General features: G+C 35.8%; 2 protein-coding genes across 2 annotated transcripts in view; both read left to right on the forward strand.

Moving 5' to 3' along the window:
* Positions 1-2,969, forward strand: part of LOC129235933 (uncharacterized) — a 21,232-nt gene extending 18,263 nt beyond the window's left edge. Inside the window, exon 2 of the mRNA XM_054870019.1 lies at positions 2,159-2,969. Within this exon, the coding sequence (XP_054725994.1) occupies positions 2,159-2,196 (38 nt within the window). The 3' untranslated portion in view covers positions 2,197-2,969. The remainder of the gene's footprint in view (positions 1-2,158) is intronic.
* A 31,941-nt stretch (positions 2,970-34,910) lies between these two features.
* LOC129237031 (putative gustatory receptor 93c) lies at positions 34,911-38,942 on the forward strand. Its single transcript, XM_054871402.1, has 2 exons — positions 34,911-35,552; positions 38,489-38,942. The coding sequence occupies exons 1-2, from the start codon at positions 34,911-34,913 to the stop codon at positions 38,642-38,644; spliced, it is 798 nt and encodes a 265-aa protein (XP_054727377.1). The 3' UTR covers positions 38,645-38,942.
* Positions 38,943-72,089: the final 33,147 nt, after the last annotated feature.

The raw sequence follows: 72,089 nt of genomic DNA on the forward strand, positions 1-72,089 counted from the left end.
GGGAAGTGAATTGCTAATTGCATGCAGAGAAAACTTGCTTTGAGGCCTTTGCGTTTTCGAAAGCAATAAGAGTTTTACATTCTGTTAAATTCTTTAAGAAAAAGTAGTAAAGAAGTGAATACAAATAAGCCATTTTGAGAAGCTCTTCCTTTTGATACAGAGGCACAGTTTTTCGACTTGATGAAAACAAGGGTACTAATAATACAACATTTGACTGGCAGTGGCCAAACCTGTTCGACGAAGTCTATTTTCTATAACCCTGCTTCAGGAGGTTTGTTATAGAAATATATTAGAGAATTGAGGCAACATCATATCATCCGATTCCTCAGAATTGTAAAAATGAGGGCGCAGGAGAACAAAGATGAAAAAAACCGAAGATTTCCTTATTGATTAAAATACTTTAAATTTTTATGTAGAATATCTATGGACAGGCCTAAATAACTAATAATGCGTTTTGGAAGTTATCTGAGCTTATTTAATGTAGAGAATATCTGAGATGTTACCTGTAATTGGAATTTTACGGAGATATTTAATTTTGATTCTAGGATGTGACTTAGACCTTTCAGTTCTTGAAAATATGTTGTTAAAACAATCAGCCTCTGCGTACTGATTCTCGCATTGCTGAAGACAGTAATACCATGGCCTTAGCATATAACTAAGCTCGGGGGTCCCCGCGTGGCGACCGCTATTAGAAAAAACTTGTTCTATTATTTGGTGCTTCATGCGCGGAGATTCAAACCTGCGTTCTTCTGAATGGCAGTTACGACGCACCAACCCCCATTTAGTTATGGCAGTTTCGGCATTTTACAGAACATTTACTTCAACATTTTTTCCAATCTTCGAGACATTCACTAAAATAAACTTCCAAAATGGTCTGGAAGATGCGATGCGTTGTAGGCTTTACTATATTCCTTAATCGTATTGAAACGGTGTCCCCGTCGCGACTTCTTGAGCTTGAGCAATAGCCGGAAGATATTTGTTGTATTTTGAACAATATGCTCCATGAGAATTTATGACAAACGGAATGCGTTTTTTTTTTTTTTTTTTAAATAAAACATCTTTTAGTTCAGTTTTCAGTCGTCTATTTCCTGTTCAATGCTTTTCGAGTGCTTTACTAATATTTACTTCAATTAAACCTCGAAAGCGTTTTGAGCCACTCGAACAGTACAAAGGAAAATTTTACATTTGCAGCAAATAGTTCCTTGCTCAAATCATTTTTTTCGCTAAGCGTTGATCGCTAAATTATGAACTAAAATTTGAAAATTTCGAAAATGTAACTAACATAGAAGCATACGAAGAGTCTTTAATTTAATTTTCATTTTTTTAAGGTAATTTCAAATCGAATAGCAAAAATTAAATACCATAGACGTATGTAATTGCGTATACACACAAATACTCATATTTTCCGAGTTTAAATGAAACATATTGGCGCAATCTTTTATTTTTTGTTTTTGTGTCCACTGCGGTGGTGAGATATCATGGGGTGAATTACATCATAGCAGCTCTTCTGTGTCAGAGTCCTCCCCTCAAAGCAAACTACTTGCAGTCACCATCGATCGATCGATGGCTAATTGCATTCTCCTATTTCTTCATACTCGGGCTTGTTTCGAATGGCGTATTATTTATAAATGTATGTACATACATATGTATGTAAATACTTATGCAAGTATGTATATATGTATGTATGTATGTATGTAGGTTCGTGTCTGTTTTTGTGTGTATGTGGTTTTTAGATTGCATTTCGATTTCGTTCGTCTCGTTATCAACAGCTGGCACAATGCTGTGCATTTTATTGCTATTTCTGCGTCGCAGGTAATGTGACATGTTTGCTCTACTATTTGTTGTTGCTCATCGTCCACTTAAACGATATTTGTGCAGTGTGTACTTTTGTGGAATGAGATGATAAGCGTTTGCATTTGGATGAATGTGAATGGACTTGCAAGCTATTATGAAGGTCATTTGCCGTACGCCATCACACAACATACGATTTTGTAATAGGAGAAGAAGAAAAGCGAAAAAATAAAATAATATAAGCATCATTAACCAACTATCAACTAATAATTATAAATAAACTAATAATTATTATCTACAACTGTTCAAAACTTCATTGATTAATATTGATTTTTTCTCTCTTTCTTTCCTTTATGTTTACTTTTAGATACAATGCAGAAGCGAAAATCAATACCACCACCATAGATACTGATGCTGCTGCTAATGACGACGTCGACATCGACGTCATCGACGTTGACATCATTTCGGGCACCCAACAAATCGCTTGAAATTTTGTCGGCTGAAGTTTTTGTAAAGGGTGTCATGATGAAGGTGGTGCGTTAAGTGCGTTTGCTGTTTTATTTGGAGAGGAGCGCGCGTTGATGCTGCTGCGAGTACAACGAGTAGCGGCGGCGATTTGTACTGAAAGAGTGTTGGTTTTCTACATAGTGATAAGATGTTTAGAGGTGTGGCCACGATCAGAACGTGAACTGGCTGTCAGCGAATTTAATGGAATTAGTTGGTTGGCTGTCGTAGCAGGGGTCATGATAGCGGTTTGTTTACGAACAAAACGAGATTGTGTGGGTGATTGACGAGAAGAACCAACACAACCATCGCTCATTTTGCTTCGTTGCCGTCTGAACAACGATTGATTGCACGCATGGGGAATATGTACGTGTTAAATGAGCGAGCAACAATTTGCTGCCGAATACCCGATGACGTGGCAGCCGAAGTTGTACACAGTTTTGTTGTTCACCATAGCTGATGGCCAATCCTGGTAATCTATCATCCTGGGTTTTCTAAAAGTATTTCTTATTTATCAATATAATTGAAGACAAATTTTGCGGCAAAAAATAAAAAGCAAAGAAGTAGAAGAAATTTGAAAATATGCAAATATTGTTGCAATTAAGAATTATTTAGAGATCATTGAAGGTGTTTGCAATTATTATTATATCTTTTAAAAAGTTTAGTTAATTTTATAATTTAAATTACGGCACTCAGAACATTAAAGTACGCTACTGATTGCTGGACTTCGGTATTCTATTCCAGAAAACTTGAATTTTGACATTTACAATTCTATTAAATTTTCATAATTTATATGACTTTGACAAAAAACGCAAGCCCTCTTTGATTCGCCAAGCGTTAGCTGCCAAACATATGAGTATTTGTAAGACTGTGTTCATAGAGGTCAACTTTTGTTGCTTCAACTCGTTACTTGTGATACTCGTGCGCTGTCAATACCGTTTGTATGCTCGTTCTTCTCGATGGTGACTAAAAATTAACAATTCCAACTTGTGTGAATACGACAGGCAACGCCAAAAGAGAATTGCAAGGTTGAAGCAACAAAAGAGTCCCTGTATGAACGCGGCCTAATGAAACTCTCTTTAAAGAGAATTGACAGCATTGAGAATTATGAGTTATACCAGTTTCGTGAGGTGTAACCATACTCGCTAGTGGCGAATCTTGCCCAATAACATTGTTGTTGCGTTTACATGCAAATTTTTCGTCAGATGAGCGAAGCCCGGAGATAGCGAGCAGAGTAGTGGCCAATCGAAGGCGCTAGTGCTGTAATTTAGTCTCTAATTCAGCTAGTTAAAACTGCGGGCAGTGTACAAGTCTGCAAACTAAAGAAATTACTAAATACTGCTAATATTTTGAGGTTTACTTAGTTTTCAATAGCATGAAACGAATTTTAGTTGACTATGAATTCAGTAATATTTCGAAAATCACAATATTTGCTTGAAACTTTTTGCAAAAATCAAAATTTACGAATTCGTGCTTAAGCGAATATAAATAAAAGCATATGTTCTCAAAAATGTGACTAAAGTGGAATAATTACATGAAAATTTCCCACCTAATAGGACAATTTTCACGTATTTGTATGTATGTATAGCTGACAAAGTAGTCCACAGCCTAATTAGTGAAATTATTAATTTGCTTAATTATATTAATATATTATTTTTAATTTTTTTTTTAATATTTTTATTTTTAATTTCTTTTTTAAATATTTTTATTTTTTATTTCTTTTTTAAATATTTTTATTTTTTATTTTGTTTTTATTTTATTTATTTAGTGTTTTTTGTTTTACAAGAAAACCCTCCTTTCAATGCTGGAACCAACGCGCTGTTTAATATTAAGACAAATATTGACGCAATCACTTAGCATTACCTAATCATTACACAGGCCAACAAAGTGCAGCCGATCGTTCTAATTGGCTAAATGATCGATGGGCTGTAGAGCGCACGTATAGAGTATGTAATAGTAGTAACAGAAAACTGAGCAATTTTGTGCCAAGAGCAGCTGGCCAGTGCAATTTTACTTTTAGCAGCGCCTGCACATTTTTGTTTTGTTTTTCGAACGTTTTTACATTTTTAAAATGTAATTTTAATTTTTTGTTACTATTAATTTTTTTTTTTACTTTTTTACAACGTTATTTTTAATATACCAGCGCGCTAGTTGTTGTTCTCCACCATGTCATCAATCGTTCGATTTGTTGGCCTGTGTTATTAACCAAAACATTCATACAAAACTTTGGAATGATCTCACTTATGCAATGATGTAGTGTGTGTATTAGAGTATTATTTTTCCTTTTTAATAAAAAATAAAAATTACCAAAAAGCACAACAAACACTACATTTTATAAAATCTAATTATTTTAATTGAACGTTAATCGAATTTGTATTTTTATGCGTAAAAAAGCTTACAAAATTTTTAATTAAATGAAATTTTGTTTTAATTTACTCACAATTCAAAGAATTTCCAAACATAGTTGAAGCAATAAATTGAAAAATAAAAGAAACAACAAAAACAAAAAGTATATGAAAACAACTTTGCGTTGACATAACTAATAATTTAAAACTAAGCAAAATCATCCAAATTATTAAATATCCATATACTTTTTTGTGTTGTATAAAATGCACTGAAGCATATGCACGATTAAGTGCAATGACAATAGACAAAAAACCGAAATACAAATACAAACATAACAACAAAAATAGCAAACAAAGGAATTACAAAAATCCTAGCAATTATGTTTTTGTAGGCATCATTTTATTTACATAAATATATACATAATTTTGTTTTGCTGCTATGCATTAAGCAACTTCAGAGTCTTAAATTTGTTCATACATTTTATTATCGATCAATTACTATATAAATACTATTTTAGTTCTTTAGTGACAATTTTTTTAAGGTATACGTATATTTTAAATTAAATTTAAATTTAATTTGTTTTATTTAATTTTTAAATATTTTTTTTTTGTTAATTTGTACATAGATACGACAAACTATGCTATGTATGTAGTAGTAGTGCATATGTATGTATATGTGTGTTTGTGTGCATATGAGCTGATCGTTTGTGCTTCAGTGTGTTGTGCAAGTGAAAACCAGTAAACAGCTTACAACTGTAGATATTCTTATGTATGTAAATTATGAAAATTTTAAATATAAATATTTGATCAACAATGTGAGAAAATGTAAAAATTACTTAAGAATATATGTAATTGTAATTACAACATCTTTTGTTATTGGAAAACAAAAAATTTAATATAATGTATATTTGAAAAAACAAAAAAAAAAAAAATCCATGCGTATTATTTGTATTCAATAAAAGAAGGTAAGTAAAGCCGAAATGCATTCTTATGCAGAGAATACACGCTCCAACCGTTGTATCAATGTGGGCATGCCGGGTAAACGGTTATATCATGTAGAGTGTTGTTGTAAACCGATCGCCATGTTGGTCTAGAGCTAAATACACACCAGGCAACCGTTGCAGCAACTCGGCCATGTTGAAGCAACCGTTGCCTCGTGTGTAGCTGTGTTGCCAAATGATTTTCGTGTTGCTGCAACCGTTGCCTGAAATATCAAATAAATTTGATTTTGGGATAGGTTGCTGCAACCGTTGCTTCGTGTGTATCATTGTTTACTGCTTTTACTCGTTCAGTTCGTTGAAAACCAGCGAAGAAGAAGGTTCGTGCGGAGTAAAATAAATTGAAAAAGGAAAAAATGGCAATTGAAAATAATGAAAATTATGTTAATTTTATTAACGAATATAAAAATTCGAGAGAGCTGTGGGATATTAGTAGTGAGAAATATAAAAATAAAAATTTTAGAAAAAAAGCATACGAACAATTAAAAAATGAATACAATAAAATTGATAAAAATTTCAAGTCCGCAAAAGCGTTTCCTGTTGCAAGATACCGCAAAGTTATTGCCAGTCTAATTTCTGCTGATATTGCCTCTCTCATTATGGTATCTTGTTTCGTTATTTTGGCCTTTACGAAGTCCAACAATTTTCTAAACAGGGCTTCGTCCATCCTCATGTAATTTTTATAGTCCGCTGGCTCATTTTCCTTCAGTTCTTTCAGCAGCCTCTCGTTCGAAAATTCGATTTTTTTAAAAGCCAATTTTTGGACCAGATTTTTTTTCTCTTCTTTTGTTGCATCTCTTCTTTCTCATTTTCGTACAAAAGTTCGTCAATTATAATAAGAGAAGTAATTTTACGCATTTCGTCAATCATTTAAAAAATTTAATTTTACGTATCTTCCGCTTGTACCTTTCCTGCACCACAGTTATACACAATACTGAGATTGAAGCAACGGTCGCAACGTGTTTCTTAAACAAAGGCAGCACGTTGCTGCAACCGTTGCTTCAACGGTTGCCTGGTGTGTATTTAGCTTAACGATTGTATGGAAATTGAAATGTTTTAATTTTTGGTGGGCGGAGCTAGCGGTTCTACGATGAGTTGAATTTTCTTTTTAGTTACATATGTATGTATGTACATAGAAAAAAAATTTTAAGTTTGATTAAATAAAAAAAATTTATACAAATAAAAAATAAGAAAAAAAAAAAAAATAAATAAAAAGAGAAAATAAAAAAAATTAATATAAAAATAAAAAAGAAAGAATTAAAAGAAAATTTAAAAATTAAACAAAAAAAATTATAAAAACATGAAAAAAGTTTTAAAAAATTAAGAAAAAGAAAAATTTAAAATAACTATGAAAAATTAAAAAAACAAACAAAATTACAAAAATATAAAAAAAAATTAAGAAATAAAATAAAAAAGTATGAAAAAAATAAAAAGTAAGAAAAAAAGGAATTAAAAAATACAAAAAAATAAATAAAAAACGAATACTTAAAAAAGAAAATAAAGAAAAAATAAAAAACAAAAATAATAAAAACAAAAATAATAAAAAAGAATAAAGAAAAAATTAAAAAAAAAATTAATACAGATAAAAAAAATTAAAAAAACACAAAAATAAATTTTAAAAAATTATGGAGTAATTTTTTTTTAAACACATAAAAAATTTAAAAAACAAACTAAAACTAAAAAACAAATTAAAACTAAAAAAAATTACAATTAAAAAAAAATTATAAAAAAACAAAAAAATAAAATAAAACTATTAAAAAAAATTAAGAATTAAAAAAAAACAAAGATTAAAAAAATTTTAAAATAAAAAAAAATTATATAGATAAACCAAAAATTAAAAAGAATTTAAAGAAATTAAGAAAAAAAAGAAATTGAAAAAACTAAAAAGATTACAAAAAACAGAAAATATTAAGAAGAAAATTACAAAAATTTAAAAATAAAATAAAATGAAAAATTCCGAAAAAAATAAAAAATTTAAAAAAGCTAAAAAGAAGAAAAAAAATTTAAGAGGAAAAAACAGAAATTAACAAAAACTATAAAAAATTAAAAAACAACAGAAAGAATAAAAAAAAATAAAGAAAAATTGATAAAAAATATATAATAGCTAAAAAATCACCCGTTATAATTGGCGCGTACACCCTTTTTGGGTGTTTCGCCAAGCTCCTCCTCTTATTTGTGACGTGCGTCCTGATGTTGTGTCACAAATGGAGGGAACTACAGTTTTAAGCCGACTGCGAACGGCAGTTTTATAAGGAAATACACTCGGAGGTTTGCCATTGCCTACCGAGGAGCGACCGCTATTAGAAAATCCTTTTTCTTAATTTTGGTGTTCAACCGAGATTCGAACCTACGTTCTTTCTGAGTTCCGAATGGTAGTCACGCACCCAACTATTCGGCTACGGCGGCTGCTTTAATAATATATGAAAATTTCGGACTAGAAAAATTCAGCCTGAATTTGAATTTTTTAGTGTGGCTTTGCGTTTGAAGTGGCTTGCTGCCGGACTAAGTAAACATAAATGATTTCTGACCATTGGCAAGAAAAGTGAACATACTTATACACACACACATACTTACACCTTACCTTGTTGCATGAAAGTGCGTTAATGCTGCAGATATGTGGGCGCTTTCCAAGCCAACAAACGAAGACTAGAAGTTATTTATAAGTAGTCACACGATCATCTGCATTACATTACGTTGGGCAGATATGTTCGGCAGGTTTATATCTTCCGTAGGGGTCATTAAAAGCTAAGTGTTTGCTAATTCGAGAGGTTTTACTTCTATTACGACGATATTTGGCCAGCGGCTTTGGTCTCATTTTCATTTCCGGCGCAGTGGCAAGAAGCTTTACAGAACATGTAAGTACACACACACATACACAAATGCTGCATACTTATATTTCTTAGGTATGTAATTTGAAATAACTATATGACTGCTTTATTACTTTTACCGTTATTTGGTAAAGAAAATATAATGAGATAATGGCCATGAAAGAGGAAAACGGCAGTTAAGTGCTGTAAGGGAACGAATGGAAATACACGCAAATGAGCGATATACGAGAAAATGTATATATGTATGCGAGTATGTATGTTTATGCAGCACATACGTATTTACATACATACATACATGCATGCTTAGGTAAACATAAGCTTCACCACATGCATAACTATGAGTATAATTACCTTGTCTTGTGAAAGTTCAGAATGCTAGCTACGAAGGCCTGGAACAAAATTTCACACTAAATTTGGGAGTTTTAGGGAATGCTTTCACTTGGCTCTCAGCCATTTATTACGACATGCGTATATGTATATAGTTTATACGCTTGTTTTTTCAACATAAAAGCAAAGAATAATTGTCTTTTAAAATTTTATTTCTGCAATTGCGCTTGCAACTAAGAAAATGCTGTATAACTTTTATGTCTTCTTTTGTAAGGGCGAAATTATTCCCCTCAGTCCAGCACATCTTCTGGAGGTAAATAATGAAATAATATATTACAAAACTATACGAGGGTTGCTATTCATATTTCTGGCCCTGGTCCCTTCAGAACGTTTTGGCTTGTGCGTCATATTAGTCCAACAGAATATACTAAAGATATTCTCTTAATTTCGGAAATACATTCACCACAGAAAGTTTCCTCAGAGTCCAAAATTTTAAATTTTATTGCTCACGGAAGCTCAGGTATCCTGATTAAAAAAAAATCAACCACCTGGAATCAAATGCATATTGCACAAGTGAAATACAGCCACAAACATTGTGTTATTTGACCATTTGGGGCAATTGGTTCTAAACTCTGTATACAGCCCACCCAAATATGCGATTAAATCAGACCTATACAGGGTGTTCTTTAGAACTCTTGGCAACAGATTTATTGCTGGCGCTGATTCAACGCTAAAAACACCTAATGAGGATCATGTCTTATATTACCAAAAGGGCACCAGCTACTCTCAGCAACGCAAATACTGAGTCTTAACACAATCTCCACTGGTAAGCCCACTTATTGGCTCTCTTATATAAAAGAGAAATCTGATTTGATAGATTTTTTTTTTTACTAAATACGCACATCTCTCCAATGCATTATGCAAGCCTTGACTTGTCATCATACCACTCACCCATAATCCTCACTATCCAAATATCCTTGCACAATATGAATCAAAAATGGGCTCACTGCAATAACAGAACTGATTGGTTCAATATCAACAAATAAACAAGTTGCCATCTCTTTCAATAGCAAGCTCCCACTAAAAACGGAACGAATGGAACACTTCATTAATCTCGTACAATACTCTGCCTGGGCTTGCACCCAAATGCAAATATACTTCTTCTTGATTGGTGCGATAATCGCTTACGAGATTTTGATTGACAAAGTGCGCTAGTCATTTCTTTCTCATGCTAACCGGCACTAGTTGAACGGACTAAGTGAAGGCAAGTCCTTCTCCACCTGATATTTATAACGTACAGGAGAACTTTCTCTTCCTCTGCTACCACCACCTGGTATCGCATTGAATACATTCAGAGCCGGAGTGTTTGTATCCATTCGGAAGACATGATCAAGCCAACGATACCGCTGGAACTTTATTCGCTGAGCTATGTCTACAAGGTTTGATTGAAAAGTAACGAGCTTTCCCGCGGGGAGCGTCTGCCAAGCGATCAACCGAATCGGCTGGTGAGGGAAAATGATCGTTGGACCTTCCCCTTCTACTAGAAACCGGTCCCAGTTCGCTGGCAACAGCGGTGCAGTCAACATCGCTCCGCGCGTGAAAGCTGTTTTAAAAGTGTGTTAGGATTTTGCAGTGGCGAAAATGCAGCGATCGTTGCAGTTTGACCTCCAGGAAGCACTGTAAAGACGGAATTTTACAAAGAAGTGCTCTTTCGGCTGAAAAACCGCGTCGCCGGGTTCGGTCCGACCTCGTCAACAATTTGACCCTTCATCACGACAATGCGCCGGCGCACACCGCCTTCCTCTGCACCTCTGCATTGGCCAAGATGCGGATTCCGGTGCTTCCCTACCCTCCCTACAGCCCAGAGCTGTCCTTTCCGGAGTTCTTCTTGTTCCCACGCCTGAAAAGAAAGCTGAAGGGGAGGTGTTTCGACTCCATAGAGGCGATCCAAAAAACTTGACAGCCGAATTGAACGCGATTCCGGCGGATGAGTTTAAAAAATGTTTCCTGCAGTGAAAGAATTCGATATTACTGCAGCAACAGACTACTTCTGCGAAGGGCCGTTATCAAGCCAGATGGAACATGGGCGAAAACGAACGCTGAGAAAGCGGACTGCTTTGTTAAACATCTCCCTCAAGATTTTTGCCAACCCAGGCGAAGTACCCCCAAATATCCAACATGAAGTTTCTTTACTTTTACATGAAACTCACCAATTGGATTTGTCAATGATCAAGTGCACAAGAAAAGAAAATGAAAGCTGATATACACAAATATGTCCGAAATAAATCTTTCCATCACTCAAAATCATTTTTTTTTACTTAGTAAAAAAAGTTATGCAAAAACAAAATTGAATGATTAATTTTACGCCTAATTTTTGTACTAAAATTGACTTGGCTTTAAACGGCATACCCAGAAGTTTTCTAAAGATTTTCATTAAAAAGTTGAAAATTTTGACGAGAACTGTTTTTGATTTGTTAGAATTTTATGAATTTTCCACAATGTTGGGAGGTTTTAGTTACATGGTTTTTCTTAAATGCGCTAAGCTTTTATACATAATAAAAAGAACATTTAATAGCAAAAAAAAAAAAAAAAATTAAACAATTGTTAAAACTTGTTAATTTGCACACAGGTGCACACAGATACATAGTACATACATTATATACTTCTCTCGTCCAGTTTCCTACGCGTTTATTTTTCCATTGTCGGTCGCCAATTAAAATGTGTACACTATTGTTAATTGAAAACGTAGGAAAATCTTGTTGTGTAAATTGCAATTTAATATTCAAACAAAGGCAACTACACATCTACATACACATGTACACACACACATACATAGTATAACATGGCTTATGCTGTCATGCCCAAAATCTTTTATTTATCAGCTCATTTGTTGCAGTTGTAATTTTTCTTCACAAATAGTTAATTGTAAACAGAGCTGCACTGCCAACAAAAAATCATTTGTGATTTCCAAGTAAAAAAAAATAGAAAAAAAATTGCACAACAAAAGAGTGTGCATTTAGTGCAAATGCCAATAGAATTCATTTATTTTAAATCGGACTCGTAAAGGCTTAGCGAAAGTTGGTGTACTCATGTGTACCTTGCAATGAATGCATACATACATACATCCGTACATGCGCTACTACTTACAAATATTTGAAATTATAAATGCATGCGCCAGCCTCTATTTATAAAGGGTGTTATTTTTAGAGACGGGGAATTTCGAATGAGTCAATTTGACAGCTCGTAATTCTTTTGAGGTTAGTTTGGCTTGGTAATTTATTATCAATGGACTCGTGGAGCAGAAACATTTGCAATTTATTCAAATATATTAAAAAAACAAATGGTTCCATACGTAATGATAGTCCCCTAGCCATTGTTGAAATATGCACTATTGCACCCAGAAAAGTCACTGCTTGGTGTGCTTTATGGACCAATGGAGTCACAGGTCACCTCGTTCGTGCGTTTTGACTCGTTTAGATTACACCCAACTCTTGTTTCACCCGGTAGATACAAGGAAGATAGATTACTAGGTCTGGCCAATTAGTATGGGGAAAAACAAAATTGTGAGGGGAACTTCAGTTGCCACGCAACGTAGCTGATGCGCCAGCTGCAATCTGCACGATAATTTCACACATATTCACACACTCGTCCAATCAGTCGGTGTTCAGAGGGCAACGAAGTGACATTGTGTTATTTTTGTCCATTTATTTCCAACACATTCTTCGTGTTTTCGTAAACGAACCAATTCGTAACTCCTGCTACGTCAGCCCAATCGCTGATTCGGTCAAATTCGCTGAGAGCCGGCTAACGCGGTGATATTGGCCACACCATTAAAAATCTTTTCCCCATGCGGTAAATACGTTCCTTAGAAAAGCATGGGAAAACAAAAACAAAAAAACAATCGTCTAAAAATATATAATATAAGCGGCATATGGGAAATTTGGGGATATGTTCCACAACTTAAAAAAAAAACCGAGTAAGATGAAAAAATTGTATATATTTTCCCAAAAAACAAAGCAAAAGAAGTAATAATGAAATACATATTAGATAAGTATACTTAAATACGTATTTATAAAACAAAATCAATTTATTTTTATTCCAAAACTAGCGGACCCGACAGACTTCGTTCTGTCAAATAGATTTTGAATGTGGCAGTTTATATTTCGACCTTAAGACGTTTTTACTCTGCTGAGCCTCACACACCGCCCTATCATCATGGTGACGGTTCTGTTCCGGAGAATTAAAGAAAATGGTCAGCTCGGGTGACCTAAGTGTCTTCGCTTCCACGAACTTCGGCCACCCTTTTGGGACCCACTAAAAACCCCGACTGGGATGTTTGCCAGAGTGCTTCAAACTAAGAGGGGAACTGAAGGTTCAAACCTGATTGAAAAATAATCTAAAGGGATAGTGGGAACCTAAAGGTGGCAAATATTTATAAAGTGGCTGCTTCAATGACAAAACATAGAGATAATTAATTATTTATTATTATTATTATTAACATAGGGTTAATAAGCGATATAATAAAGAATAATGAAATAAAACGTATATAAGTACTTTCGGTAATCCCTTTATTGTAAATCAAGTGAATCATAATTATTAACAAAAATCTGTTTTATATTTATTGTAGTGCTTTATGATATACAATGCTATTTGTTTGATTACCTCGTGAATATACAAACAAATCTGATGGTTTTCCAACACTGGAACAGGCAACATACATACAATTGACCATGTGAGAAACATGGGTTTTCTAGATTAATTAATAATGTTTGTCTTTTGTTCTTCTTCAAATACATATGTTTACCTTTTGGTATTCTTAAAATATGTTAGTATTTGTTCAGCCCTGCATGATTATTCTTAGAATTTACTTAACTATTTTTATTTATTATTATTATTCCTTAACTCGTTCTGAAACTAAAACAAAAGAAAGAATATTGCGAAGCCAATCAAATATATAGCTCTCACATTTTTTGACTTTTAAATTTGGCCAGGTTCACGATATTATCACTTTTGTGTGAACGCATGAGATCCTCCAACGCACACACACAACCACGCACACACGAACGCGCAATATTTGTATGGGAAAAAGAAAAGGGCTGTTTTAGGGTTTTACCGGAAATTATTTGAATTTTTCTCCATCCTTGGACTTCAAGGAACATTTTAAAAAAATAATTGTTAAGATTGGTCCATGCGTGGTTGAGTTATGCGCGTACCAACACATTTTGCGATTCATTTTTATATTATAGATTAATATTAGTGTATAGTGAAAATTCAACCCATAAGCAAGAAAAATATTATATAAAAATTCAATTAAAAATCAATTTTGCAACCATGCATCGCTACTTGATAACCAGCGCACACGTTTATTACGAACTGGATCGAAAATGCTATCATCAGCAGATACTATATGTCAGATACTATGTCGGATATGTCTGTCGGGTTTTATTCAAATTATTAACTTCTCTTGGTTTTTTCGCTGGAACTAAATATGGTATTAGCGATTGTTTTTTGCTCTCTCGAGTTGTTTATATTATACAAGGTGGCGCCAAATTATTCACCCTATCAGCTTCAGTATACAAACAGACAAGCTTTGGAACACGTAAAGGTCACATAAAAATTTCGATCACCCAAAATTATTTTTTTTATTCATTAAAAAAATTATCAAAAAAAAGATGATTAATTTTGCACCACCTTGTACAATACTTGTTATCCAGATACATGCGACCTAAAAATTATTTAAAGGTTTACATTTTAATGCACATCCCGACTTGGTTCTAAATTTTTACTTAATAAGACGTTCTTTTAAGAATTATGTTTTGTTTTGAAAATCGTGCAAAAATCAAAATTCCGTGTAAAAAGTTTATAGTGAACCGTGTTATTTCAAAATTATATAAAAAAGATCGTGCTAAATTAGGGTTGGGTATATTTTCTTTTGCTGTGCCTACGCCGGTGAACCAGAAATAATGTAATACGTGGGCGAAAGGTCGAGGGCCTAACACATAGATACACTCGTTTTATTGCATTCACCTCTTTTTCAGTTAGTACTAACATTAAAAAGGCAGTTGTTAAAATTTCATGATATTCTATTAGTTCGTGAGTTATTGTGCTAAGCGTGACGCTACTTTTGCTATTTTTTAGTTTGGCCCGGGACATTTCAGCCCATGTGTTAGCACTCAGAAGGCAACATTCCATGCATTATTGCCGAAAATTTGCCTCATTTACAGCAAAGAGTGTGGGCAAATTGGAACTTCACAGTATCAATCAAATTACAAATCTTATATCATATTAATGCCGAAATATCAAATATTAATACCATAAAACTAACTGTATTTTATTATCTCTAAAAAACAAAAACACCCTTTACATACACACTTATCTGTACATACATAATATATTGCATATGCGCGCTTGTGATTTTAAAATCAGTATCTGTTTTTTTTATATCTACATTAATGTGATAGGTATTTGGGCAATTTTGACATTTTGAAATGATTGCACAAATGTTATACGCCAGAGCATTTTTCATTTACCTTGAACTTTCCCAATTTTCTGTATTTAGCAAAAATTTAGAGATTTTATATTTTCGTGCAATACATTTGATTGTGTGTGGAGTATTTTTGGGAAAGCGAGCATTTAATGGAATTTTAAAGCCCAAGTACTTAAATAAAGGGCACCCACATGCGTACAAATGTATGAAGGTATATATATTTTATGTTATTGGGGATCTACGTGAGCAAGCACCTGATAATAAATTAATATTTTTATTTGTTTACCTGATATGCATACCCACATACAAATGGTCTTTTATATGTGCATACATTAATATATAAACGTAATAATAAACAAAAAATAATAAATACTGACGTAAAGACCTCATCGTAAATGCACTCGTTAAAGTGACTAGGAGGAGTTTTTTCTTTCTGATTTTATACTCAATGCATGAATGTATGTATGCAGCAGTTGTTGTTAGGCCGACACAGTTAGATATATTTATATATTACAGTGATTAAATCGAGTCTCAATCTTCTAGTTTAAACTTTGCTGGTACGACTGTGACAAATTTCATCTCCACTTCATTGGTTTCGTTGTAGTTGTAGCAGTTCATCAAGCCCTGCTGGTGCATTGCAATAACCGTTCGTTATCGTCTAACTCATCTAACTTCCTGGATGCAGAGAGAGAGGGAGGTGGGCTTAAGAGGGCATGTGAACAGGTGGTTAATATCGTGAGGGGTACCTTTACATGCCGGAAATATATTGAGTATATCGGGGTCGATTTTAGATAAGTAGGAGTTTAACCAGAACGTAAATGAGCCAAAATTACCCGAGTTGCACGAAGCAACTGAAGCTTTTCGTCTGCAATGGGTGGTGGTTGGACTCCGCTAACCGCGTTGGGGGCTTGGGAGTTTAGGGGGGTAGTATGAGACTAGCAATAAATGTCGTTTAATGTTTACTACAATAGGAACTGTTACAACAACAACTGAATTAGCGTCCGTGTGGCTTTTAGCTATCCAATAAGCTAAAAAAATGACAAAAATCATTTAATTTTTAAGATAATCGTATTTCTATGAATTTTTCCAGATATTCGACCTTCTGTGGCGTTTTTCACGTAAAAATCAAGTTGCGGTAAGCAATGCAGATCTCGGCATATAACCTCGGTAATCTTTCCAGCTCATTGGAGATTCAATGCAGTTCCTTGACTATTCTATGCCTATCGTAAAAGACGAAGACATCATACCTCTGATCAGACTGATAAACGGGAAGTTTATATATATAAATCATCTACAGAAATTGATTCATAGGTGGCGTAGGACGTGAGACTGTTGATAAGCACAACTTAGTTGGGTCAAATGTGACTCAAAGTTTTCATAATATATGAATATACCTCTTTGTAAAACCCCGTTTTCAATTCAACTACGTTAGGGCAAGAATTAACAGGAAATAATATAGCTGATATTTAGTATTTAAGAGCCTGTACGTATAGGCTGATGTTATGTGTATTGAGCTATAGCAGCGGTGAATAAATATCATAGAATACTTTATCGGAGGTTTAGTAAATAATATGCATATATGTATGCACGTACACTAAGTGTCATAAGTCTGCGCTCATTTGTCGTTAGTTGAACGCTCACTTAATCACAAATATTTAAAATATTAATAAAAAAACTCTCAAAAAATATGGACTTTTTATTAGCTTGTTGCAACATAGAGTTTACTTTTCTTCCACATTTACTAACAATTTTTAGAGATAGCAACCCAGTGCCTTGCTAAGGGAGCCGATTTGTCAAGAGGGAAAAAGAAATCTGCTTACTGAGCAAACCTTTTATTATTGAATAATGAATTTTTGGTAGTCTCTTCGGCAGTAATCTTCTTCTATTCCTCCCACATAATCTTTTTGATTTTTCCTCATATTTCTTATTTTTTTATAAATCGCTTCTACCAGAATCGCCCATAAGTGTTCAATGGAGTATAAATCTAACGATTGTGGAGGCGTTGACAATAGCTTGGTTATATTACAGAGAAGCCATAATTTTACTTTATGAGCCGTATGCTTGGGTTCTTTGTCAGGTTGAGAGCAGTTTCCATTTGATAACGCCAGCATTTCAGCGCCTTGCTTTAGATTTTTTTGGAAATGTCCAAATAAACAAACTTATCCAATGCTGGATGAATAAACTGGAATTGTTTCAAACCAGCTGCCATATATCCCCACACCATCAAGCCACCACCACCATGTTTCACCGTTGGTAATAAATTTTCTCTATACAAATGCAATTTTCTTTATTTAAAAATGCAAAACTTGCTTTCATCAGAAAAATAAGTTTTTTTTTTTAGTTCCGCCTATTTATTAGGAATATAAATGAACTCTTCCTAACAACTGTTCCATGATAGCCGGCTTTTCTGATGACTCTTCATTTAATTCTCTTCAATTACAACACCGATTTTTCCCGGTAGGTCTGCATTAGACTGAATGAAACTGGGAACAAAACTCTTCTCAACACAAAATCTGTACACCAAACGCTAACCCTGGATCAAAAATGATAGAGAAAGAGATTGCGCCTTCCGAATTCGCTGTGTCGTAAGAGTCCATCTATAAACAAACGAAAGGAAGGAGAATTACTTATTTGTGGAGAAGAAGAGTAGGCAAAAGCAATGGAAACAACCAAGCACAAGAAATTATACGCACACACACATACTTTCTAGCTACGGCGTCTTCCGCCTAAAAACGCAAACAAACTTCATTTGGAGGCTTTATATTAATTTGAGCTTTCACAAATACACGCAGGGCACTTCGTTTTTATTTGATTTGATTCGTTTTTTGTTTGATTGGTTTAAATCTCACAAATCATAATATTGCCATTGGTTGAGAATGACAATGACAGTTGAACACATTGTCTTGTACTGCCGCCCTTCAAAGAGCGGGTAACAAGTACACAAAACCCAAGATTGCTCTAAAAAGGAAAATATCGTAGAAACCAAGGGAATATTATGCACCCACGAACTGGATAGTATTATTAATAATATATATAATATTATATAATATATTTATTATAATAATATTATATTTTTGGAGCTTATTTCTCATTTCATCTCCCATTTTAGAAGCAACCACTTTCTTCACAAGCCATATAATACTGCGCTTTTCCCTTTCTATTCATTTAGTGCTGCTTTTGCCGTTGAAGTTATAATTTCGGTATTTTCGTAGTTTTCCATTACTGTCCAAACTGATGTTCATGCCTTGCCTATTGTTCCTATATTTTTGTGGATAGTTTTGGCATAATCGCTTAATAAATAAAAATAATAATTTTATTTACGAAAAAAATAGACTTATCAACAAAAAAAGCGAATCCGGAAATCATGAGGGTACACTTTTCACTCACCTTACTACGTATTACCGAAAATAAGTACCGTTAGAATCGGTGGCGACGCATTGCTTTGACAATTTTTTGTCGCCAACAAGAATACTACGATAGCAAACAACGGAGATGATGAATTTGAATTTATACTGAGTTTACTGTTAGAATTTCATTGACAAATAATACTTAAAAATAGAGGAGCGTGGAATTATGACACCTAGTGTATGTACAGTCGACGCCAAAAGAAAGTGTACACCAAATATTGACAAGTATTGACTATTTATTTATTATTTTAGTGTTAATTAATTTTATACAAAAATATAATTCATAGTACTACAAAAACCATATAATGCTAAGTTTCAAACTTTGTACAATTTTCATCAAAATTTCTGAAAAAATTTTCAAGTATGCAATTTCATACCTTATTCAATTTTAGTATAGTAAAAATCAGGCTTTATGTTTAAGTTTAGAACATTTTTGTGCATTTTCTCTCTTTAACGCCTACTCTATCTTTTGTTCTGTCAGCAAAAAAAATCGAGTTGGTTTTTTAACCACTTGAAATTTGCACTTTATTATACCAAAATTCAATGATCTATAAAACTGGATATACGATTTTTTTTTTGAATTCTGAGTAAAACGTTTGAAATTTTGATGAAAATTCGGCGAGTTTTTAAACAAAGTTCAAAGCTTTGCTTTATATGCTTTTTGTTGTAGTATGAACTTTAATATTATAAAAAAGAATTGAATTTACAAAATAAATACATAAATAGTCAAAACCTAATATAACAATATGTGGTGTACACCTTCTTCTGACGCTGACAATATATATACGCTTTAGGCATAAAATGTTAAATTCTAAACTAATTTAGATTTATTTTCCTGTTTCAAAATAGTTGTTACTACTGTTGCATCGCATTGCTTGTAGTTGATTTTCTTACTAAGCTATGATAAAAAAATAAAGCGTGATTTAAAATGGGTACCGCTCATTGGGACGGGGGGTCGAAACTGTAAAGCTGTTTTCTTTAGCAAAATCAGGTTGTTTTTTCTTTGTTGTGTTGGCAAGTGCAAAATATTGCACTAGAACAAAGCGTTACACTGCAGTCATTTCAATAATCCGATGTACATATGTAGACTTGTGTGTGTATTGCGCTGCATTATTTAATCTTTCTAAATAAAAACCTTCACCGTTTGGGTCTCAATGTACCGTATTCCTAAGGGTATTTCAAAAGTAGCGCTTAGATGTCAGTAGTGAATAATTCCTGGACGGTACCTTTTCATCTACATATTTACAATTTTACACGATAGAGTAACGCGTCAAAATTATTGAAATTTATTATGCAAATTGTTGATCTTTAAGAACAACATATCAAAAAATTCGTGATTTTTCTGGTGAAAATAATTGTCCGAGCGAGTCGACAATTTAAAGGTTAGTGAACAATTTCAAGAAACTGGGGCTGTCGAGGACAGAAAAGGGGCTGGCAAACCAACGACCAACAACTGGGCGTTCGGTTGAGAATATTGCTGTTGTAGCGCAAAGTGTTGCTGAAGAAGCTTCAACATCGAACAATTAGGCATTCATGAGTCGACTGTTTGGTGGATTTTTCCTGTAGACGTGCTCATGGTGAACATACAAATGCTATAATTTTTCACATACGAGGTGTGTTCAAAACATCGACTCTTAACTCTCCTTGACTCTTCCATTGGGACGATTGGGCTTTGGTTTCAATAGCATAACCATATACCTTTGATTTGTCACCAGTTATGACACTTTTAAGCAAATCTGGATCATCATTGACCGGACCAAAGAAGAAGCCGAGTAAGCAAGGGCAGAAAGACCTTGCCTAATACAAGGCGGCAAAATCAAAATGAGACTAAGAACCAAGAGCTATCTTACGCCTACAGAGCGTGAGGATCTTAGGTGGGTCAGCTAACGAAACTATTACAAAGAGAGCACTTTTCTTTTGGGGCGAGAAGTTCGCGACAATAAATCCAGTCTTCGCCAACAAAATAGAGGATAATGTGTCAAACAGCTTATTTGAAACGAAGCGGCTAAGATCCAAACCGGCGGCTAAGCGTCTTCGTACAAATACCCCTGCAAATCTAAAGAGTAAGGTTGTCGATATCCTATTGTTTTTAATGTTATCATAAAATGTAACATTGCAATATACGGAGAAATTTTTTGTTTGTTTTGTTTGTCCTTGTTCACTCCTCTTGACAAGACTTGTCTTGCGTTGGTTTCGTTAATCTATTTTGCTTCCAGGCAGGGTAGGTGATTAGCCTGCCGCTACCAGTCCACCTGTCGTTGCTTAGGAACAACGCCTTCTTACTGCTTGAAGCGCCATCTGTGTTTCACATTTTTCTGGCAGAAGGATCGCACAGATGGTGGAGGACTTCGCTAAATTTCGTATGTCTGCGCTATTATCATGATTGCCCGCTTCCTCTTGCTGCCGCCACTTGATGCAATGTGCAATACCGTGTGCTTTACTTTTGTTTGTCTGCTTGATTTAGCAGCCACAATGCAAATAATGCGCTGACTAAGGATGTGAAGGATAATTTTTTTTTTGTTTGAGGAATGGGACTTTTTGTTTGTTTTTTAGAAACAGAGAAAGTAGGTAAATTTGGAAAAGTGCGAAGACCGTACTTTACCGTGAAATACAACATTGTAAATTACGAATGCAGCCTTCTTTACAAATTTTCGTCATGCCTGCACGTCGCATTTGGAAAAATGTTAAAAGAAGAAATTAATTCTAAAAATATATTTTCACCGAAAATTTGTTATGTTTCCTTCTCGGTTTGATTTTAATGCCGAATCGCATAGAAAATCTGACACAAATTTATTACTAATTAAGTATTAACTGGCATTTGATAATTTGAATTTTTGTATGGTAAATAAATACTTAAAATGTTAAAATTTTCCGAATAGCCCAATTAGGTGCTTGGTGGACATAGTCTAAGCATTTGTTTGTTGGGGTGGCAAACTTGGCAACTTTATACTGATGGTGGTACTGCTGTTTGCTGGTCGCTGGTGACTCGAGTTTTCATATTCACACAGGTGAAACTCGCAACACACACCAATACTTAGGTACATTTTACATATTTTATTTTCTATTACTTACATTTACCACTTTACCGGTAGTAGAAGTAATAAAGAAAAACTCATAAGCGCGAAAAACAGCTACCAATACATGCAGTGAAACCTGATTTGCCAGATTAGCAAAAATAAGCCAAAAAGGACGTTCGTAGACAAACAAATTTCCAAATACCAGCGAAAAAGTAACAAGTTTTTTGAATGAACGTTGAATTTTGTTTTTGTACAATATAAATAGTGACCTACATAAATGGAATGTAACGCTTTGTAGCACGCTATTCCCTATGGGCACCCGTACGGAAAGGTTCAATTAATTCAATTTAAAAAAAATATTAATTACAAATATAGGAGCATATTTTTAAGTGATCCCTTGAAATTGCATGGCCAATGCCTGATTTTAGGCATTACAAATTTTGGAAAAGTAAAGATTCTAAAAACTCCCAAAGACTATTTAAAACAAGGAAAGCGTGGTCGTCCTTCTATTGGTCGGAAGTGTGGTTAACGTCAGTTTTGGTGATGAGAAAAAGTTCAACTTGGAAAGGCCAGATGGAAAGATGCAGTATTGGATACACACGCGCCCCAAAAGGACAACGTGATATGCTCGGAATATTGGCGGTGGCTAACTTATGGTTTGGGCAGCTTTTGGGCGTCACCTATTTGTTTTATTTCAAATTGCATGAATTCTCAAATGTACACAACGCTTTTTGATAATGTTTTAATCGAATTTGGGGAAAGGTTTTAGGGAGAAAATTGGATATTTCAGCAAGATAATGCGGCCGCCGTAGCCGAATGGGTTGGTGCGTGATTATCATTCGGAATTCACAGAGAGGTCGTAGGTTCGGATCTCGGTGAAAGCAAAATTAATAAAAACCTTTTTCTAATAGCGGTCGCCCCTCGGCAGGCCATGGCAAACCTCCGAATGTATTTCTGCCATGAAAAAGTTCCTCATAAAAATATCTGCCGTTCGGAGTCGGCTTAAAACTGTAGGTCCCTCCATTTGTGGAACAACATCAAGACGCACACCACAAATAAGAGGAGGAGCTCGGCCAAGCACCTAACAGAAGTCTACGCGCCAATTATTTTTTTATTATTTTTAATGCTGCAATTCACGTGCCCCAACTAACTCTTGGCTTTCCGAGGAGAAATAAATCGACCGTTTGGATTGGCCAACCCCGTTGAGATTGTTTGGGGACTACTATCTAGTAATGTTTACCAAAACGCACGATAATTTGAACGGTTGATTGATTTAAAAAAGCAATTGTGGAAGAATAGGACAAAAAATGGAATAGCACACACTTTTAATTTTTTTTTATTGTTGTGGTTTTCGTGTGGATGTATTGTTTGATTATGTCGTCCTCAATTAATGTACATTAGAATTCCAAAAATAAAAATGAAGTACCTATTTTGATTCCTTAAAAAAACTCTTTGTTTCATTATCACAAAATCTTCAGTTTTTCAGTGTTCTAAATGTCCGCTTATTGCATTAACTACTTAGTGCACTATGTCTAATTCTGCTTATCTGTTTGTATACTGCAGCTGTCTAGTTCACAAATGAGAAATATGATTGGCGTACGATGCCATTTGCAAAAATTGTAAATCTTCCGATAGGCTGATTAGCTTCGCGCCACCTTGTATATGTATGTCAGACTACGAATTCCTTTGCATCTCCAATGCAGTAAAAACTATCCCCAAACATAATGTTGACCATGGTGATTTTAATTTTAATAATTCTTTATAGCGAAATTCATTTATTTCTTAAAATGTTTTGCCATGTCAGTCACGGAAATCAAAAACTGTTGTCAATCATTTTCAAATGCATTTGGCGTTATCAGTCTCGTGTCAGTTTACGGCATGCAATGAAAACGAGTATTGAAAAAGTGACATCGCCGACAGTTACGAGTGTCCGTAAATATGAAATAATGAAAACCAGCCTTTATGCGTACTGCCAACTTGATACGAAGCACAGTGATCGGGTAAAACTCACTGAGATTAAGTGTAAGAGACCGACATTAAATTCGGAATACCTACACGGCTGGTATCAAAAAAATATTTTTAATGCGCCATCTTTTTACTGAGTTACTGCGTTGGAAGTTACATCCCTAGCTGACTACCAGTGAAAGCTTGGTGACATTCGGTTTACTGGAAGCGAAGTTATTGCGTGTAAAGTGTCTGTATGTTTGTGTCTTCGGTACAAAACTGAGTATCGAACAAAGAGGTAATATCGAATTTTGTTTTAAAATCGATAAAACGTTTAATGAAAAAAGTTTAAAAAGACCATCATCATAAATCAGTAATCACCGAAAACTCCATCGAAATTGTTCATAAACTTACCAAAAATGATCCGAAATCATCGTTGAAATTCATGGAATCGGAGTTGAATATCTCCAAAACATCGATTTATCACATTTTAACTGATCATTCGGGCTTACGAAAGGTCTGTGCATGTTTCATTTCGCATAAGTTAACTGATGACCAAAAATTGCTCAGAATTCAACATTCGAAAGACCTCATTAAAGTGGCGAGAAAATACGAGAACTTCCTTTACAACATTGTAACTGGTGCTGAAACGTGGTGCTTCCAACATGAACCTGGCCCTAGACGAGCCACCACCCAAAAAATCGTGTTTGGAGAAGTCAAAAATCAAGTCGTTGCTCATTTGTTTGTACGATTCCAAGGGAATTGTCCACAAAGAGTTTGTGCCAATGCAATTTTCTGTCTTGGCGTTTTGGAGCATTTGTTGCATCGCATTCGTCGAACTCGCCTTGAATACCGCGAAGGAGGAAGCTTATTGCTTGATAATGCACCATCTCATCGATCCACTCTTGTGACTGATTATTTGACTAGAAATCGTATTTTAACTATCAATCACTCACCGTATTCGCCTGATATGGCTCCCTGTGACTTTTGTGACTTCTACCTATTCGGAAAATTGCATTTGGTCAGGGAAAGAAAACGTTTGCGTCCGTAGAGGCCATCCAAAAGGCTTGTACCGACATCCTAAAGGATATTCCGGCCAATGACCTGAAACATTCTTTCGGAAAGCTTTTAGATCGTACAAAACGGTGTATCGTTTCTATACTAGCTCAGTCTTGGGCTTTACCTTGTATGGTATGCAGCATGGGGGATGACGATGGTTATTGTTAGAGTTATCCTTTGCTGCATCCTTTCAGTTATGTATGTATAGTTGTTTAACGTCGTATTTCATTTTGGTTTTTTCTATGGTTGAAAATTTTATGAAGTTTTTTTTTTTATTAAAAATTTTACTTAATTTTTCAGCACATATTTTATTCAATTCTAGGGAAACGTGCAAACAAATTACCACACTTCTACCGCTTCGGCCGCAAGACAATGCTGTGTGTTTTCTGGGATCAGCCAGGTACGAGCTATTAAAACCAGGTGAAACAGTTGACGGTGCACGCTACAAACGACAATTGGCCGATTTGAACAGCGCTATACACCGAAAACGCCCAGAATATGCCGATCGGCGTCACAAAGTAATTTTTCTTGATGAAAATTCACCGCCGCATCGACCAAGACTGAACCGGGAATTGGTGGAGACGTACGATTGGGAACCGCTACTGTATGCGGCTTATTCACCAGACTTAGCGCCTTCCGATTATTATTTGTTTGCATCGATGGGCCACGCACTTTCCGAGCAGTGCTTCAATTCTCACGAAGAAGCCAAAAAATGGCTCGATGATTGGTTTGCGACCAAATACGGTCAATTTTTTTGGCGCGGCACCCACAAATTTCCTGAGAGATGGGAAAGATGTGTCGCTAGGGATGGCTATTATTTTGAAGATTAATTTTGTAACCATTTTTTGTTAATAAACGTTTCAAATTGAAAAAAGTCTCATTTCATAGATATATACCTGGTATTCATAATTCTCTACTTACATATGTGCGTATGTATGTATTATATATGCTTGTATATAAAGTGAAACCTCCTTTGGGTGGACACTCACCGTCAGAAAACTTTTGCCCGCCCAAGAGAGGTGTCCACTCAAGGAAATGGCAGCATATATTAGAAATTTTTAATTTCTTAATTAATTGAATACTATTTCTTATTTGAACAAAAAATATATTGATATTATACCATTCGAACCAGAATGTGTATGTATTTTTTTAAAAGTGCATTTTTCATGTATAATATGTGCATAAGTCCATCTAAGGTTATTACTACGAAAATAATAATAAATATTATATTTCAGTCAATAAACTACATAAAACTAGATATATATATGAGATTAGCTTTGGCTCTCAATCTTTTTTAACAATTCGAATGCAGTAAAGTCATCGCTGCAAATTCGCATTTAGTTTGGAACTATTGTACATTCAAAGGATTTTCGTTTCAGAAAATTTCATTAGACTATTCGGTAATACTCTCAATGTCAGTACTATTATCGTCCATAGTTTCCATGTTTTCATCATTAACAAAATCCAACTCGAAATTTAGGTTTTCAGTCCATGATTCACTCTATTGTCATATTTAAATTTATCATTCCCAAGGACTTTTTATAATTCAAATAACGAAGCTTCGATCTTCGGGCGCGAATTCAATTGACACATTCCTATTTTTGTCCAACCCTTCTTTTTGGAAACAGTTGTTTATGGCTTCCGTTTGAACCTTTGTCAAGGCTGCCTTTAAAAATTTTTCGCCTCTAAAGCATTTATAATTTTTTTAGTTGAGTCTGTCTCTAACCTTACCAATATATGCTCCACTTGAAGGTTTTAATAATAAATTTTTAATTTAAAATTTCTAATCACTCCCTGATTTAAAGGCTAGCAAACTGAGGTCGTATTTCTAAGTAGGAAAATCATTTTGATATTCTTTAAACCAATATCACTAGAGGGAGATGCTGCGTTGTCCGGAAATAATAATATTTTTCTATTTTGCAACTCAATTTTTCGGTCGTATTCCATCAGCCATTATGCCATCATTTCACGTGTCGTTTATGCCTTCTTATTTCATTGCCAATTCATAGAAAGTTTTTTAATAACAACTGACGCAAGCGCTCTTGGACGAGCAGCATACCAATAATAAGTGATTTTTATTTTTTTTTTCCTGCCTTAATTGCACAAAATGGGACAGTAAGCCATTCCTTTGGTAATTTATCACAATTTTTTAAGTTGATGTTTTTTTGGCAATGCTCGGAAGAAAATACCTGTCCTGTTAGTATTATGCAGTGATGATAACTATTATACCAAATGTACTGACTTAACTATTTTTCATCTGGAGAAATTATGTTTGCAAGATTTGATTATTAAAAGCTACCTACTTTGCTAATTCCCGAACGGACAAATTGTTTTTGTCATAAGCGTAAATTTTTTTTCAATTTTGTTCTTCACACTAAGGTTTTCATTGTTTTACGTATACCCGCTATAACTGAACACAAATCACCGCCCGAACCAAGCTAAATGGTTGTCTGAAAAAACATCACACTTTATCCAGAAACTCCCTTTTTCCCAATTTTTTGTCCGCCTTTGTGGATTTCACGTCCGCTCAACAGAGGTTTTTGTTTGTTTCGTTCTAAAAAAATATTAATGCCTTTTGATCAGAGGTTCGCGTCCTGTGTCGATTTTATGAAAAATAACTTCTCGCGTCCGGCCAAGAGAGTCCTTGCTTAAATTTGTTCCGAAATTTATACTTAAAACTTGGTATAGGAAAAAATGTTCGCCAAAAATGTCCGGAGATGTCCATCTAACAAAGAGGTTTCACAGTATTCAGAACAAAGCAAGAAAACATAAAAAAGAAAAGAAACATGAGCAGTAAAGAAAAATGTAAAATTTTACAAATACAAATTTTTATATTGTGACTACATCATCCTAAAACAAACTTGACATTTACATTCTTAAGTCGATCCCATATCACAATTTTATTTACTAAATCATGCGGCGAAAAGGTCATTTTTTATTACAAAGTTATGTAAGCCGACAAAAACCTTTAAGTATTATTTTTTCAATAAATTTCATTTAAGTCAGAAATTGTTGACAAAGTTTACAACCTAAGAAATACTAAAACGGCACTAGTAAATCAATTTCAAACACAACTTGAGAGACACCAGCAGTTATTGTAAAAAGTGGAGAAGGTAATCTTGTAGCATACCAGATGGGCGTTTTATGTTTCCAAATGAATTAGTTCTTTACTTAACCAACTGACACGCCTATTAAAACAACTTTCGAGCATTCGCTGATATTAGCAGGAACAAATGAAGTAATAAAAATTTGGGATGTGCGTCGCGAAAATAAAATTTATAGGTCGTCTGATTTACGATCGCGATTTTCCAGCGGTTGACATCACTTTTTTCTGCAATACTGTTTTTTATCTTTCGTTAGAGGGATGAAATGAATTTTCGTAGCTAGGTGTGTAAGTGTTTAACGGTTAGTGTAACACTTTGTATAAAAAAAGAAACTGTAAGAAATTCGCTATAATTTAAAAATGTTCTTTTTATTCAATATTTTCCACTTTTTTAATTACGCCATTCCTCATTGAAGACCATAAATGTCAATGCAGATAAAGTTTTATGGCTTTGAAATAATTCGTACATTCATACACGTACAACTATAAGTACGAGTATACCTTTCACTATAGAACATCACTCAATTTCAACCACCAGAATTGTAATGTAAGTATTACAGCAAATCCTCGTGAAATATTCGCTATTGTGTGTATATTTGAGGTACATCTTTCCTGCGCAATTACAGCTTTAATCAATCAAAGAAATGAAAGCTTCGAAAGAAGCTCATTATTCATTTTTGTATCAGCTAAGTATTGTTGAACGGACCTAACCAAATATGCTTTGCTCGATCGGAGCCCGATTCGAAACTACGGGCAGGAAATATCAAATAATAGAAACCCTATTTTCTAGTAGCGGTTGCCCCTCGAAAGACAATGACAAGCCTCCGAGTGTATTTCTGCCAAGAAAAATTTCCTCACAAAACAAAGCATCTGCCGTTAGAGCCGGCGTAAAACTGTAGGTTCCTCCGTTGGTGGAAAAACAACAAGACGCACACCACAATTAGAAGAAGAAGCTCGGCTAAGCACTCACAAGGAGTGGAAGGACCAATTATTATTTTGCCACCAGCAACAAGTTTATTCTTCAAGTTTATCCCTTCAAACTAATCTCCATCAACTGTAACGCGTCCACCAGTTGTTTTCCTACAAATCCTTTCTTTTTTGGCGAATTGTTTCGCGTAATAACACCCAAATAATAGTTCTTTTTAGCTATCTGACCAAAGATTTGTTCTTACAATACCGTTGTAATCCAATTTTTTTTTTTTTAATGAATAGCGCGTGGTTTGTTTTAGTCTTGGTTCATTCGGAGTTCTCCACTTACTCGCGGATGTCTGGATTGCCTGTCGTACTCATAATCCAACGTCGCATTTCTTGTAATGATGCGTCTTCAGACTTGCAAATCTGGTTTATGGCTATAGCAACACAGTACCTTTTTTTGCATGAAATTCAGGTCCTTTAGGACCAACTTAGCACCAACAAGGCGCAAACACAAATCATTAACTACAATGTCCTGAACGGATCCATAAACAATGTTCAAGTCTTCTGTCAGCACTCTGATGGCAAATTTGATAAACTTTTCAGTTTCCCAATATTTCTAATGTTTTTGCACAATTCGATCGTACGTAATTAACGTAAAATTTAATACATACAAACTCGTTGTTGCAAATTCAAAGCTATTTCTTAAATTGTGAGAAATCGAAAACACGTGCCGAGGTAGATTTACTAAACACGGCGAGATTTTTAGAAATGTAAAGCAATAGCGATAAAATGTTCGGGAGATTATTAATCAAAGATGTGGCAACAACAAAAGCCAGAACTCAAATCAGTTGAATTAGAGCGACTCCTGACGCTTTTCCCGGAAACTTGAGCTCTTCTCTCCTTATGTATTGTAAAAGTAAAGAACGCAAATTCTTCCTTAGACTGGAGAACATCAATAATTTTATAGAAAAAAAATATTTAAATGGGTAAACTTAATGCCAGTAACTGAATTTCCAAAGCATTGCGATTAGGTCTATGGCTCTTGAATCATGGCAATCTCACATCTTGGAGTAGTATATCTAGTTCGAACTACACATATACATACACACACAGATATCTCTAACTCATTGATTCTAAATTTTTTAACACATAAACCCAATAGACTCCCAGTGGAACAAAGTTCGGTTCCCGGTGGCACCCCAACGCCGTACACTTGCTTTGTAAGCCGCGTTTGTTCCTTACATTCACGCTCAGTTCTATAATTTTTCCTGCAACTTAATCCCACAAACATATATGATCATACGTATGTATGATATGTATAATATGTATAAAGTATTTAGGTGTCATAAATTCATCAATTCAATCACGAATTGGTTCATTATATGTCGTTCACGTCAACGCAGTTAGCGATCATTAGCTGAAATGAACTGTGAGATGCGTGAGGTCAAACTGCAGCGGTCATCTTCATATATAGTATGTGTGTGTGCATGTGTATGTGCATGTGTTTAAAGTCATACACACACCGCATATACAACCGCATGCCAGCCGCCTTTATTGCAATCTCGCAGTTTCATTCTGATGATTGCCAAATGTAATTTTACAACCGCATCGGTGCTTAGCTTGAATCGGCGCAATCACAATCACATTCACAACCACAAAAGCAACCACAATGGGAGCACACATGTGCGCCTTGAACTTTGCCACAATTGGTTTTTGCATATAATTTTTTTTCTATGAACGGTGGTATTTGTTGTTTCTTTTGTTGCATTTGCAGTTTCTGTTGCACGATTCACTGATTACACACGATAATCATTTGGATTTGTTGTTGCTGTTGCTGTAATTTTTTAAGTTGATGCAATGATTTTCAACAAAATATTCCCACAATTTCTTTACGCGCTTGGAAAATTACGTTTAAATAATGATTAGCTTCAGCTTCAGCTGCAGCAGCAGCACCATTATCACTATCATTATCATCATTTTCATTTTCATCATTGCCATCATGATCCTTTGTCCCCCAGCTTTATTTGGCTGATTGTTGCTTTTATATGGAACGTGGTTTTGACGATTGCAACGTGTGGCAAAGGTACGACAGTGTGGAAGGCCCTCAGTGGTTTGCTACGTTTCGAATGGCAGGAGGAGGTATCTATATATGTATATGTGTATATGCATATGTATCTGTGTGTAAAAGACTGAAGCTTGAAAATTTCAGAATCAGACGGCAGGCAATGAAAATTCTTCGTAAATTGTGTTGACGTGAATTCGTGATAAATTTCTAATTGCATTCAGGCAATTTATTGCAATTGTGAAAATTGGTCATCCTTACGTACTGTACTTATATACATACATTAGGGTGGGCTCATACTTAGTTTGTCCCATTGATTGTTGAACGTTGTAGCTGTGATACACGCAAACACAAAAAAAGAGTTTTTTAAGCTGTCTTTACTAGAGATTTATACTTCTATTCTGCACGTTACCAGAAATTTAGAAACCGACAAATTTTCTTAAATGTTTAAAGTTATATTTAAACCTTGCTATTGACGCTGTAAAAACACTTGAAGGTTAAATATATTATTATATTTGTAATTTCAAGAATATACGTTTTTTTTGTTTTATGTGAAAAAAAGTAAATTAATATCATCTTTTTTTCCGTTGTGGCTGTAATCAAATTCTCAGCCTTTAAATTCTTTTTTTTCTTAGTTTGTTTTTAGAAAACTTTTGTTTTCTATTTTGCCTTTACTTATAATTCGGAAGACATTTTACATATAAAAGTAACTTCGATTGCATTGTCAAAGGTATACCTGTATATAGGTACCACGGAGCGTTGACTAAGGTACCTAGGGTCTTGGATTGCAAACGCTGCAGGATTTCCAGATTTGAATTTGATGCTGTGCCCCACAGTTGGATTCCATAAGCACATACTGGTTTTGTCATACTTAATGTGTGTATCTCGGAAAAGACTGATTTTTTTTCATACGACCGATGTTAAAACTTATAACTTTAACTGCCTATGAGTTCGTTTGATTCCAAACATTAAGAGGTCTGCTAAAATTAAATTTTACTGAAATATGCCTGGATATACCACCTTGATTAAAAAGTTTCATGAATATATTCAGAAAATTCAAAATACAAGTTTATTCCTCAAAAATGATTGTATCGGCTTAAAAGTATTCCTCATCCACTGCAACGCACCTATGCCAGCGTTTGGTCCAAGTATCGAAACACATCTGGAACTCTATTTTCGGTACAGTCGGTCTTCGAATTTTCTATTGCTTCCTATCAGCTGTTATAACGTGTTCCCCCACTACGGAGACTCGATCAAACAGAATAAAGTCACAGGGAGCCAGGGAGCATATCAGGTAAATTCGATGGCGGGTGGGTGGTATTTGTTCTGGGCGAAAAGTTCACGGATAATGAAGGGACTGTGCGATGGTGTGTTATCTTGGTGCAAAACCCACGACTGGTTTTGCCTCAAATCCTTTTTTTTTTGACGAATTGCTTTACATAAACTAAAAAATGATTTATGATGCCCAAATAATAGTCCATATTAAGGGGTAACACCACTGTACACGCGTAAAATAAACACGATTTTTAAAGAATTTTTTTGTATAGAAGGAAAGGGGAAACAATCACTCTGATTTGGGAAGTTATTACTTATATACTAAAATACAAAACTACAAAGTTTGATCGAAAAATTTTACAAAATGGCGGCATTGGAGACATTTTTGTAATGTGGTTTCTCTTGAAGGAGCTCCGCGGCACGCAGCACAGAGGGTGCAAATTTTAATCTGGAACAAATAAACATTTTTTTTCTTAATCTAGATAAGAATAGCTAGAGAAACACGTAGGGGATTTAAAAAATATTTATTTTTGTGGAATTAGCAAGCATTTGAAGGAAAAAACTCTATTTTGGACTAAAAAAACGGCACTTAAATAATTATAACAATCGTTTAAATTAATCTATCGAAAATCCCCTACGCTCTTCTCTTAAGAAGGTTATTATACACACGTAGTGAAAAACCTGATTAAAAATATTTAAAATTGTTTGAGTTATACTGCGTTCCAATTTCAGAAAACGTGTTTTGAGAAAAACGCGTTTAAAGTTTGGAAATTTGGAGAAGTCGTTAGGTAGCAGTCACTAACGCTTGGTTAAAAGCTTAAAATATTTATGAAATAGACTTCAGTAACCTATAAAACTTTTTGTTCTGTATTTTAAAAGGTTCAAAGAATTTTTTAAGCTTATAAAAAAAAATCAATTTTTTGAAATCTCTACAGTGGTGTTACCCCTTAACTGTCTAACCTTCTGCCAGGCAACATCGTTCGTGGAATACAATACCATTGTAATCCATAAAAGTCGAGAACATAATTTTCTTTTTTGGCTGAAAATGACATAGTGTTTTTGGTCTTAGTTCATTTGGGGTTCTCCACTCACTCACCTGATGTCTGAATTGCGTGTCGAGCTCTTAAACGTCTCGTCTGCAGTAATGTTGCGTTTGATGAATGTTGGAACGGATTCAGCTATGGAAATTATATCTTTGACAATATCAACGCGGTCCTTTTTTGCCGCTCTTTTGGAACCAACTTTGCAGCAACACAGCGCAAACCAATATCATTAACTACAATGTCCCGAACGGATCCATAAACAATGTTCAAGTCCTCTGTCAGCTCTTTAATGGTTTCTTTCCTTTTATTGATGTTCTCATAAACTTTTAATGTCGTCAGTCTGCCACTACGTTCTCTCTGATGAAGCGTTCTTGCCACTTGTAAATGGCGGTTTTCTTTAGAGTTTCTTTGGTGGTTGGGGCAAGTACATAAGAGCATTATCAGATGATACTTAGGGTTTCTTTTAGGCCCCAAATTATTAGTATGGATTGCAGCAAGGCGAATTTATTACTAAATACGTCTTAAATCGTAGTTTCTTTCAGACTTGTCAGCTTTTGCTCGACATTAAAAGTGTTGAGAGTGGCTGTTATACTATTTATTGAAGCTAATTCTTCCTTGAATTTAAAAGTGTCAACAGGCTTAAGAAATTATGTTTGGACAGATGGACACTAAGACACTGAGCTCTAGGACCAGTCCACCCCATGGAAGGTATTGGTGGCTAGAATCACGCAACTATAAATATTTTTTTATTCTTTACCATAACCAGACGATACGAGTTCTCCTATATCCGCCCAATCGACTGACCAAACGATTGAATTTATTAAACATCCGTTTTACAATCTTGCTGTCCAATTGCAAACAATTTGTGTTTATGTTAAAGCATTTGAGCTCTAATATACATACTTACTCACTTTCATTTCGACTGCTTAGCATTAATTATTTATGGATAATAATTTCTAAGTATTGTAGGGCTTATCATCTTCATGTTTAGTACTAAAAGGAAGGACTTCTAGAAATCATATCGAAAAATATAATTAAGTAATTAAGTGTAAACAATTAATTTGTTCTACGTTTGCTGGTAATAATATCATATAAACTAAATAGAAGTAAAGCCAACAAATTTGCTGAGCTGTTAAATGCAATAGTGAAGACTTCAATGGCTTGCGATAATGAACTTATCTGCCAATATAAATACCAATGAGCAAACCAATTACCTAATTTGTTTGACATAATAACAGTGGCGTAATTTTTTTCCATGCACAGGAATTTACTTTGAAATACCCAAATCGTTGCACCTTCACCAATTTTACTTTAGTATTTTTAATTATATCGGCCATCGAGTTACAACCTAAGCCTCGCTACGACGCATCATGGCTAGAAAGTGGATGAGCATAGCAATAGAAAAACTCATCTTCCTATTTTATTATTACACGCTATTTTATGGGATTTCAACATTTACTTATCGAAAGGCTGCAAAGCGTACAAACGAGCGCCGCGCATTCAATGTAATATCGAGTTCCAACTCTACACCGTTTACCATAATTCAGTGGAAATGGCTCACATGGGTCTGTGGCATTGCCCGAATATTTATTTCAATCGGTTACTTCTATGGCAGTCTTATGATGTGGTATACCACCGACCAATTTTACAACGTCATAACCTTATTGCAGTCAAGTCTCTCAGTTACCGGCTCCATTGTCCTGGGCATTGGTTTGCTGCGTTCGGGTGCACGTTTTGTTGATATGATGAATTTCTTTCTTCAGTTATTTCAGCGAACAAGCCGCCTAGCACCAAATTCTAGTATAATGGGTCAACAACAATTTGTATTCCTTCTGATGATAAACATTTTTAATATCAATGAAGCAGCAGCCTTAACAGTGCTTATGGACTATACCGACTGGAGGGAGGTTGCTTTGGCTTCAGCAAAAATCTATATGGAATCTGGCCTATCTATTAGCCTGTATATAGTCATCTTCGGATATATGAGCATTGGCGCACTCTTCACATCCATGAACAGATATATGCGTGAAGAGTTTCAACCGAGAGCCAAATGTCTGGACTATGTTTTAAGGCGAAAATTTAATTATCGCTCACAACATTATAGGCGCAAGCTCATTCGTATGACTAGAGAGCTAAATGAGTGTCTAAGCATTTACAATGACATTTATCGTGCAGCTGAAAGTTTTCATTATAATTTTCGCTTACATATATTCTTTGCTCTCTTATATGGCTTCAGTGCTCTTACTATAATAATGTACAGTGTCCTATATACGCAAGCTGTTACTGAAATATTCGAATTGCAAGGATGGGTATATTGCGTTAAGATATTCCTGGAAGAGCTAATAGTAATTTTATCTGCATACTCGGCGGTTCAGAGCGGCATTGCTGCCAACAAATTGAGTTTGGACAGCGTGTATATGGGTGGCAATAAGGAATGGAATCGAAGTGTAAGTACCAAACTAAAAATATGTAAGTGCACTAAAGGTTTAACCCTAAGTTAGCGTGAAATTTTAATACGCAATTACCACTTTTGTTCACAATAGTAGACAAGTAGGTGATATAGTTAGATGCGGTACCAACTGGTGGTAGTATAGGAAGAGGAAGGCCTCCTCTGCGTTGGAAAGATCAGGTGAAGAAGGACTTGGTGCTTCTAATTGGCGCTGGTTAACATGAGCAAGAAGCGACTGGCGTGCTTTACTAAACTTAGCCAAAATTTGTCAATCAGGAAGAAGAAGAAGGTGAAATAGTTGAAGTTCCAGACTGACACCCCCAAGTAACACTTAAGAGCCATTTTAATACCATTATGAGACCTCCAACGGACTGTTGATACAAGGGAGAAGGTTGATGGACTTTAGGTTGGAGCACTGCCTCAGGCTGTCAAAGAAAGGAGCAACCAGTGACCTTAATCGTCTAGCTGTCAAGCCCGAACATTTACAGAGAAAGTGCTCAACAATCTCCTTGTCTGAAAAGGCCCCACAGCTACTGCAATGGGAATCAATAGGACACCTAGCTTTTCTGCGTGTGCGCTGATCGTTCAAAGACCGTTACGAGTATGGAAATTGAATGGCGTTTATACCTCAGGATTTTCTGAGTCTTCTGTCTATTGCACTGGAACCAAAAGGTTTCCGGAATAGCACACGAGGATATGGAACTCCATCTGTTCTGCGCTTTTCTGGGGGAAAAGTTGTGCGATTCCCTTTTAATAACAGTCAGGAGGATGCCGATGATCAGGCAGAAGATCTCTGAGACCAATTCAATCGACCTCTTCTTGACAAACTCATCAGCAATATTACAGCCCTGTATGTTCCTACGTCTTATAATCCAGATCAGAGAAATGTTACCTGCATAGCCAAGAGATTTGATCTGCTCCTAACAGGAGTTGACCAATTCGGATCTGCCGCATGGCGTCGTAGGAGCCTTGATAGCAGCTTGACTATCGGAAAAATGTTAATACCTCCCTCGTTCCCGCATTCCCTAAGCATTTTGCATGCCTACAGAATCATAAAGACTTCTGCCTGAAAAGCAATAGCAGTATTCGGCAATTTAAAGGAGATAGATAAATTGGCTGATTTAGAGAAAGCTTCTATTCAGACTCCAGATTCCATTAGTGAAGACAAAGGTACCAGCCGCGATACAGATTTTCCCCTCGTTCGAATCCTACCTACTTGGAAATATTGTCCTAGTATGCCCCTTAAACTCCAGTTTGTGGATAAAGAGATCTGTTCGAAGTTCAGAAAATGCGTAAAACATTAAAATTAGGCAAAAATGGTCTTGGCTAGGAAATAGCTAAGGACGCGAGCGGAAGGGCTCAAGGCTGACTCAAAAGTATCTTAGAATGGTGTCAAAAAACGCATCAAATCTTCTTTTAAAAGATTCAAAATAGCTATCTGCTATCTATTAATAACTTTCTTCCAAAAATATATGCAAAAAATGGATATTAGTACCAATAGCAAGCAAAAAGTAGAAAAGAGCGCCAATGAGTCATCTGAGATGCTCTAGGGAAATTTCAGTAAAAGTTGCTGCAAAATTGAATCTTAAATCTGCAAAGAGTAAGAAACAGCAAACAAATTATAATGTAAATTAATGGAAGGAACCTTTGTTATGGAAATTTGGTTCATGGAATGGCTATAACAAGATACCGGAGCGCGCCCAAGTGAAAAAGCTGAGTTCTGCATGAAGGTGAGTTCGCAGTACATACTAAAGCGTTTATAGATTGTGGTAAGGCACGAATACTTGAGAAAATCGATTAACAATCGTAGCTGAACACTTGCTAGTGGTCTCCTCAGAAGTTCCAAACTTTATCACGGCCGAATCAAAACGTTTTTCTCGGTTTGCTTTCAACAGATTATTCCTATGCAAAATGCATATGACCCGAACGATTGTAATGTACCATATTGGGTTGAGGGTGATGTGGCATCTGAAATACATTCCTAACTATGCACCGTGAATTCTTTATTATTATTTTGCTTCCGAAATTAATTGCACGACCAAAATGCATTATTAAGAAGTGTCAGGAAAAATTTAGAATTTGTATAACTATGGTACAAGTTTTATTTTTTTAAAATGGTGATTATCACATATTGGCATAAATATTTTGAACCCTTTCAGACCCTGAAATTTTTACCTATTCTTTTCTATGTAACTTAGGCAAGTGTGACCAATATACTCGTTTGTGTGTGCCCTGGTTGTTGTAACAGTTGACTTTTTATGTATTGGCCAGAAATTGTAGAACTTTCATAAATATATAAAGGGTTTTCCAATAACAGGTGTTAGGTGTTAAAGATGAGAGATGATTAACGATTTTTTATGGCCGGAATTGGATGGTATTGATCTGGACAACGTTTATTTTCAACAAGACGGCGCTACGTGCCACACAAGCAACGAAACCATTGATCTTTAACTGGAAAAGTTTCCGAATCCTGTTATCTCTCCAAGAGGTGATCACAATTCGCCACCGAGATCTTGTGATTTAACACCTTTTGACTTTATTTTCCTTTTTCTTTGGGGCTACGTGAAAGAGAAGGTCTACACCAACAGCCCAGGGTGGATTCAAAGATGGAATTCGTGAAGCTATTGGGGACATAGGGCAGCCACTTTGCAATTCGGTTATGGAAAATTTCATGAAAAGGATATTGTCCTGTAAGCGTGGTCGTGGTGGTCATTTGCCTGATGTTATTTTCCACTATTAACGGCATACCTTCCTCTTTATAATGAAATAAACATCCGATCATTTATATTAAAAAATATCATTTTTCTTTGAATATCAAAATAACACCTCTTAAAAAAAACCTTTACTTTAGACATGGGTCTGATAGGCTTAAAATTGCACACTATTTCTGTATACATATACTTATACTTATATATATTATACTTATACTTTTAGGTGGAAATATTCATCAATCGTATTAATTTGTACGAATTCAAGCCGAATATTTTTGGTTTATTTGACGTTTCAAGCGATATTTTGCTGATGTTCATCTCTGGTTCCGTAACATATTTAACCTACATCCTGCAAAATACCATACTAAGCCAACAGTAAATTTGGTCCGAAATAATACAGCGATACGGACAATAAGTACTGACTAAGGGAGCCATTTGTGGTACCGTTGCGGTTGCATGCAACATTCTATGCACGAAGTTAAAAGGGGACCCCGTCTCACATGTCTACCTACGAGTATGAACACAAATATCCGCTATACATTGAAATGCATATAAATATCGATGTGATTTCAACCCTATTCTTGAGTATTATTATCATCCGACAATGGCGTCAACCCGCAAGCTATTCAACTACGAGCCGAACATGTCCACCTGTCTCACGGAATGATATGTTGTGTGACTTACTTGCATGCGCGTAATGCCTAAAAATACATACATTTTTGTATGTATGTGTGTATATATGGAAATATAATAATGTACATATGTATGAATAAACTTATAAACGAGCAGGGTTGGCATTTCAATTACAAATATATGCACTTTTAAAAAACAACAACTATTTTTCGCTTTTGCAATCCTGCACGCAGAAATGGTGCGCCATGGAGTAGCTGAGTTTGCCGTACGCGTCCGTGTCATGTCCGAAAATGCGGTTAAGCGGGCAACATATTCGTTCAACCTGCGTTCGAACCGTGACGCCGGATTTTCTCCAGCCGGCTGGCTGACTGGCTGGCTAACTGGCTGTCTGTGAAAATCCGATGGGAAACAGTTGTGGCACGTTGCACAATTTCATGCAACATATTACAGTTGTCATGCTGTTTACCACAAATTGTACGTTAAGCTCGGTATATCTGTGACCACCGTCTTTGCTTTAAAATTACTTAAAAAGTAAACATATGTACGTGTGTATGTATACGTGAGTTGGTGTCTATGTTTGTAAGTACCCTGCAGGGAAAAATAATAGTAGTTCACAACTATTACTCCGGCCAAAATCGCGTAAGCGGTTATCGCTCCAATTAAGAAGAATACTACCAGTTCACTTTTCAGCTCAACCAGTTGCTGTTAGCAAGTAATATTTATAAAAGGGCAGACCTTACGAAATGCCAATTGCCCGATCATGTATCAGCAAAATACTGGTTGAAAAAGTAGTTCGTAGTAGAGTACTACTAGTAATTTCACTACTGGTATTATTTTAGCCAATGACGCACGAGAATGATTTCTTCTATTGATCACCAGTGTCTGAACTAGAACGTTTCTCTACCAGGTTGGCTTTTCCCTGCTGGTTATTTTTGCCCATATATATAAGTGTTTGTATGCCACCAATACTGCAACGCGGATATAGCGTATGTAGTGTAGTGGCAATCGCGTGCGACCAACAACCGTTCATTCCCATAATTACTAAATTTGGTCAAAGTTTTCATTATTTGTTATAGCAAGAAAAAATGGACATGCACTTACGACACAACTATTGAATAAATGTACACACTTACAGGGTGCTTTATTATCAACTACAAAGATTTCAAGGTTACATTCTGTATCGAAGGAGACCTAAAACTTTGGGTCCAACTCGAACACCCTAGCAATGACAGCCATTTTTATTTATATCTTGCCTCACTAAGAAGGTGTGTCTATATCTTTTGATGTAGAAGCCAGTAAAGTAAGCTGATAGGTAACGTTCAAATCTGTTTTTTTATATATTTTATATTTTTATATTTTTTTATTATGCACTTAAAAGGAACGAATAAAACAAAAGAGAAATAATGCTACTTCGATTTAGAACTGGAAATGATAAGAAAAGAAAAAATCGCTTGTATAAAATTGCTCAATTCTCTTCAGATTACAACGAATCATCTATCAATTGCACAATTTCCGGAAATATAAAAATAATTATAAATCAACGATTCAATATATGAGAAAGAAATATGAATTTAATCAACGAAAACTCGATCGTGTAAAGAGAAACAACGCTGCAACATGTAAGGTATTACACAGATGAATTCTTTATAAAACCAAGTGTACTTTTAGATGCGGCACTTGTATTGGGCATTCAAATTGCCAATATTATAAATCAATCGTTAGAAAATGGAATTTTTCCAGATGTTTTAAAAAAATCAACGCTCATTCCAATTCAAAAGGTACAAAATTCCATTCTCATTGGTGATTATCGACCAATTAACACTCTTTCTTGTTGTGAACGACTCATTGAATTATTAGCCTACAATCAATTTTCGAAATATATCGATGAAAATCAATTTTTAAGTGAAAATCAATAGGGTTTTTAAGACAAAAACTCATGTGAATCTGCCATTAATGAAGTGCTATATGAATGGAAAATGGCACAAAATGAATCAAAAATTGTTGTTGCTGTTTTTCTAGATTTTAAGAGAGCATTTGAATCTATAGATATACATATTTTAATATGTAAAAAGAAATTGTATGGAGTTAGAGGAAATTCACTAAATTGGTTTAAAGATTATTATCGTAAGCAAGTAACAAGAATTAATGAATCTATTTCAAATGAACAATTTAATAACCTAAGGGTACCTCAGGGCTCTATTTTTGGACCTTTGCTTTTTATTCTTTATATTAAAGATTTGTCAAGTTGCTTAAAATATTGTCAAGCTAGACTATTTGCAGATGATACTCTAGTCTATATCATTGCCAATTCGACTGATGAAGCGTCACAAAAATTAAATGAAGATTTAAGTACACTTTATATTATATTAATTCACCTATCAGGCAAGTAATCTCGTACAGCTCAGATGGTGAGCATGTAATAAGCTCTACATGCGATGTGGTCGATGTGTTGGGCTCTGCATTGCCGGTAAGCAAGTAAGGCAGTGTAGATGGAATATCGTTCTTCAGCAACGAAATGGCCACGTCAGGGCAGTTGCCGCCCATCATATATAATGTCAAAATGAACTTAAACTACACAAATGTAAGCAAAACAAATGGCAATATCAAACAAAAACATTAATAGAAATAATATAAATATTTTTATCGAAGGATCTAGGCTTGTTGATTGAATCAGATATAAAATATCTAGGTGTAACTATTGACGACAAACTAAATTTTGATAAAAACACAAACCATATATGTAAGAAAGTTGGACATAAAGTTAATGTCTTAAATAGACATAGAAATGAATTAAATACAATCCAAAAATTGTCACTTTATATGTCAATAACTGAACCGCATTTAACATATTGTGCGTCAATTTTATTTATATCAAATTCAACAGATTTAAATAGACTTCAAATTATTCAAAACAAATGCTTAAGACAAATATTAAGGGTTGATAATTTTACGGAAAGCCGAACAATGTTAAACGAATTAAAACTTAAAAATGTTGTGCAATTAATTACTTTTAGAACAAATTAATTAAATTAATTACTTTAGAACAAAAATTCTCAAGCTCCTAAATATTTGACTGATAAAATTAAATATAAACATGAAAATAAAAATATGAGATTAAGAAATTCGAATGAAATATGTCCTTTCAAATCAAAAAAACAATATAGCCAAAATTCATTATTCTATTGTACATAAGGTGTTAAGTTATTTAATTCACTACCACAAAATATTAAAAATCAAGAAACTTTGACAAAATTCAAACATCATTTACATAATTGTATCCTAGAAAACTTTTAATGCTATATATATGGAAATTTCTAAATAAATAAATTAACTATTACTATAAAAAAATTGTTCCTTACTACGCTGTTTATTGAAAAAACTAATGCGTAAACTACTACTAACTTCAACTATTTTGACATTTATCAAAAGCCGGTTGTCTAACCTTAAGAACGCCATCAAATTTTAAACATTTTTTTAACTATTTTAGGAGCTCCACGCATAAGACTTCTATATGACAGAAATTGGATTTTGTAGACACACCGTCGTAATGAGGTAGGAAACAAATAAAAATGGTTGCCATTTCTAGAGTGTTCGAGTTTGACCGCAACTTTTAGATATATTTCTATACAGAATGTAACTTAGAAGTCTTTGTAGTCAATAACAAAACACTCTGCATTTTTGTCTCTCCTTTCCTTTTCTAAGTTTAATCCTAACTGAACTATATACATAAGTACATATATTTGTATATGAAATTGTCCCGTACGTCCTGTGTGGGTGTTTGGCCGAGGTCATCCTCCTATTTGTGGTATGCATCCTGATGTTGTTCCACAAATAGAGGGACCTACAGTTTTAAGCCTACTCCGAACGGCAGATATTTTTTTTATGAGGAGCTTTTTCATGGCAGAAATACACTCGCAGCTTCATCATTGTCTGATGAGAAGCGATTGCTATTAGAAAAAACCTTTTCTATCATTTCACACGCACAAGCCCATTCAGCTTCCGTGAACGCACTGAAATATGCGCACATTTACGATTACATTCCTGTTTTTATATTAATAGGAGTACATTTATATTTTTGTACTTTTTAGATTCAGTTATATGTGTGTATGTTATATAAATATAAATATAGAATAGTATAATATATTTTATTACATTGATGCGCTCTTTGAATTGTAGCACTATCTGGCAAAAAAGCTCAGGATCAGAACCGCTCAAGATCAACTATGAGGGCAAATTCCAAGTCGTTCCGCATTGGACATTTTATATTTCCATATGAATTACATAAAAAGAAATCAGCCTACCCATTCATATTCCATATCATTTGGAAACATATAAGTGACCTTAGGCAGGGGGGTGTCGAATTTTTAGTGAGCAATATTTTTGACGTGTAATACAACATTGAATTTAGGTGTAAAGGCTCACGTTTATGCACCCTATCGTAGAATCAGGTGTCGAGATAGTAAGTCTTGTGAATAATTTTCATTTCAATTACAAATTCTTTCTCAATTCGAGTTTAGGGGAGGAATAAATTTACCAATTTGCGTAAGTTACTTGAAAAGTGAGTGTATACAAACATGGTGGCGCAAAATTAATCGCTCCCTCAGAAGATTTATTATTTTTGCAAATGACTTCGTACATCAACCATATTTGACACTTGTGAAACAGACAGATGCAGTATACAAACAGACAATCAGTGTAGCGCATAAGAGTCAAAATAAAGATTTGTATCACTCAAAATAATTTTTTTTGTTTTAGGAGGATTGAGGATTAATTTTTTTTTTAATTGAATTTGTTTTATGCCATTTCATTTATTAATTAAACCGGATTTACGCTGCCTTGGATAAATTAGTTTTTATCTACAAGTAGTAATAATAATACTTACAATACAAATAATATTTTAATTAATTTTGATTAGAAAATCACAAGAAAAACTTAAGACTCGTTGCCAGGTAGGCAGGTGTTAAAAATCGATTAAACATTATATTTTGTATTAAAGAATTTGTCAATATTTTTTAATAATATTAATTAATTGTCTTAGAATGCAAAAAAGGGATTCTATCTCCAACAGAACATTATCATCATCATCATTAGAGCAGGTGGTATGAATTTATGAAAATTACTCACTAAACCAAAAAACGCGAAATATCAAAATTTTGAATCCTCTATTTATAAAAAAAAAATTAATTGTTACTTCTTTCTTCGATACAGAAGCGTAAACCAATTTCAGTCAAATCAGATGGTGAATTTTTGTCCAAATCTGTCCGATTTGTTTAAGTGTGTACCTACATATTGTACAAGTGGACAAATATTTATTCAAGGGTGTATATTTAGTTTCATTTACTAGGATACAACATTATATGTATGTATGCCATACCGATCGGGCCTAACCAAATATGTCACAGTGTAGTCGTATCAAACGCCATTAACATCATTTAATAAAACGTACCAAAAGCCCTTAACTATAACAGAAAAAGAGGCAAGAAAAAGAGGCCTCAAAGATGGACTGGGCATTCATATGTACATATATTCAAGGCAAGTCCACTAACACCAGACCAACAACAAAGGCAGCCCTCGCTTTACAAGTTAACTATTGAACTTAGCAGTATATATTTAATATCCATATATGGCAATAGTGAATTAAAAAAATGAAAACAAGAAAATATACAGCTGCGATTTATTAATATTTTTATTTTATTATGCTATTTTGAATCAGGGTTTTGAGCACATGCATAATTGCATGTTTTATCTGGAAGGCGAGGTATCCATGTTTATAACTCTCAATAGTCTCTTTATCAGCGTTCGCAATTGCTTCTCTTTGTGTGAATGTAATTCTTTACATTATTATTAGTTCCCATGGAAGATGCCACCAGCAATGTGTGCTAATCGATTCTTACATAACCTAAACGTCATAAACCAAGCTTAGACATATGGTAAAGAAACTGCTTCGACATATTAGTGATTTTGTTTTGGTGTCATATACTTTTGGTTTTGTGAAAATGTCTGATTTTGTGCCGAATAATCGTCATTTGCGGGAAGTGTTGATTTTCCTCTTTCATTCGAAAAAAAACGGCGACTGAAGCGCATCGAGAGCTTTAAAAAGTTTTTGGAGATGCTGCTTTAAATAAAACAACGAGCCGAGATTGGTTCCGATGCTTCAAAGACGGTGATTTTAATATTGATGACCGTCCACGTGAAGGAAGGCCAAAAACCTTCGAAGACACTGAATTGAAGGCATTGCTCAATGAGGATCCATGTCAAACGCAAGAAAAGCTTGCTTCAGTATTAGGAGTTACCCGCCAATCCATTTCCAAGCGATTGTATGCTTTGGAATCTGAATCATTCCCAGGTGAACAGGGGACTTGAGTTCCCCATGAGTTAAAACCAAGGTATGTTGAATGCCGTTTTTTCGCCTGTGACAACTCCTGCAGAGGCAAATATTCACGGTGCGAAGGTTATGCTATGTATTTGGTGGGACCAAGTTGGTGTTATTTATTATGAACTGTTAAAACCAAGCGAAACCATCACTGGGGATCGGCCTCGACTTCAAATGATGCGATTGAGCCGAGCGCTGCGCGAGAAGCGGCCGCAATACGTTAAAACCTACCTGGAAGCACTGAAATGCAAAATCCTACTCCACCCGCCATATTCTCCAGATATTGCGCCGTTCGATTATCATCTGTTCCGATCGATGTCACATGGTCTAGCTAACCAGCAGTTCCATTCATATGAAGACATCAAAAAATGGCTTGATCCGTGGATAGCCTAAAAAATGGGCAGTTTTACCACGACGGTATACGAGATCTACCACAAAGATGGGGAAAAGTAATAGCCAGCGATGGGCAATAATTTCAATGATTCACTTGTAACCATTTTTTCAGAATAAAGTTGTATTTTCATCAAAAAAACAGCGAGAACTTAGTTGCGCACCTAATATTATTAGCTGCTATCATAATTAATTTGTGAATTTAGAAATTCAAGTAATAATAGTTTCTCAAAAAACAAAAAAAAAAAACATATGTATGTCACCTGATCATACGCCGACATCACGAAAATATAGACATATGAGCTGTGAAAATGAAAACAACAAGAAAGATTTTTTAGCAATTAAAAAATTTGTGTACACAAATATTCAAAAATCAACTGAAAAACGCTCACCCTCACTTTTTGTAGTGAGTACAAAATGCTACACAATAGCCTGGTCAGAGTATAACAGTTTTCTGCAAATTCTTTTTTATGTCATTTGCTGTAAAATCTTTAAAGCCGTAATCCATAATATTCAAGTTGACTGACGAGTACACAGAAAATAGCAAGAGGCATATACGCCCAATAAGGCAGTGTCTACTCTTTCGTCCTGCTCTTAATACTTCACCTGTATAATTCCACGATACACCGATATCCCCTTGTATGAATTTGCCTTGAAGGCATTTTTAAATTTCTTTATGCGTTTTAAGCTCACAAGAGTCGACTTTTATAAGAATCGGCACCGTTCATTTTCCTCAATTTTTCATTTGAAACGCGTAACGAGTTTTCAGTAATATTTTCCCAGGCTCAGCACCAAAATACCCACACACATACTGCTGGTCCCCATATGCAATGCGCACATACAAACATACACATGTGAATGCATTTGCACAAAATCTATCCTAAAGCGTTAAAATCGGCTCTATGCTTTAGCATAATAGCACTACGAACCCAAATAACACACATTAATACATGCATATGTATGTATGTAGAGGCAAAGTGCATAAAATTTATACATTTTATGATACCGCAATGACCGCGCCAACAAATCCAACAAGTAGCCGCCAACGTACCGAGGGAAAGAGAACATGCCGAGATACACTTGTTACAGTGGATCAGTTTATATTGCGACCTATATTTGCATATAATTAGCATTTTAAATAAGTGAACCGGCGAGTTGTCGAGGGTCATACGTAAAATTTACTACCATATGCAGATGTTGCACACATATACATAGTACACACACATGTAGCCGCACGCACACGGCTACACATTGCTAGGTTACGCTTTATGATCACTTAGACCGTTAAATGGTCACTTCTTGGCAATTGTGGCATTTCGGGGAATGGTGGAACTCGTATGTAAGTGTTTTTCTAACTGCACGGCCATCCACACATTTGCTGTGTGTTTGTTATGCGCTCTAACAAATCTATATTACATACGTATGTTTGTGTGTGTATTAATACATTTGTTAATAGTAGGTTTGAAATGCTTTAAGAACCGTACTGAAATAAACATAAAAAAGTTGAGTATAATAAACAAAGTTGTAGAGTATAAAAAGTAAAAAATGGTTGAGCCGTCTGTCTATTGTGCTTTGTTACAAGTGCAAATGTGAACATACATACATATGTACATATGCACAGATGTACAATTGGATCCAGTTTTATTATTCTTGATTATTTTTTTTGTTTTTGTTTGCGAAATTAATAATTTCCTTACCTAAGAGGCCGTTGGATATTTTAGGAAGAGCTAATAAATATTTTTGTAAAGATAAGAAAATCGCAAAAAAGAAATCTAAATCCGTCTAATTTTGGAAATACATTTTTTTTATAAGTTACCATTTAGCGATTTTTTCGCACATATGTTTGTACATGCATATGAATATGTATGCATGGTAAGTAAATGAAAACACTAGGCATACTCCAGGCAGAAATCGAAATTAAAACACCCTTCATAAAATTCCTATCAGATCCACTTATTGGGTTTTTAATTGGTGAGCGGGCTTAACAAAGAAATTGATAAGAAGCAGATATAACGAAATTCGAAAAATTAGTTGCAAATAAATATATTTTAACAAATGATAACTCCACTAGGCGGATATAAAAGCGCGGATAGGCGAAGTAGTAGATGGCATATTACGTTTTGGGTGTACCTAGCCAACGTAATTACCATGTTCCAGCTACTTGTATCCTCCAGAACTTGTATCTTCCAGAACTAGTATCCTAGTCATGAGCTGTTCTCTTTTGTGCCATTTGGTAGGGGTTTTACTCATAAAAACTCAACTAATTTGCTTTCTAGTGACGAAATATTTATATCGAGAACACTGAACTGAACACACACGAGCATTTGCGAGATGCAAATTTGCTTTGGAAGAGGAGTTCGGGCAAAGGGTGTAAGCAGTTACACAAAGCTATGGGCAGAGAAATAGCGCACCTCCGCACAATAATATATTGTTATGATTATTATTAATGGATGACCTGAGAAAACAGTTATTTTTGCACAAGTCTATTATTTTATTTCAGTATTATCAAAAACAAAAAAAACAAAAAGTACCGGGAATCGTTCAATAAAACGCAAAATAATTGTTAAATCATCAAAATTTATTTTGTTGCCTTCAAAATAGATTAGTCCAGTCATCAAATCACCTTTTAAACGCGTTTGAGGAAATCTTCTTTCTTCAGGGAATTCTCCTTAATGGCCTCTATCGACTCAAAGCAGCGTACGCGGATAGCGCCATTTGCCCGCCTGTTGACTGGTTTGCACGGCAAACTGATATACCCACGTCTCATCACCTGTTATGATGCGCTGGATAAACGTTGGGTCCGAACTCACTTGCTCAACCATGTCTTCAGTCACCTTCTTCCGATAAATTTTTGAAAGAAATTCAACTCTCTTGGAACGAGTCGAGCACCCACGCGTCTCATGCCCAATTGACTGTGTAAAATGTTGCGAATTGATTCGTGAGACACGTTAATGCCATGAGCTACCTCCCTCAAACTTAAACGATGATTTTCCAACACCATTTCCTTGACTTTGTCGTCGTTTTCATCCGTTGAAGACGTTGATGGGCGACCAGATCGGGGAAAATCTTCCACGTTTTCTTGGCCCTCTGCAAAAGTCTTAAGCGACTCGTGGATCCGTGTTTTTGATAAAGCACACTCGGCTTTCACCATAGGCCTTCTGAAACATTTTCCACGATTCGACACACGAAATCCCGTTCAAAACACAAAATTTAAGACAAATTCTTTGTTCGATATTTTTATTCATAGGGAAAATTGCAGAGCACACCTGCGGTTGACTGATATAATTAAATGCCAAAAACAAGCTAAGTGACAGATCGCGCTCAAACTCTGCGACACTATAGAGGAGAGGTGTACCAACATTCCAGCAAAAACAAAATTTATCCATTATTTTTTAGAACTGCTTCACACGAACATTCTATTAACTTTTGGGCAGCTTTCCAAAGGAATAGGGTTTCACGCTTCCTGTACTCCTTGCCGTAGTTCGTTGTCATTTTTAAATTTTGCTTGCCCAATCTTAACCTTAATATCGTTCCACAGAATTTCCATGGAGTTAAGGCCAATGCTTTGTGCTGGCCACTCCAGAGCTGTAATTTTTTTTCTTTTGAAAGTCAAATTTTCACCACTTTTGCTGCATGTGTGAGGTAGTTATTTTGCATGAATTACCAGGTTAGTGGCATGGACTCGAATAAATATGGCTCTATTGGATTTTTGAGAATATCAAGATAAGCAAATTTATTCACGTTGCCATTTATTCCTACTATTGGTCCATCCTCATTCAAGATGATCCCCAAACTTTCAAGTTACCCGCACTGTGCTTTAAGGTATTTCTTGTACTTATTCTCGTAAACGGAAGATTTGGCTCTTGTCTTTTTTCACGTTGAACTAAAGTCTTCCCATCAGTGACGATCCTATTATTTTTATTTTCGTTCGTAAAAAATAGTTTTTTCATTATTGTATGTCTTTGCTTCTATAGGCATTTCGGAAGGACGAAGGTGCCTTGATAATTTTTTTCTGCCAACTTACTTTACTTTCGTTGCGGCATCTTCGCAGAAGTCTGCTTGATATATGCAAGCCATATTCCTCATTTATTTCCAGCGTTATCGCTAGAGAAAACTTAAAAGGGTCACGCTTACTTTTCTTAACGGTGAATTGTAGCCTTTCACACAGGTGTCTTGTTCGCACTTTCTTCCTTTTAAACATATTTTTGTCTATACTAATGTCATCAAATGTATATTGTAATCCATAGATTAATTTTTCTGGATTGTCTGCTAATCACTGCATATATGAACGCACTTTTATTTACAATTAAGTGATTAATATATAATACGGCTTCAAAATTAGATTGCTATAGCATTCATCGCTGGCTCACAACTGAAACGAGTGCCATAATATTTATAACCGTGAACGTGTTAATTTGATTTTCGGTTTTCTTTTCTAATTAGATAAACTAATTTGTTATGACAACTAACTGCAATTTAATGCTCATGGATAGTCGCCCGGATTTTCTTCAATGAATATAGCGATATCTTCATTTTGAACTCTGCTGCCTATGAAAAAAGAATTGCATCAATTAGTTACTCATAAAATAATAGCAAGCTTCTCTTCAATACTTACAACTTCCAGCTCTTTTAAATATGGTAAATCTTGCAATTATTTGTGATATTTCGTTCGAGTAAATTTACTAACAAATGAGGTCAACGGTAAGAGGACATTAAAGAACTAAATTGGAAAGCAGCAAATAGCTCAGTTTACAAAAAACTACTTTGTCGTTGACTAATGTACGAATGCTTAAATGAATAAATCAAATTAGTTTGAGAGTTAATTTAATGCCAAGAATTATATCCGCCCTTGACTAATGGGTTTCGGCCTATGCAATCATGTACATACATACGCACATACACATGTTCAAGCACACATACTCTAAGCACAAAGAAGCGGTATTTTTTACACCATTCCGTTCGTATTTACTCTGTTCGATGAAGTTCATTTGTGCGTTGCTTGTAAGTGCGCTAGTTTGTGTAAACACATACAATTGTACAAATATACATACAAATATATACGTACGACTGATTGTAAAGTTTGCGTGTTGCGCTTAAATGCCCCCAAAGATTAGCTACAGCACCAATAGCAGCACCCAAACTAAGCGAACTTACAAGTGTTTGCCGAATCAGTTAGCTGTTGCTGCTATTGGTGGTGGTGGTGGTGATTGTGTTGCTATTTTCGGCGGCGAAGGAGGTTGGTCGCCCTTGTGAAGAGGATGAGTGCGTGAACGAACGGAGAACGAACAATATAATAATTCTCATGATTGTTTTTTACAGAAGCCTGAGGTAATTATAGGTCAGTCGCAGTAGTGGTCAAAATGGAATTGCTACTGCCACTGCCGCTCGCAGGCAATGTTGGTGCCACGACCACTGTCATCAGCAATGACTAGCAATGGGCAGCAATGGAGCAGAGCATCGCGTAAACGCAATTACACAAAAGTACGTTTAAATGGCCACAAAAACAATCAGGCAGCGATGAAAAGAACAGTAGTCACACTTGTATTTAGCAACCAGTCGCTTGCGTATATGTAAATGTATGAGAGTGTGCTTTTGTTGGCTGGCTAACCGCTGCACATTGGCACAAAATACGAAGGGTGATGGATAAAATTAGTGATATTTTTTGTATTCCCTACATATTCGTCTGACTTCTTCAATTGAAGGTTTTACTTATAGGGAAGCTTTCAAGGAAAGTGTACATGCACATACAAGGTGGCGCACAATTAAGCATGCAATTTTGATTTTGAATAACTTTTTTACTAAATAAAAAAATGATTTTGAGCGATGGAAAAAGTTTGAACTGCTGTTACGCGTACGAGCAATTGATTTGTTTTTCTTTTTTCATGTAATTTGGTGGTTTGAATGTCACAGTGATCTGCTTTCTTGTTGTTGCTTTGCTTATTCGTTTAGATTTTGATTTAGATTTTGACATTCAAGCCATCAGTTTGCAACAACAAGGCAATGGGTATTTTAAAAGACGCACCTAGATGTTTTTTTTAAGTAAAACATGTAAAAATTAAGATTCTTTCAGGTTTCACTATTTTTTATTCAAAATACAGCTCTCTAAAATTATATGTTAAAAATGGCATCAATTAAATGTCCTCCTCCTATGTGGGGCGTGGGCCTTGATGTTGTTCCACAAATGGAGGGACCTACAGTTTTAAGCCTACTCCGAACGGCAAATATTTTTTATGAGGAGCTTTTTCAAAGCAGACATACTCTCGGAAGTTTGCCATTGCCTGCCGAGGGGCGACCGCTATTAGAAAAAGGTTTTCACCGAGATTTGAACCTATGTTCTCTCTGAATTCCGAATGGTAGTCACCAACCCATTCGGCTACGGCGGTCGCCAAATGTCCACCATGAGCACGTAAATTCGTACAGCTAAAATCCGCCAAACAATCGATGAATGCCTAATTGTTGAGAACGTCGAGTTATCGAGTTGAAGTTTGTTCAACAACACTTTGTGTTACAGCAACAAAATTCTGAACCAAGCGTTCAGTTTTTGGTCTGGCAGTACTTTTTCTATCCTCGACAGAACTAGTTTCTTGTATTTGGTGGCTTAATTTGTCAACAAACTTATTTTCGAAATTTTTGAGTAGATTAATGCTCAGAGAGCGTTGATAGAAAAATTGAAACGCGTATCAGGAGCAAAAGAGGATGGCATAAGGGTCTGGCACACTTAACTAATACACTTTGATATCAATGAAAATTATATTCGACAATCGTAGAAAGATTAATAGTGGGTGAACGTATACAACACTTTATATTATACTTTGCCTGCACAAATTCTGACCTAAGAATTGATTGAGAACTGATTCTAAGAATTTGTTTTTGACGGTGTTATTTGATTTCTTCCATATAAAGAACTGGCATCCTTATGGAGAAAATATACAGGACCGCCACAAAAAATTGTTAAACATCAATGGAACTTTTGAGTTACTTGACACTTGCATTGTGTTATGCTAAAATTCAATGGTCTGTACTTGTAAAACTGCATACTAAATATGCTTTTTTAAAAGTGTGAAATTTATATAAATTTTTTTTTTTTTGTTTTTTTTAATTTGTACAAATCTTTGACAACGAAAGAAATCAACTCTTCAAGGCCTTCGGTGAGTTCTCAGGAGAAGTTAACATCATAGCGCAAAAGTGCGATAAGGCATACAAATCGCGTGCTTTTAGCGTAACTGCACATCTACAGGGCATTCCCCGATACGCCACCTGGTGTCATCCGATGGGAGACAAGCAACTGCTTGAAGCCCTATGCTCCTATAGAAGTTAATGAAAAAAAATTTAATAATAATAAAACTTTATGGCAAAATTCCTTTTTAATCGTCCAACGATGAAAAAGGGAAGTGCGAGCAAAATGTTCATACTTGACTCGAAATGAAGTGTTTTTTTGGCCTTGACTTTTCCAACCATTTCCATTGATACGATTGCGCTTTGATTTTGATTTTATAACCCTATGCCCTGTCTTATCATCAGTCATCTCTTGAATGAATCTGAACATCGTTGACATCATACAACAGCTCTTACGTGACGCTAATACGACTGTTCTTTTGGGCAAATTTAACCAAAAATCGTCAAGATCTCCAAAACAAGTGCTGATCAAATCTCAATGCTAAACGGACAGAATCTCCAAACCGCCAAAATAAGCATAGTCTTAGCTTACTAATATCTGTCCAAAGAATGGGTGTGGAAACACATTACTTCTGCAGAAGCTGTATAGATGAGGAAGAGATGATCTCGCTTCTCCTGTGACATGGTCCTGCTCTATCCAGTTGTGAATTTAACATTTTAGGTAGACATATTTTAATGAATTGGAAGATCTCAGTACTCTGGAAATCAGGGATCTTTTAAAAATTTTGAAAAGTAGACACCGGTTTTATGATAGATAAGGAAAAGCTCCCCACGCGGCATCACGATGTGCTATGAGTGTGTCCCACAGTGGACAATCGCTTCAACCGAACCTAGCCTATGTAGAAATTTTAAATTTTGAAAAGCAACCCTTTTTTAACAAATTTCGTATTTGAAATGCAGACATGCTCGTACATGCACTCAACTAAGTTTCAAAAACCTTGGTTCATTTAATTATGTGGCCAAGAGCAATAATCACTTTTATATAAAGCGGAATGGGTTGGTGCCTACCATTCGATAGAGGCCGGGCTCGAAACTCCAGGATTTTTCTAATAGCGGTTGCCTCTCGGCAGACAACGGCAAACCTCTGAGTGTATTCTGCCATGAAAAAGTTCTTCATAAACAAACCATCTGCTGCTCGGAGCCGCTACAAAACTGCGGGTCCCTCCATTTGTGCAAAAACATCAAGATGCACACTACGAATTGGAGGAGGAGTTCGGTCAAATACCCAACAAACAAACCAAATAGCCAAAATGTTCACTTCAATATATAGATAGTTTTAGTTTTAGTATTCAAATATGGTAGCATACATGGCCAAGTATAACTCAATTCCTCCTTACGTCGATTTATGCAGCTATCAATAATTTTTTAAACGGTTAAGTAGTAAAATGATTAGTCGCTTCAGAATAAAGCAAGGTTTTACAGAATAGGCGCGAAGAATGTCTTACTGTAGCACGTGGGTAAAATATATTGTCTTACCTCTTGAGGTAGTTTCAGTTGATAAGTTTTTTAAAAAATCCCCTCGACTCCTTCGACTCTTGGGATGTTATTTTAATTTATGCTCAATTTTGTTGGAGAGCGCCACTGTACACCGACCAAAAAACTAATGGCCAAATGACTTGTCGAAGCCATTATTCATTACACCGCAGTATTTTCTGCAGAAATACTCATACAAAGTGCTGCGTTGTACAGAAGTCAAGTGTCGGCCGCCAAATCGGGTGCAGCAACGCATCAACGTGCCACATTTGCTTTTATGTATGTAGAAGGCATTGTACCTGCAGTACGAAACATAAGTATATATATTTAAGTGTAGCTGTGTGTATGTAGTAGTAGTTTTTGTATGCATGAGTATTTGGTAAATAAAAAAAAAATAATGATAAAAAATCTCGTTACTCAAATGTGAAGCGAAAGATAATCATAATGATTACACAGTAGCACTTCGTACGTGGCAAGCGGCATTCCCTAAAAAAACATATCACGCCACACCATGCCAAACTGGCTACTGGGTATCACAAAAATACAAACACTGAAACATACACAAGTTCATAGTTACTTACATACATGCCTTGCAGGGAAATCGCCTAGTGCCGAACTGGTGTCCATTCGGTGTATTCAGGACCACTAATCATTCTTAGTATGGCAATATGGCGATGTGTCAGTAAGAATGCGTGTAATATCAGCTATTAATCTAAATGTTCTGCTTTCAGTTTTTAACTTTTCGGCATGAAACGTCAAAATGACAGAAATTTCAGAAACAATTTTTTTCCAACTTAGGGAAACTCTGGATACAAGATACAGCTCCGTCTGTTTAGTCTAAAACGGAGTAAGTTGCATACGCCACATTATTACGTTTTTATACGAAGTTAAACTTGAGAGATAAAGAAGTTAAAAAAAAAGTGTTGTCTGATCTGATTGAAGTCACAGAATGCTGCGTTCACTAATGGCTTTTCCAATAACAAGTGTTATGAATGAATGGATTGCGCTATCGAGAGATGACTAACAATTTTTTATGGCCGGAATTGGATGGTATTGATCTGGACAACGTTTATTTTCAACAAGACGGCGCTTCGTGCCACACAAGCAACGATCTTTACGGGAAAAGTTTCCGGACCGTGTTATCTCTTGAAGAGGTGATCACAATTCGCCACCGAATCTTGTGATTTAACATCTTGTGACTTTTTTCTTTGGAGCCACGTGAAAGAGAAGGTCTACACCAACAGCCCAGGGTCGATTCAACACCTCAAAGATGGAATTCGTGAGGCTATCGAGGACATAGGGCAGCCACTTTGCAATTCGGTTATGAAAAAATTTCATGAAAAGGATATTGTCCTGTAAGTGTGGTCGTGGTGGTCATTTGATTGATTTTATTCTATTAACGGCATTATACACTATTACCGGCATACCTTCCTCTTTATAATGAAATAAACATCCGATCATTTATATTAAAAATAGCATTTTTCTTTGAATATCAAAATAACACCTCTTATTCGAAAGCCCTTTTATACAATAATATACATACACACTTGCGCTCACATAATTAAGTTACTTAAATTTTTTTGCAATATTCTTAATAATTCGTTCGTTTTTTATAAAAATACTGTTCATTAAATAACAAAAACCTAGTGAACGAAAGTTCTGAACTTTATATGAAATTCGCGAAAATATTACAAATGAATCTTTAGAAAATTTCTGGGTATGCAGTGTTATAGCCCAAAGAATTTTAGTATAACAAAGCCTAAGTATGAGTCACGTTGGTTGTTGACAATTTATTTTCGCCGACAGAATTCTCAACTGGCATCCAATCAAAGTAGTAGTAAGAAACTCAGCCAAAAGATCTGCTGTAAGACTGAACATGTCAAGACAATTCTCACAGAGGCTTTCTGATCACAGCAACATTCTGGATTCAAATGGAGGGTCAGACTACGTAATTCCACGAGTTAAATTTGGCAAAAAGCCTAACGTAATTATAGAGCAAAATGTATGGCAGAAAGGTCTAAAATCCACATACCACTCATACAAGTTCTTTACAGATGGGTTCAAAATGGCGGAAAGAGTAGAAGCGGCTGACATTTGTCCGCAATTTGAAATGAGAGAGCCGATGAGCTCACTAGAACAGGTATTTGCTTGCGAGATTGCCTACGTCACACTTATAACCATCACTCTCCCTTTTAAAAACGAAACGAAATGAGGAAGTCTGGAAAGACATTCAATATGGGTTCACTCAACCTCGTACAAAACTGCCAAAATTATGCTAAGATCTTGGAATAGCAGAACTGCAAACTTTATTTTATTACTGTCTAGGAAATACTGCAAAATATTGGTTGGAGTATTGACGTGACACTGTCTCATACCACAGCCAAAATACGATTAGTCCAAAGCGATGTGGGTAACACTTGCTATGGGTACTTCGGAACACCTACTTTGCCACTGTCCTGCTCTTTGTAGGACTCGACATATTTTTCATCATTGAAGGCTATTGCTGACGAAAGGCTGAACGGCTTGTTAAAAATCGCAAAGACGTGCATTAAGAATTACGAAAAATAATATATTCGATTCCAAATATTTAAACATAGCACAACAACCTAAGTGAGATCTTTTTACAGATCAGCCAGCACTACCTAACCTAACCTCTCGCAGACAGTCTCGGACATTATCTTCAATATAAAAGCCTTCTGAATATGTACTCTATCTATAAGAAAATGCTTGATTTCTATGCGAATCCAAATTTTATTATGTAAGAACATATTAGAATTGAATGGAAATGAAACTGCATAAGTTTCCTAAAGATTCTGATAAAAAAGTTTAAAGTTTTGATTAAATTTTTTTGAAATTCGTAAAATTTTTGTCAATGTTTTCGAAAATTGTTGTTAGGAATATTCTAGAAACTTAAGTAGTCTTAATTTTGTAAGTGGAAGTGTACACATGTATGTTCATATTTGGATGAAGTCGAAAATGGTATACACTGAAGATCGCCGGGTGAAAAATGTCGAACAACGCCGTCCGATTTCAAAAATTCAGAGCTGACGAATTATTAAGAAAGTCACTAGCAGACATATTCAGAATTACGTGAAAAATAACCCACCCTTGGCCTTTGGAGAAAGAAATAACAGTAAAGAAAATAGAACACATGAGCAGATTCATAGTCAAATTAACATGGTTCGCTACTACAAAGTAGTTGTTCTACAAGAGGTTGATCAAAATGGCATCCTTGTGCTAATTGGGTCTGGGCTGTGTCATTCAAACTACACCTCCACCACCACGTAATTCCAAATAACATTGACTAATAACGTGGCTACCATTCGGAAGTGCACAGATTCGAATCTCCGTTCATGAAATACCAAATGAAAGAAAGCAAAATTCTAATAGCGGCAGTCATTGGCAAACCTCCGCGTATATTTCGGCCATGAAAATGTTCCTCACAAAAAACCATTTGTCGCTCGGAGTCGGCTTGAAATTGTATATCCCTCCATTTATAGGAGTAGGAGCTTGGCCAAATGCCTAATACAGGGTGTAAGCGTCAATTGTATTATATATAAGTATATTAGTTTGGGAAAAAAGAAATCTATTATTTTTGCTAATTTATGGTCGATGTTTAGCTCCTCGATTATTAAAGTCATTTTCTTTAACATCAAAAGTGCCTGAATGGAATCGACGAAACCAAAATTGCACGTAATTAACCATTACAGTATCAGCACTATAAACATCTTTCACAATTTCCGCGGTCTGGCTTGCATTTTGGCCTCCATCAAAGAAAAACTGTAAAATGTACCAAATTTTCTCTTTTTTGACTTCCATTGTTAGCACCCTGTAACTCACAACTGAATGGAACAAACAAAAAACAGCAAACGATTTTTTAGTGTGAAATGTCACCTTGATAACGAGCATAAACATCAACATTTTTGGTAGATACTTTACGAGATATCGATCACCACCGTCATTTACCGATGGATTTCTTTTTCCCCAAATAAATAATTTATTGTGGGGCTATTTTCTATTTGCGTCCATTGTTGTTTGCCGTTACAAAAAATTAGCTCAGAATAAATAACGAATAATCCTGCAGGCAAGTGCAACTTTTTTAATATAAAAAGAGTTGTGATTCAGACACCACTAAATAGTTCACGTTTTCCCAGCAGGGTGCATGTTATCAAAGTAGCTCAAGTTAAGGTAGTGGTAGTGGCCTCAGCGTTTGCCGATTGCCGCTTGCTGCTTTCTGTCGGTTATTGGCGTGAAAGGTCGTATTAGTTGACTTATGTACTCGTCTGTTGATGGGGAGCGCCTTTGCCGAAGGACAACGCTTTGCTGCGTTGGGTGTAGTGGTCTAAAAGTTCACATACATGCAGATGTAAGTTCCAGTACATGTACAAAGATACGAATGTACAAAAACTACGATCGTAACAAAACAAGGAACTGGAAAACGTGTTAAAATAAATATTGAGGCTGGGAAAGTCCGCCCATACAACCATGATATACAGCGCACATAGGCAAATTGGCACATCCACCCATACACACAATATGCTATGGACTCGCGTACAGCACATAATTTCGCTAACTAATGGCTAATTTTAAATAGAATTTGACTGCTGCTTTTATTGACTCCAGTCGCGCTAGAAAGATGCAGAAGTGGCACGTACCAAATTGCAGACAGTCGCATTTCACTATTTTCCACCCGTTTCTACGCCGTCCTCAAAGCAACGCAACTCAACCAAATGCGCAACACTTTCTGCTCCAATAGTCCCAGTGTTGATGAAATCGAAAAAAAAAACAAAAACTTAAAAAAAAATAGTTTCTGCTTGCTTGCCGCTTGTTGGCTGCCACTGTATGCGGTTTACGCGCCTAATCGGCCAGATTTTTTGTTTTGCAGACGGAGTCTGGCCAATGTATGCTCGATTGTCCATACGCTCAATGCGCGCGCAAACATACTTACAACGCATGTGTAATTGTATGTACATACTTGTGTGCAAATGCGCATATTGGCACGAGCTCAGCACACGCCGTGGTTAAAGTACAGACTGCGCGCATGCGCACCAATATGACCACGCATCCATATGGTGACTTGTTTGCCTTTGGCACAAAGCCTTTTTAACGAGTATGAGGCAAAGAACCAAAAGTCAAGAAAAAAAGAAAAGAATCAATAAAGATAGAAGTTGAGTGTGACCGTTGGAACGCAGGAGGTGTGCAGTGCATGGCAGTCGAACAGCCGCCATCAAGGCGTAGGCGCGCCAGCACACTGTGACAACAAAGACGACTACAGCGATGGCGGGTTGGCAATAAAATGAAGCCAAACAGCAACAATGTGATTGCAACGCGAAAGGCGAAACGAAGGGAGTATTTAAGAAGGCAGCAAGACAGAAAACAGATGTGGGCCGCGAGTTTGGCGTTGTTTGTTGGCAGCAAACAAGAACCACAGCCAACAAGATTGACGACGATACTAATACTGACTACGACGTAGACCAGAAGTGCAATCAGAACTGGTAGAGAATAATAAAAGCAAGCTTTAGAACTAAAACGAATCGCGAAAAAATAAAAAGTTTTTGCATGTGAGCAGCGCAACTACAAATGCACACCACGTTAGTGAAATGCAAAAGCCATAGTGACGGTAACCCCGCAACAAACAACAATAACAAGTTAGCAAAGCGAGCACATTGCCACAAACGACATACAAACCAACCTGACAACAATCGCCGCAACCGCCAACTCAACAAGCAACCCACAAAACCAGTCAGCCCGTCAACCCGCCAACCTACAAAACTAAGCCCCACGCTTCCAACGATCAGCCCGGTCCAACGGTCAACATTTTATGTGCGTAAAGGCCGCAGTCACTCACTGTTGGCATCGCCTTCGTCATAGCTTTAACTGCACCACAACCACAAGATCCCAACCCTACCGCCCAGCCACTTTTAGTGTGTCTGTCCTATCTGAAATGAAGGGAATCGCGTCTCCACAGTCCTTATATGATATTATTTTATTTGTTTGCTTGTTGCGTCCTTTATTCGCTTGTTGTTTTTTTTTTATTATTTGATTTTTTTTTGTCATAAAACAGAATTGGTCCGCCAACCGTCGGCTGCCAATCGCCACATCTGCATTTGCCACCAACTGCCAGTATACGAGTATTCATGCTCGACCTGCGGCGCAAAGGCGTGAGGCGAAAGTTTTGCAAGATTCTGTGTGCTGTATTGCCATACGCAGTGGGCCAATGCAGTAGTCGCGTTTCTCTTTTTGTTTGTTCATCTCTATTATTTTTTCGCCATTTTTAGCATTAACTGCCAACTTTAGCACGCACAGTAGCTGTTTGTGGCGTGTTTTTGTGTACCCAAAGCGAGAACAAGAAAAATTGGACACGGCTGGTAATACTCGTAAAAAGTGGAAAATGGAATCAAAATAATGGTCTTCGACTACACTCAGGGATTACACTGTCAAAAAATGGTGTCATGGATTTCATAAAAACTAATATTTTTTATCTAATTTGTCTGGCAATTTTTTATTTTTTTATTCCTTGATAAAATATACTTTTAGATGGAATTTTTAAGAAGAACTAAATAACTATAAAAGACCTCTCACTGCACATAGGTTTCTAGTCGGACCATAGGGCGGAATTCCGTTTCCTGAGGTCCTTGATTTATACGGACGGATCATTAGCCCGACGCAACCTTCGGCTCGACAAGAGAGAAATGAGGATTGAATAAAGAATCTGGTGGTCAAAACACGCACAAGTAAAATAAAACAGTGGTTATAAGAAATATATAAATATATAAATAAATTTAATGAGTATTTTGTGTCCATTGTAAGGCCTATGCAAAACTCAATAGAAAATGTCAGATTTACTAATATCGTAGATAATAGATGTATAGTCTTCAAATTTCGCGAAATATCAGCCAATAAATTATATTGAGTGTGTAAATCGCTAAAGAATAAATCTGATTTTGATAATGTTAGTCCAAAAATACTATTAGATCATTGGATTACACTAAGACATGCATTACTGAGGAACGTTAATACCTCGCTATCTAAAGGGTAATTCCCAAAAGAAAGATTCAATGACAACGTAGACAAAATTAAAGATGCAAACTAATGCGATGAATTCAGGACAATTAATGGCTTAAAAACCTTAGAAAAACATCCTTGCAGAACATATAAAGAATTAACATAATATAAATATATTCAGAAGAACTTCCGTAGACCCCATTAAAAACTTGTAAATCACGCTGTCCAATCTGTATAGGATAAAAACATTTATGTTAAATTTGTAAAAGAATTAAGAAGAAGTGTAAAATAGAGTATAAAAAATACTAATAAAGAATAATTAATAATAATAATAGGATATGTGATGGATTTTTGCAGCTCGGCAGGTCTGTGGATGCCGCGTTCTCATAATAGTTATTAAGAATCTAGGGAATATCTAGCCGAACCTGGAGATTATGAGCTACTCGAACTATTCAACAAAGGAGTCGCTTGTCTGGCAATAAACGTATGAAATTCTTTTATAAAATAAAGCAAATCACTCCAGGGTGCCCAAGCTATAATATTCAACTATATAACTAACTGGTAAATTATTAAGAAATGTGTTCCATTTTTATTAGCCTGAACTATAAGCGAAAATTTTCCTCGCGCTGAGTGTTTATAATTATAATTCAATCTGCAGTTTTCCGCAGATCTCTGTACAGTACTTTAGAAAACTCGTAATCTTGCGGAGATGGTAATCGAAATTTAAATTTCTGCTCCCCCGGAAGCAGTGTTACCGTTTGGCTATTTTTAATTAATTTTTCCTTTGACATGAGATATGCCCGTAGCTCATATGTCTTCTTCTATATCATCTCTCCATCTTCTTCTATATCCCTTTGGATTTGCTTCGAAGATCTTATTTCTAATTATATCATTCGCACCCTTATTCGCAGAGGGTGACCGTACCATCGAATGTAACGTAACATATCTGATAACATTTGCACCTCTGACAAGTGTGTATTACGTCATTGTAGCGAAGGCGGTGAGTATCATCTTCACGTCGTACAGGGCCATATATCTGTCTGAGAATATTTCTTTCGAAAAAAATGAATTGATCGACTTCATTTGATTTCAGCACGCACAATTCGCAACCATATGAGAGTGTAGGTCTTATGATGGTTTTATTTATACGAAATTGGAAAGTAATCTCGACTTTATCAGTTTTTTACGCGCGAAGTAAGATTAATTTGCACCTTGTATCTACTCTTGTGTGGCAATTGATGTATCTTTCTGCGCACTGAGTATAACTCCAAGGTACTTAAATTCTTTGAGCTTTTCAAAACTATAGCTGCCGATTTGTAAGTTATGTATTGCGTTGCGCGCTGCACCCTCCGTATAATTGGTTTTTTCTTCGTTGATAAGTCCTACTATCTTAGTAGATGGTTCTAGGCACATACGAGTAAATGTTTCTTTCACAGCTTGTTTGTTTCTGGCTATAATTATGATGTCATCCGCATAGGCACAAATTTGTGTAGATTTGTAAAAACTTGTGCCTCCTGGATCTATCTATATCAGTCATAACAGCGTGTAGTATTAGATTGATAAGTAGAGACATTTTACATCTGAGACCACTTCGAAACGATTGGTGACATTATCTGGAACTCTCACTGTTACCCAAGTGCTTGTTAAAGTTATGCTGATCAGACGTACCAGTTTAAAATGCATGCTTAACATCTTTAGATGATATTTAATATGATATGTTTTCGATTGAGAATGTTAATCGCTTGCTTAAAATCTATAAAAAGACAGCATAGCACAATTTTTTATTTTTTATATTATTTTATAATTGATGTACTAACTTCCGGTTTCTGGGAAAGGGTTATTACTAGAAACACCACCGGATTATCAAAGGAAAAAACCGTTTTAATCCATGAATAACACTCTGGTTTAATGTTTTGCTACTTTGGGCAAAAAGTAAGGTGAATTTGGTTGTAAAATGAAAAATCTTTATTTATTCTTGTAAATCAATTTCATCCCCCAATCAATTTAATCCCCTCTCGATGAAATACACTTATGCCAACGATTTTTCCAATCCCCGAAACATACCAAACGGCGGCCGCCGTAGCCGAATGGGTTGGTGCGTGATTACCATTCGGAATTCACAGAGAGGTCGTTGGTTCGAATCTCGGTGAAAGCAAAATTAATAAAAATATTTTTCTAATAGCGGTCGCCCTTCGGCAGGCAATGGCAAACCTCCGAGTGTATTTCTGCCATGAAAAAGCTCCTCATAAAAATATCTGCCGTTCGGAGTCGGCTTGAAACTGTAGGTCTCTCCATTTGTGGAACAACATCAAGACGCACACCACAAATAGGAGGAGGAGCTCGGCCAAACACCTAACAGAAGTGTACGCGCCAATTATATATATATATAAACATACCAAATAGTCCATTTCCGGTATAGCCATCAGCACCTTCTTCGATTCAGCTTTTATCTCCTCAATCGACTCGAAACGCGTTCCCCGGAGTGGTCTCTTGAGTTTTGGGAATAGCCAGAAGTCACACGGAGCCAAATGAGGCGAATACGGTGGTTGCGGAACGATATGCGTGAAATTTTTGGCGAAATGGTCAAGAAAAACGAGTGTAGTGTGAGACGGTGCATTATCGTGATGCAAAAACCAAGAGTTGTTGGCCCATAATTCTGGTCTTTTTAGACGAATTGCTTCACATAAACGACGCATAACGCTCAAATAATATTCCTTATTAACAGTTTGGAAGGAATTCATAGTGCACCGCACCACGAAAATCGAAAAAAACTGTCATCAAGACCTTTATTTTTGAACGACTTTGACGTGCTCTTTTCGGTCTGGCCTCGCCTTTAGCACGATATTTGCTTGATAAGTCGGTTGTTTCAGGGTCGTAAGCATAAATCCAAGTCTCATCTCCCGTAATGATGCGTTTGAGCTTGTCCTGATAGTCTGAAAGCATTGTTTCACACACATCAACGCGGCGACTTTTTTCCAAGAAATTGAGAGTTTTCGGTACCAAACGAGATTTGACTTTTCGTAGGCCCAAATGGTCTTTCAAAATGGTTTTCACAGATCCTTCTGATATTCTGATCATATCAGTAAGGTCTTTGACGGTCAACCGAAGATTTTAGAGCACTAACTCCTTCACTTTATTGACGTGTTGGTCATCTGTTGACGTCGATGGTCGTCCGGAGCGCTCCAAGTCATCAACACGTTCTCGACGCTCTTTGAAGTCTTTGTACCACTTATAAACATTTTTCTGCGACATGGTCGAATCACCAAATGCCTTCTGCATGCTAAGCGTTTCCGCAGCCGAAATTTCATTCCGCAAACAAAATTTGATGGCACTTCTCTGCTCAATCAAATCAGACATTGTAAAAATCGAAAAATGCACTCTTGGGCGTTTGGTAAACACAAGCGTAAATATATTACTGATAATGACATTCACATGAAAGTTGGCCCAGATGTTATTAACAGTGCTGCCAACTCATGAAAAAAAATAATTAGAGCGCAATTTTAATCCCGCGAAGTTTAACCACAGTAGTATACCACCCGCACAGAAAGCTAAATACATATTTTTTTCTAGCATCTGGTAGATCCAAAAACTTGTAGACCATTGATCCGTGGCGCAAAAAAAATCATTAGCAGGTATGTGGCGTAATAATTTACCATGGAGTGTGAGTGCCTTAGTAAAGGCAGAGCTCTCACAGAGAAAATTATCAGCGCTGTCCACCTCCTCTATGCAAGACAGGCAAATCAGGTCCTCAATGATTCCAATGGTGGTCATATGCTGACCCCAAGGGTTGTGTCCTCTAATAATACCGACCATCAAGGGAACGTTTTTTCTGCCAAGTTTTAGAAAAAAGGTCGACAATTTTCTGTTCAAGCTTCTCACGAAGCTTTTGCAGTTTTTTTGCAGAGTTTTAGATTAGACCGTCGCTCTTTACTTAAATTGCATACATAATAGCTGATCCAATTCATGATTTCTGTAGAACTGATTCCAATTATTGGTCTGGTCCCTGTGGGGTAACCAGTGATACGCAGTTGGCCAATTCATCGGCGATTTCATTTTCTTTTTTGACAACTTACAAAGCTGACATTTTTATTTAAATATCATAGATTAGTACTCGGTGGGAATGCGGTTTAACGAAGTAGGACTCCATTTAATTATTTATGAACAAACGAAGTTGCATACACCCATTCATTTTTAGAATATTTCCGGAGCAACCTAAATTTAGATAGCTACATCTAGCCAATGACGTGGCGGGCTAACCTTACAATGGGTTTCACCCGAGAAAGCATCCATCATATATGAGAAAGCTTAATAGGCGCTTAACATTTAAGTATCTGTAAAGCATGGCAAGGATTGCGCTTTCAGCAATTCTGTTGTGTATTTGCGAAGTTATGATACGATTATATTCCGTCACACATAAGTCAGTGTGGATATAATTTTTATTTATTTATTGAGACTTTGCAAACAAAGAGTCTTACAAAAGGGGTGCCTATTTGCCTTAAAATAAAAACTATAAAAATTTATATTCTTTTAGGTTTCACTATTTTTATTCAAAACACGGGTCTTAACAATTATATGTTAAAAATGATATCAATTAAATGCCCACCACGAGCACGTTTATAAATAAAATCCGCCAAACAGTCGATTCATGAATGCCTACTTGCTGAGAATCGATGACGTCCAGATATCGGGGTTGAAGGTTGTTCAGCAACACTTTGCGCAATATTTTCAACAGAGCGTCCAGCTTTTGGTCTTTGATCTGCCAGTTCTCTTTCTATCCTTGACAGAACAAGTTTTTTGAAATTGTTTGCCAATTTTTTAATTGTCGACTCATTCGACCGATTATCTCCACCAAAAAAAATCAAAAATTTTTGCGATATGTTGTTCTTAAAGATCGACCATTTTCATAATAAGCTTCAATAATTTTAACTTGAAGTAATGAAAACAGATGAAAATGTACCATATAGGAATTACTCACTACTGAGTTCTAGGCGTCACTTTGGAATACTCTTATTAGGGAACTGAAACTGGATATCATTTTTATTACAAGCGAGACTCATTTTGTTGAAGATGATTGCAATGTTGTTACAAAAAAAGTCAATACGAATGTACCGTCATACAGAGATCAGAGTGGCCAACTAAATTTATTAGGGGTCAAGATTCAGAAAAACCATATAACACACCAAGTGGCATTCCAGGCTATCATTTTCATCGAAATTTGTTAGGAGGAATTTGATTTTTATTGAAAAGCAAACTTTGATCTGCCAAGGTTGAAAACGACACAGAACCTAAGTAGTTTATTCATATTTCCCTAAGTGGAGGGTAGTGACAGAGTAGATGTTCCAGAGTTCCTCTCGCGTTTCGTGAATATTTCAGCTAAACTATAATTTCACCCACCATAACCGAATTGTCACCAGAAAGTAATATTCTGTGACTTACTGTGCAATTACGATTCTTCTTCTTCTTATGTTTATTCGTTTGGACATTAGCCTTGAAAAATGAGTTTCGTTGGAGCCAAAGTAAAAAATCAAAATTTTTAGAATGTAATAATTTTTTATTACCACTGAATTCAAGTTCACCACACAAAAGAGTAATGGAAAAGCTAAAAATTTCACTACTCTGAAAATGAGTGAATCTCTGACAATAGAAATATTATTGCTGTTAATTTCATTGCTTTTTTTAATTTAAGCAAATCCCACAATTAATGTTCTTAATGGAACACCCATTATGAGCCCACAATTTTGTTCACTGCATTCACCCAAAATAACCCAGCACCAGCCCCATAGCACAAAACAATAAAACAATAAAACTACGCACCGTTGTACTCGTGTGTGTATGTGTGTGTGTATGCATAGAAGTGAATACATTCATCAGTATGTGAACGTATACTATATTATGTGCCGCACGTTCCACTTACGATTAATTTTTTCCTCTGCCCATTTTTTGTTTACTTTTTCAATTCTGTGATTCGTCTTGATTTTATTCTCTTAATTGCAATGCGCATCTGTTGCTTGACATTTTATTGCACGTGTAGATTGCAGAAGATACTTGCACGATGTTGCAGATGGCTTCAGCAAATGATTGCAAAAATCTAGATTTGTATAAAAAGTATCGATCCACATATGTATATACGCTATACATACATACATACATACATATGCCATATACGTACATACATACCTACATATGTAAGTGTTTAAAAACTTGTTTGCCGCTCAATCCTCAATTGCAGAGAAGTAGTTATGTACCCATTGCAACTATTTCACAAACACATTCAAACGCTGTGCTAGATGTGGGTTTCATGTGAGATACATATGTGTGTATATACTTTTATATAATAATATATATATGTATACATATGTACGTAAGCATACGCAGCTTTCCAGAAGTGTGTATAAGGTTATTAATTAAAACGAAACATTTCGACGGCCCCCACCCTGCCACCCGCTTTGCTAAACAATCAGGTTGGCAATGCTCTTTTCTTTATCGTCGCAAATTTCATAACAAAATGCAATCGTCCTCCTGTCTTCTGATTTCTCTTTTTTATTACCTGTTGTTACCTTTTGCCCATCAGAAGTGTAGCTTCCAGATCGCCGCGCGCCATTGTGACAAGGTCAGTTCCGAGCTGTACGCGTTGTGTTTGCGTCAAACCACTCCTATTGTTGGCTGTACTCCCTCCAATATTCTATACTTGTTAAGAGCGGGAGATTGAGCAGAATTAAAAACGAAATCAATACGTTTAACGGAAATAATAAGCAAAACAAAAGCCAAACATTGGCGTCAAAAACGTAAGAAAAAAAGCACACTGAATAAGGGCAAGCAAAGGTGGAAAACAGCGTCGGCAGCGTGTAGAAAAGGCAAAACCAAAGCCAGAAGACAGAAAGAAGAAAGCCCACATTGATCGTAGTACGAGCACACCAACAAAAGTACAGTCCCAGCTCGAAAACTTGTACCAGAAAGCAAGGAGTTGTAGTGTGAGCAGTGGCTCTGCGACGGCGATGGGGCCGAGTAAAGAGCGTACGTAGTTGCGAAGTGAAGTTGCAGCAACAACATTTCGGGGATTATGAGCATCAGCTCCAGCTTCAATGCAGCTCAAGTACGAACACATACATACATACACACTTGCGCGTACATACATACATATATACGGGTGCTCTAACATATAGATTTTTTTGAGACTGGTGATTTTGTTTTTGTATGCTTATAAGTGCATAGCAAAGAGTTGAAGCTTTGGTGGCGAAGCGTACATATACACACACACATACATGCAATACATATACAAAAATAAAATAAAAACAATAGGGAAAAGCCCCAATACGCACCGTAGCGTTGACTCGAAAGCAAAACCAAACATCAAACAGCGGACGATGAACACAAACAGCAGAGGCGTTGGATGTCTTGAGGTGGGGCAAGGTGGGTGACAAACTCGTTTTTGCCATAACATAGTTTATTGTGGTACTTTTCTTTATTTTTGCTTTACTGTTGCTACAGTGGTTTGTTATACTATGTTTTGGACTTTGTTGGTGTTGTAGCCGTGATTGAGGCTGTTACTTTTTGCTTGCACATGGCTGTACTTCACAAAAAAGAATATAATGCCGTAGCTGCGGTAAAGCCAACCAAACCAAAGCAAACCAAACCGTTGATGAGAGGGAGTTAGACATGTTGAATCTTGATTTTAGAAGTTGCGAAATTCGGTAAAATATTCAAGATAATAACAAAAAAAAAATGCATTTAAAGTTGGGTAATACCTCAAGTAGGGAAATGGGCAAGTAGGCAATATGATTGTTATTCAAAAGCTGCTCCCAAGTTTTCTCCTGCATTTGCCATAAAGTAAGAGATGTTGTAAAACTGAACTGGACAAATTTATATAAGTTTCGACTAATCAAATTCAAAAATGTATAGTGCACTAAAAAGCTTAGTATAGTTATCCTCTTTTAAATGGTTTAAATTTTTTCTCAACTGCTTCAGTGTGACGAGTAGGGTAGTGCGTATGATTTTATTATTATATTAGCCGAGTGTGGTCAATGGCTTATTTGGACTTGGAGCATCGAAAAAAGTATTTTTGGCTTCGAAAAAATCTACCTATAAGAACTTTTGATCACCAACTTGTAAGCCAAGACTGTGCAGGAATAACTGGAGCTGTGACACGTGTCCAGAGACAATAGACTTCCAACTACGGCTCCCAGCAACGAATACCGTTTTCAGAATAAAAGAAAGTGGTTTTTGGAATGCTGAGATGTTTGGTCATAGTGCTTTCTTAGACAGTCAAAGGCTTACTAGCAACTCATCAGATTTCACTACCGCTACCCTAGACTTTAGAATAGAGTTGAAGGTAAAGAAAAGGATTTGAATTCGTTAGTCAAAGATAATATAACTGCGCTTTACACTGACGGATCTAAGATCGAAACTTCGAAGCGTTTTCGCCTAGGGAATTAGAATATTATTTTTTCAAGCAGAAGTTCTCGGAATAAGAGAAGCCTGCAGGATAATTAAAAACCATCCACAACATGTTAGCTTTAAAGTCACCTACAACCAATTCATAAACCTTCAGACAATGCAAAGAAAAACTTAATAATAATAAAAATAAAAGGCACGACACACATCATTCTCATCTGGATACCTGGTCATAGGAACATAGAAGGAAATGAGAAAACTGATGAACTTGCAAGATCCGAAGCGGTAGAAATAGGCTGTCCTCAAGCCGTGCGCAAAAGGGATATGTTCTCGGTATTTCAGAAGCAGGCCCTTAACAGATTGACTAACACGGATAACTGCAAAATAACTAGACAAACGAGGCCCAAATCCAGATATGTTGTTGTTAAGAAAGTCACCAGCAGACATATTTAGAATTACAGTAGCCAACCACTGGCCTTTGGGAGACCATGCCAGGAAAATGGTGTGGCCGTACAAAAAAAGATGCAGAAGCTGTAATCAAGAAGAATCTAAGGAAACAATTTTCACTTCAAGTCTGGAAGATCTGCGACAAAGAATGGTGGGGGAATTCTCGATGATTAACTTCACAGAAATTGCAGAAAAAAAATAGGCGGCATTCCCAGTGAAATCCAAATGGTTCGACTAATAAAAATCAGTGGTGCTACAAGTGGAGTATCAAAATGGCCTCTTTTGTGCTAACTGGGCCTGGGCTGGGCAACACTTCCAGCATCCCCTACAGGACAATACTCGTGACGCATACTTTAACCGATCCGAGCAAGTAAATCCCGACTTCTTCTTCTTAATTGGCGCGATAACCACTTATGCGATTTTGGGCGAGTTTAGCAAAGCGCACCAGTGGTTTCTTTCTCGTGCTAATCGGCGCCATTTGAAGACACCAAGTGAAACCAAGCCCTTCTCCACCTGATTTTTCCAACACAGAGGAGGCCTTCCTCTTCCTCTACTACCACCAGCTGGTACCGCTTTGAATACTTTCAGAGCCGGAGCGTTTATATCTATTCGGACGACATGACCCAGGCAACGAAGCCGCTGGATCGTTATTCGCTACGCTATGTCTATGCCGTCGTAAAGCTCATACAGCCAAAATCCCGATTTACACAAGGAAAATAAGTGCTGTAATCGCCAATAACTTTTCCAAAGCTCAGCAACTCCTGTATTCTAAGCTTGTTTTCAGAAACATTCTACAAAAAACGGCACAAGAAAGTTTCTGTAATAAGCCCGTTCATTATTTGCTGAGCCTTTCCCATCCAATTTGTTGATGTTGATGTTGTTCTACAAATTTCATAGTGAAATGTAGTCAAATATGTTGACTGAGCTGACTGAGTCACGCTACAATCAGGCAATAAACCAACTGCATTTAAAACCATTTTGGGAAGCAAGAAGAGCAGGAAATTTTTCCAAAATAGCAAAAAATTAAATTTATACATACAGAAGGTTGCAAACTCTTTTTCCTCCTCTTCCTTTATTTGAATATCTCAGTCTTCCAACTTACTTAACGGTGCTGAACTTCAGTTGCGCTACTCCCACTGGCGACTCCGCCATTCACGAGAGAAAGTTCTTGCTCTTTTTTACTCCCTGCGCCGCAGTCTTCATCCATCAGAGTAGAGAAGTATTCAATGCATAACTAAAAAATGGCTTGAATTAGAATTATCAACTCACCTGATTCGCTGATCTATCATCAGCTTTAATTGACCTCTGACGTGGAAGAACTATATTATGCATATACAAGGGTAGCCTTTTTTATTTTGCTCCAAAAGAGTAAATAATAAAAATAGCTTTATGGTTTTTTTTTTTAATATTCTACTTGGAAGTCAATACACATCTGAATTCGCTAGAACCATTTTTTAAAGCACCGTCTGGATACCGTCTGAACAACCTTCTCAGACGTTGAAAAACCTTGACTTCGCATTTTATGTTTGATGTTCGTGAACGAAAAAAATCATTAGGTGCCAAATCAACGCTGTAAGGCAGATGACTCATTAATATCAGAATTCGTTAAAAGCCAACAATTAAGTTTAGCTGTATTTTATTTCGGTATAATTTTGGCTATCACAATTGTTTATCAAACTACGAGCTTTTGGATTTGGGATATTCATATTTCAAAAACTTGAAAAAAAATTATAGCAAATTTGGGAAACATTACTAAATTAAAGATTTATAAATAAAAGTACCACAAAATATAATAAATAGTATATAAAGAACTCGGTAAGTAGGCTCATATATGTAGAGGCCATTCACATGCATTGACAATGTACGGATGTTCATGTGACAACTCCACGAGAATGGTTAAGTTAAAAATTTAAATTATTAAATACCATTCATAAAA

The sequence above is a fragment of the Anastrepha obliqua genome, chromosome 1, assembly GCF_027943255.1.
Source record: "Anastrepha obliqua isolate idAnaObli1 chromosome 1, idAnaObli1_1.0, whole genome shotgun sequence".
Classification (NCBI taxonomy): Eukaryota; Metazoa; Arthropoda; class Insecta; order Diptera; family Tephritidae; genus Anastrepha; species Anastrepha obliqua.

Coding starts and splice junctions, on each gene's coding strand:
- LOC129237031 (XM_054871402.1), top strand. CDS start 34,911: ATGGGTCAACAACAATTTGTATTCCTTCTGATGATAAACATTTTTAAT. Junction 35,553..38,488: donor ATAAGGAATGGAATCGAAGT/GTAAGTACCAAA, acceptor TTATACTTTTAG/GTGGAAATATTCATCAATCG.